This window comes from Dryas octopetala, chromosome 4, assembly GCF_963921425.1.
Source record: "Dryas octopetala chromosome 4, drDryOcto1.1, whole genome shotgun sequence".
Lineage (NCBI taxonomy): Eukaryota > Viridiplantae > Streptophyta > Magnoliopsida > Rosales > Rosaceae > Dryas > Dryas octopetala.
The window spans coordinates 10,918,019-10,990,107 of NC_141369.1; the positions used below are offsets into that span (position 1 = coordinate 10,918,019).

At 34.9% G+C, this 72,089-nt stretch overlaps 4 protein-coding genes, 1 long non-coding RNA gene and 1 pseudogene across 8 annotated transcripts; 4 read left to right on the forward strand and 2 right to left on the reverse strand.

The window, feature by feature from the left end:
• Positions 1-704: 704 nt before the first annotated feature.
• On the reverse strand, positions 705-7,764 carry LOC147286749 (14-3-3-like protein D). Of its 4 annotated transcripts, none has more exons than XR_015121677.1 (8): positions 7,559-7,764; positions 6,403-6,709; positions 6,199-6,286; positions 5,052-5,161; positions 4,823-4,971; positions 1,185-1,237; positions 1,039-1,097; positions 705-909 (listed from the first exon to the last, which is right to left on the reverse strand). XR_015121677.1 is itself a non-coding variant. In XM_086239414.1 (7 exons), exons 1-7 carry the CDS (start codon positions 7,629-7,631, stop codon positions 1,095-1,097), a joined length of 783 nt encoding a protein of 260 aa, XP_086095540.1. In that variant the 5' UTR covers positions 7,632-7,764; the 3' UTR covers positions 705-1,094. The 4 variants fall into 4 exon arrangements, 2 of the variants coding, with proteins under 2 accessions (XP_086095540.1, XP_086095539.1); XR_015121676.1 differs by having other exon boundaries at positions 1,185-1,240; positions 7,559-7,763; XM_086239414.1 differs by having other exon boundaries at positions 705-1,097.
• A 5,936-nt stretch (positions 7,765-13,700) lies between these two features.
• Positions 13,701-15,084, reverse strand: LOC147286750 (Heavy metal transport/detoxification superfamily protein). The gene is made up of 2 exons (XM_086242385.1): positions 15,006-15,084; positions 13,701-14,044 (listed from the first exon to the last, which is right to left on the reverse strand). Exons 1-2 carry the CDS (start codon positions 15,070-15,072, stop codon positions 13,701-13,703), a joined length of 411 nt encoding a protein of 136 aa, XP_086098511.1. The 5' UTR covers positions 15,073-15,084.
• Positions 15,085-34,063: 18,979 nt separating this feature from the next.
• Positions 34,064-36,968, forward strand: LOC147286751 (receptor-like protein 2). The gene is made up of 2 exons (XM_086239535.1): positions 34,064-34,117; positions 34,246-36,968. The coding sequence occupies exons 1-2, from the start codon at positions 34,064-34,066 to the stop codon at positions 36,151-36,153; spliced, it is 1,962 nt and encodes a 653-aa protein (XP_086095661.1). The 3' UTR covers positions 36,154-36,968.
• Positions 36,969-52,337: 15,369 nt separating this feature from the next.
• Positions 52,338-55,762, forward strand: LOC147286752 (uncharacterized). The gene is made up of 6 exons (XR_015121772.1): positions 52,338-52,569; positions 52,777-52,853; positions 52,967-53,057; positions 53,842-53,934; positions 54,936-55,139; positions 55,557-55,762. It is a non-coding gene; the product is annotated as an uncharacterized LOC147286752 (long non-coding RNA).
• A 3,598-nt stretch (positions 55,763-59,360) lies between these two features.
• On the forward strand, positions 59,361-66,357 carry LOC147286753 (tyrosine-sulfated glycopeptide receptor 1-like). Its single transcript, XM_086240487.1, has 2 exons — positions 59,361-59,404; positions 64,349-66,357. The coding sequence occupies exons 1-2, from the start codon at positions 59,361-59,363 to the stop codon at positions 66,234-66,236; spliced, it is 1,932 nt and encodes a 643-aa protein (XP_086096613.1). The 3' UTR covers positions 66,237-66,357.
• A 3,016-nt stretch (positions 66,358-69,373) lies between these two features.
• LOC147286754 (receptor-like protein 35) lies at positions 69,374-70,742 on the forward strand (annotated as a pseudogene).
• The last annotated feature ends 1,347 nt before the right edge of the window (positions 70,743-72,089 follow it).

The following is a 72,089-nucleotide window of genomic DNA, read 5'->3' on the forward strand; positions in this document are numbered from 1 at the left end:
TTAATAATAATAGCTTTCTGATGGAAATCAATTTCAAAGCCATACACATCTATCTAAACTGCGATGTCCTCAACATGGAGGCCGGAATCTATTCTTTACTACAATTCCCACTGCAGATAACAACTTCTGGCCACCAGCCAGGATAAAGAACTTGTTCATCCATCCATTCATTCAAGCATCCCTGCATCAGTCATTAAAGCCAAAAGCTCACACCACCATTGGAACCTTTTAAGTACAACTGGATAGGACCCATAGAAGAAGGTATTTCATACACTAGGCTCGGTCATCAGCTTTTCTTTGGGATTAAAAGGTCGAATGTGTCAAACAACTAGAAGACACCTAAAACTTAAGTTGTACCTCAAGTTGTAAAGAGAAGAGACCAACAATATATGTTAAACTAACAGAATGGTACAGGATGGTGTGGTGTGTTAGCATGCATCATAAAAGGATGGGTATATAGTTTTGGGTTACTCATCAGGTGATCGTAAACTGGTAACTCAATGGACCAGAACAAAACCAGTTCTGATACAACAATGTAGCAAACTAGAATATTCTTCAAAATTTTCTTCCATTTCACAATAATATGGCTAGTAACGTTTCAGGTGCAGTTTGGGAAACAGTACCCAACAATAAACAATCAGCTAGTTTAGTCTTTCCAACCTTTAGCTAATTAAGAAGCAAGAAGACAGAGTAGACTTTTAACATAATAGCATAAGCATACATTAAAGTTTATAGATAATGGTAAACCAAACGGCACAAATCAGTATGAAATCATCCATCTGGACTATGGCATTTTCGCTAAAACAAGAAAACCACCCTACAGTTCAGTCATCTATACTCCGTCCAACATTACTGAAAAGGAAGAGCTAGTGCCAATGCAAATCAGGCCAACCATGTCCAGATATCAGGCTGTTATAAACCACACCACATAACATGAGACTCGACTCGAAATGGAAAAAGAGACAAAAAAGAAGATACAAAAATAAGAACATGGTAAACAATGCTATTTTTGTCAAACACCATGGTTGAGAATCAGACCCCATCCTTCATCCATAACACATACATAGTAAGCACATCCTAAGGTGCTACCTGCATCACTGCCAGAGAAATAATTGAAATAAATTAGCAGTGAACTCAAAACATCAAAATACTGATGACAACCAAGAATTATCTGAGATACTCACAGCTGCATCTTCCAATCCCCCAACTTTGGCTGCGCCATTCACTTTTTGGGAATCTTCTGCAGCAGAAATATGGAAACAATAATAAGGATTAAAAGATGATGCTCGGTATTTAAAATAGATCAAATTTGTTATGCATATATAAGACAAGTTTATTTAGAATTTCCTACTTCATTATGTATGATTTGAAAGTGCATCTCTATACTAATTTTCTTGCACCCTGTGCATATTTTTTCTGTGGTATGTAGACAATTCCATAAGCAAAAGCAGATCCCTGAGTGCAATACATAATAAGTTGGTGCCCTCAACTGCTAAACCCTGATTTAAGGCTGCATTTGTTTCATAGAACTATTTTCCAGGTAAGTAAAACTTTTTTCTGTTTCTTAGTTCTCAATTTATTTGGCACTGAGTTGAATTTTCTTGGAGTAGTTTGTGAAAGAAAACAATTCAGATGTTCATTTTTATTTGATATTTTGGATTTTTTAAAAGCTTTGCTTCCTCGATATCTTAAAGGTAATTAACACCTCTAAAAGTTTTAATTTATAGTAGTAGAAAAATATTCTGCAAAATATTTACTGGAAAGCAATTTTCCAAGATTTTCCTACTTTATTTTAGGAAAACTGAGTCATACTAACACATAGAAAGCTCTCCCAGGATTTTTTTTTTTTCAGGGGTGTATTTTTGAAATAAACAAATGCAACCAAAATGTAGAGGCACAATCAAAAGCCTCTAAACATCAAAGATAACGATATATCTCAACTCTACATATCACTTCAAGGCTTACAAAAACACACATACATTAAATGCTCGTAATGCACATTAAATGCATGTTTAATCTTTTTTATTCTTTGAAAGGAGCTGTAATAAATAATGATTACTGAAAACTGGTTCTGTTGTAATACTGCATCCTCTCACTAAGTCACAGTTAGGGATAAGAGCTTATGTATAGTTGTCAAGAATCAACACATACAATGTAAAACATCAGAGACAGAAGTTTTCCCACTTATACTAGTAAAGAATTTATTTTTCCTACCCTATTCTAATATTCCTAAATTGTTAACACAGAATAAAAAGTTCAGTGGCATACTATTTAAACTAACAAGAAATTTGTGTTCCTACTCTTTTTTCCTAACCACCACCACCCAACCCAACCCAACCCAACCCTCTTTCCTCAACACATGCACGCACGCACATGCACACACATTGTGGTAAAAAATGTGTTCAACAATAAACATAAATGGTAATAGCATTTTCATAAGCTAATTTCCTTAAACTGATGTTTTCAATGCAGAATTAACAACTAAGTACATGCACACCAGGCCTCCTTATGATTCCTACTCAAACCTATTAGTGCTTAAAGATATTGGAAACCTTGGGCATTGGCAAGCTCAAGGGCCGCCAGTAAGAATTGTCCACATCTCACTTTTTTTGCATTTAACCTTTTATACACCAATACTCGACACTTTCAGACTAACCAATGAACATTCTATCTTCTTCTTTTTTTTATAACCTTTTTTAAAGCAAGTTTTATTTAAGGTTTAGCAATTGCTTAGTATCCAAGTAAGTTTACTTTTGAATCAACAGTGGGTTTGTTAATGCAATGCAATACATTATTGTTGGGTTCTATTTATATGATACAAAAGTTGGTTCAGAATATTCTTTTTATATGCGTAGTCTGCTTGAACATTATTGCTTTTCAGAATAGAAAAGAGTTTACAAGTTTCATAAAACAACAAGATGCCTCAAAATCAACTATACTGCAACAAGTGCAATCATAGACTCTTCACTTCCAGAAAGAAAACGCTGCTTCACCACAATAAACTTGCTATAACTATGTTTTGATTCAGTTCATTTGTTAATTTGTCTGCATAAAATTTTGCAAGAACTACATGCTTGCTTCTTAAGTCTTCTTTTCCATAACAACCCTGAACTCATTGGCTGTGGATGACTGCTGAGTTGCAGAGATATCAACTCACCAAAGGATGAACTAAATTGGCCCAAGAAATAATTGTTTCTCACAAGAACATTTGGCCATTACTGACAACCAAATGCAGATTTTCAAATTAAGTAAGGAAAAGTCTTCTGAAGACTAATTGATTCTAAGAATCCATATGCATCAATTCCAAGAACATAAAATAGAGGTTTCATCTCTTCTACTCAAAATATATGAAATATAAGTTAGGTGTCAGCTATTGTGTTTAAAAAAAAAAAATTCCATTACCCATTATTTCTTTCTATCCTTCAATACAAAAAGGCAGGGGTTCTTCTCAAAGGAGGAAAGGATACCTGATTCTATCAGTATTGCTTGCCCATCAAATTACCACCCAAAGGTGATCAGATAATTCCAATTATATTTTTCATTTTTTTTAGACGTGTTTACAAAAATAATCATGTCCATCTCAACAAGAGCAAGGTAATTTTGTTTTAAGAGAAAAGAAAAGCATGCTAAATTATGAATTATACTACTAACATTTAATCACAAACCAAATAATTTTCGAGTCTGTGTAGAGAAATTGTAATTCATAAGTAAAATGCATGAGACAACCATTTCACCCATGAAATTTAGATGATATTATAAATTTCTATTTAAAAAATTCTAGGTTTATTTTCATCTTCTTTCCATTAAAAAACATTTGAAAAAATTAAAACTTGACCAAAAAAGTTTAGACAACACTGCCAATGTTGTCCTTTGATAAAAAATAAAAAACACTTCCAATGTTGAAAACTCAATTCCTTTGAGCCAGTAAATCCAAAGAGGGGAATCGCAACCATTCTACAATGTCACACCCACACACACAGGCGCACGTGCATGCACGCACAAGCACATGCACAAACTTTGATCTCCAACTCATTGGCTTATATAAGATTCATATACAGTACACAAGCCATTAGATCCAAATCGACTGAAATTCAAATTCTGATAAGTACCATAGGTTTGATCCACACACACTTTTGATCTCCATCTTATTGGTGAGTATGAAGTTCATATTCACTAGCCATTTGATCAAAACTAATGACTGATATTCAAGTTCGGATAAAGTACTTTTACCTTTGGAATAAATGTTAATTGTTAGATTTTGAACCAATTATTTGAGTTTTTTATGCTCACAAGAAAGCAAGAGATTATGACTACATATTTATCTACAACTATTTATTGATCCCATGGACCTGTTGACCACATGGTGTGTGGGTAACATATCCATATATTAGTCCAAATTTGTTGGAGTTTCTCTCGTCACAAGTTCAGTACTTCACTGAGAAGTTTAACTCTCTTAAGTACCCTAGTCTATTACATAAGTTCACTTTTGCCCTCGCCCCTATTCTGCACCCATTGTTATCCCCTTAAGATTTTGTTGAAAAGTAGACTGTACACATACACACCACAAGCATGAAAATGGAAACACCATGTACCATTAAATATGCATCAAGCAGATAAGAACCCCAAGTAACAAATAATCAAAGTGCAGTGCCTGAAGAAAACCCCAACCCCAAAGGGGGAAAAAAGATAGAAAAAAGAAGGGTGGGGGGGGGGGGGGGGGGGAGGGGAGACTAATCTACTACAAGAAACTAATCCTCTAAAACTTAGCTATAGATGGGAAATAATTTGAATAATCAACTCCTGAAATAATTAATACAATCACCTCCATCCTCTGGAAGGTCAGAAGTCCACAAGGTGAGGTTGTCCCTTAGGAGCTGCATGATTAAGGTGCTATCTTTGTATGACTCCTCATTCAGTGAGTCAAGCTCAGCGATAGCTTCATCGAAAGCTATCTTTGCAAGGTGGCAGGCCCTGAAAAACAGTGTTCACAACAAGAAGGGTATTGTAACATACATTTACACTAACCAACCTGAAGATAGCATCATACAAACCTTTCTGGCGAATTCATGATCTCATAATAGAAGACTGAGAAATTCAAGGCCAGACCCAGACGGATGGGATGTGTAGGAGGCAACTCAGCCTCAGCAGTAATGGTGGCAGTCTGCAAAGACATTCATTTTAAAACATAAATATAAGAGAGAGAGAGAGAGAGAGAGAGAGAGAGAGAGAGAGATCATGGGGTAACATTTTTCAGTGCTCATATTTGGCATACTAAGCAGATACACAAAATTTCTCAAAGAACACATACAAAAATATTGTTCTACCAAACTATAAGTATATGCACCAATGTAGCTGAGAGACATTTTTTTGATCAACTAATCAAAATAAAAGTATAAGCGCTGTAAAAAAAGGGGGAAAAGTCAGTGGTTTAACATTTACAGAATGAGACAAGATTTCAATTTGTAATTAAAAAACCCCTTAGTTGGTTGTTAAGAAAGCATCAAATTGTGCAGAAATATGTAGCGAAGTCTTAATATTATAGAAAAAAGTGTTTACCAAGAAGATAAAACCATATTGAGAAAACAATTTTTAAAGCTAGAGGACATGATAAATACAAACCAATCATGTTTCCTACTTGTATAAATCATACAGCTAACCAAAAACTATAGAATCTGACTTTAAAAATAAATTACTGAATTAGGGCCTGAGCAAACCCGCACTTGTGTCAATTATTCCATAATAATCCTGTATGCCTTACATAGGACAAGAACCAGAACCACCAATCTTTCATCAGCCAAGAATGCAAACATGCAGTCCAAAAAGTCTAAATACTAGAAGGTCTACACACTCTAAAGGAACACAGATAACCGGCATTAGAATTACTTCAAACTCTCTAATGACAGAATCCAATCAGTTATAGCCTTAAATGGAGAGAAGATGACATGATTTCAAGAAAACCACCTAAATCACCACTACATGGAGCATCAGAACAAGAACTGTGCCAACCCTGTTATTTAGAACCAAAAGAAAACATACAAAAAAACCTTGCCAGATAGAACACAACAGTAACAGCTATGAATCAACAAGTTGGAAGTATCAAAGAAAGAGAGATAGAGAGAGAGAGAGAGAGAGAGAGAGAGAGAGAGAGAGAGAGAGAGAGAGAGAGAGAGAGAGAGAGAGAGAGAGAGAGAGAGTAACCTCATATGCTTTCTTTGATTGTTCAGCAGCCTCCTTTTTCTCATCACCAGACTTAAATTCTGCAAGATACCTATAATAATCTCCTTTCCTACAACCACGTTATTTCAATATCAACATTTAGCTACCATCATGATGCTCATGTCAAGAAAAAACTAAAACAATAAAAATAAAATCAATTTTTTTCAGAGAAACACAGTCTCTCACATCTTATGATAGAACACGGTTGATTCACCAACTGAAGCTGAAGGAATCAGATGATCATCGATCACTGTCATGATATCACCACAAATGGTAGAGAGCTCTGATTCAACCTTCTGTCTATACTCCCTGAGTCGCTTCACATGAATCTCATTTCCTTTTGCTTCCTCCTTCTGCTCTATTGATGACAGGATCCTCCATGATGCTCTCCGAGCACCAACAACATTCTTGTAGCCAACAGAGAGCAAGTTTCTCTCTTCAACAGTCAATTCAACATCAAGATTTGCAACCTTCTTCATTGCATCCACCATCTCTGTCAACATTTAGAGGAGAAGTCACAAACAAGAATTATGTTTGCAATCTATGATCAAGTAAAAAAAACCCACTCTTTCCAATAAGGCAGAACCATGTTTAAGTGAGAGGAGCAATTAGTCCAGTTAAAATCTCAGAGGAATTTTGTTCTTTTTTTTTTTTTTTTGTTGCTAATATGTATTGATCAATAATTAATAGAATTGTTAATTAAAGGGTGCTTTCCTCAACTCAAGTACAATCCCAGCTTCACTGCTGGACACAATAGAATACTTTTCTTAAAAGGAGGGGGAATAATCATAAAAAGGGTTTATCCCTAGAAATTACATCTTAAACCACAATTAGTCAAGCAGGAGCAGTCATCATTAAAAGGATGAAAATCAGGAATTAAAATTACTCGACACTATAATCAACCTAGACCAAATCCAGTAGACAAATTTTTTTGGAAAAGATCCAGGAGATTTTTTTTTGGGGTAAAAGAAATTACACACAAAAAAAAATACTAAGTCTATATCCCCATGCAATTATATCCCCACAGTAACGGCAGTAACCAAAAACCCAATGCACAGAAAATATGTATAGTAACAATTATCCGTCAATTAAACTAAGTATCTATCCGATCCTTAGTTCAGCTCCGTATAGAACCCCAGCACACTCAATATTCTTCACTTTCCTTCACTTTCTCACCAACCAAACACTGAGTTCGCAAAATCAATTGGCAGAAAATAAAATCAAAGTCCAGACACACACACAAACATAAAGTAGAGTGATTCACTAAACAACCACACTCAGCATCAACCATCAGGGAAATCTAACAAACAAGAAGCCAAATTAGAGAGGGAGAAACCCTAACCATCGTATCGCTCTGCCTGCTCAGCGAGCTTGGCGACGTAGACGAAGTTCTCACGTTCTGTAGCGAAACCCATGGCGGATCGCAAAGACGGTAGAGAATCAGAGAATTTAGGGTTTTTTCCCGGAGCGTGGAAGTAGGGATTTGGGGGTCGCGAATCCTCACTGCTACTCTTTTGGTCTTACACACAGACACTCACAGTCACAGAACGCGCAAACACTGTATTTCATAAAGTATTTATAGACAAAACAATTTGGTCCGAAAATTGTTTTTATATTTATTTATTTATTTTCGAAAGGAATTAGGATTTCAAAATTTCCGAGTCACACGAGGACTCGGACTCACACGTAGCTGCGGACAATGGACCGGTAGCCTAAAACAACGCGCTACCTGAGATATTTTTTTTTTAGTTTTAGTCAAACAACCGCTGTCAACGAACAAAGACAATCTTGAATAAGGCATAAATTTAATTTAGACACATAACTATATAAGTTATTTCAATAAGGTCCATGAATTTTAAAATATTTCAAATATACACTCGATCTATTATCTAAATTGAAAAATGAATTTCTGTCCATTGATTCGTTGAGAGATCAGTTAAATGACAGCTTAGTTTTTGCTGACCGGGATTACTTGACGACGTGGCGCTATCTCAGCAAACATTTCCCGTCGAATGAGCGACACGGACCCACAATTTAATAATAATAGAGATAGTGAGAGTTTGTGGGCCCGTGTCAGGGGTTAGGTGCACCTGTGTCACTTATTTCCCGCCAAATGAGCGATAAAGGTCCACCTAACCCCTGACACGGGTCCACAAACTCATCATCTCTTTCTCGCTCGTTGAACACAAGTGAGAGATTTATATTCGAATTTTGGGGAAAACGTGATATTTTTTGGAGACTAAATGGTCAGGAGAGCGTTCGACGAGCGGGAATGAGGTGATGGGTGTGTGAGCCCGTGTCAAGTGGACATGTGTTGCTCATTTAGCGGGAAATGTATGCTGAGTTGTTGCCACGTCGCCAATTAATCCCCGTTAGCAAAAGTCAAGCTGACATTTAACTGATCTCTCAATAAATTGATGGACGAAATTTCATTTTTCAATTTACATAATAAATCAGGTGTATATTTGAAAGTTCGTGGATCCCGTTGAAATAGCATATATAGTTATGTGTCTAAATTGAATTTATTCCTAGAATTAAATTTCAAAAATTTCTTCGAAATTTCTATTTTTTTTAGATATCAAAATATTTTCGAAATGAAATTATTCAAATTTTGTTAAACGTTTCAATTGTTTTAGTTTAAATTTCTAACAAAATCGAAATTTTTTCAAAATTTTCTCGAAATCCAAAATTTAATTACTTGATGCTCATTACCAATTCCACAATGCGGATTATACTTCTTTTTATTTTTTTATTCAATAAAATACATTTTTTTTTCCAGTGTTATGACCCTGAAACAGATTTGGTCATTGTATTTTAAAAAAAGTGCTGCTATTTACACACTTTTTTTTCCTCTCACTACACATCTCTTTTTCACCTCACACATTTTTTTAATTTATTTAATTTCTCAACAAACACTCCTAAAATTTTGAAAACACCTTTATTAAAAAAACTTAGAGAGTAAAGTGAGACTTGAAGTTAGTTTCAAGGGAAAACTTGTAAATAAGCTAAAAAAAACACAAGACCCAGCCACCCAAATCTCGACCCCGACCACCACGCACGAGCTATTGCAGGTAATTCAGCCCAGCTGCCCTTTCTCTCTCCTTCCCTCTCTCTCCTCCCTTTGCTGGCCCCTGTAACTAGCCCAAGAGAGAGTGGCTGAGGAGAGAGCGAGAGAGAGAGAGAGAGAGAGAGAGAGAGAGAGAGAGAGAGAGAGAGAGAGGAGGTCGCCGGTGACAATGGTAGCGCGCGCTGGGTCAGATCAGAGGTGGGGTTAGGACTTGGTGTGGCTGGTTGGTTGGGTGGGTGGATTGTCCTTTGTTGTTATTTGTGTTAAGGTTAAAATTGTAATTCACTAAATGAATTATAGGGGGTGTGTTGTGAGAAGAAAAAATGTGTGCAAATAGCAGTACTCTAATAGATATATAAAAAGAGAATAGTATGTTAAAAAACTGCATCAAATACTTAATTTTAAGTGAAAATAGAATACACATGACATACAAAAAAATGAGGAAAATTGAAAAGAAAATGCAAAAGGGGAAGATATATAACTAGCATTACTCCAAATTTTTTGAGTCGCAATTCATCAAGTTTTTGCTTTTGGAAAAAAACTTATTTTGAATTTGATTATATTGGAAGGGATATATGAGCCATTGATCTATCATATATCCTAACTCATCTTCTCACATTAATCTCTCACCATTTTGGGCTTACTTATTTAACACAATCTCTCACCTTCTTAAGGCAATGGTAATATTTCTTTTAGACAAATCTATTTTTAAGAAGTCAAAAAAAGAAAGAAAATGTAGTATCAATGTATCATAGATACAACTTTTTTCTCTTCCTTGTACCACAATTTCTCAGCAATTACACAAACGAAAAAGAAACAAAAAAAAAGTGTCACCAGTCAATAATCTAAGTCTATAAACTAGAATTTCTCATTAAAACCTCAAAAAAAAAAAAAAAAAAAACTAGAATTTCTCATTGGCAGTCTGCATTGGAATTTGCAGCAGTAGTAGTAGTGACAATTAGACTATTACTCCTCTCAAGCTTTCTCTTCCAGCACTGGTGCTTCCAACACTGGCACTGTCTCTTCTTCTTCTCTCCCCCCTCCTCCACAAAACCACCACTTCTCCTTCCATCTGATGAAACCCACCTCACGGTCCTCACCAACTCCTTTTCTGCCACGTCATCACCATCACCACCATTCCCACTCTCCTCCTCTTCCTCCTTACTCTTCTTCTGCAACCACAACTTCTTCATCCTCTCCCTAACCTCACAACCCTTCTCCTCATGCAACCCATCACAAAACCCACATTTCACTGCAACCCTTTTCGCGCTTTTGGTTTGCTCAAACCCAAAAGCAAGCCTCAGAGCATCATTCAAAGAAGTGGGTTTCTGCGGGACAATCCAATCCCGAAACTCTTCTCTCATCCCGTCAATGAAAACCCCTTTAACCAGATTATCCGGTAGCCCATTTTCGGGCCACCGCTTCAAAATCCACTGCAACCTCAGAAAGTAAGAGCGCACCGATTCCTCATCGCCCTGACGAATCATAGTTAGCTCTGAGCGCAATGGGTCTGTCAAATCGATCTTATTGTATGCCTGTAAGAACAAGGATTTGATTTCGTCCCAAGTGAGCGAAGCGTAGGGCTCTATGTTCAGATCGTACCACATGGCAGCCTCGTTTTCCAGCGTGACCGGGAAGACCCTCATCATCACCATGTCGTCCGTAAATGGCGAACTGAAATTTGCGCGGCAGAATTTGGCGAACCGGCTCAAATGGGTGACTGGGCACTCGTTCGGACCGCCGTGGAAGATCGGTAGCGGTGCGATGGGGATGTAGAAAGGGATTTGAGTAATGGGTTTTGGGAAATTTTTGGTGTTTGATGTTGAACTCAGAGAGGTTGTGGGTTTGATTTGGTTGCTTTCGGAAACTGACTCGGGCGGTGCTTCAAAGGAAAATTGTCGAGCACTTGGTGAGCATGGTGAGTTGGTTTCTGACTGTGATGCTGCGTAGAGAGACTGGGACTGCGAAGAGTTGCTGTAATCTTCTTCTTCATAAGAGTTGGAGGAAGGGAAAGAGTTTCTGGATGTGTGAGTCATTTTTGTGACAATTTTGATTAGTTTTGTTGAGAGAAGGAGAGGTTTGGATTCGGAACTGGAAGTCTTTGATTTTGTTTGGTACGGGAAATTGGCGGCAAGTCTGAAGGGAGGTGACGGTACTTCGATCAAGTTCGCTATTGGGGTGGCGCGAATGGTTGTGACTGTTTGGGAGGAGTGCAGCTCCTTATAATGAAGTGGGGTGGTTTTTGGCCATTGGATCAGATCTGACAGCGAGTAACATGCCACATCATCCAATTTAGGATCAGCAAGTTAGTAGTTACCAACACAGTTCAAAAAAATCAAGACCCGAATCGGGGAATCCTCTTTTGGGTTTTTGGATGCTTATTTTCCTTGACTTTTAATACTTGTTATGTATTTATAAATGCAAATAGGGTGAGCGCGGTGCGGTTCGACTCACTTTTTTTCCAGAATCGTGCGCCGTGCCGGATATTAATACACGGTGCAATTCAGTGCTTAAAATCGTGAAAGAAATAAAAAAATCAAACCAAACCAGACCATTCAAGGTGCGGTGCGGTTCTCCACCATAGTTCTGGGCCTAATAGGCTATTATTAAGATTAGCACTTTTGGGCCTCACATTTATTTTTTTAAGCCTAAGCCCAATTATTTAATGATGCAAATTCATCCTAATTAACAAGTTTTGGCAACAAAAAAACAAATTTACAAGTTAATTCAATGAACTTAACCAAAAAGACTCACACCTTATATGACATATACTCTATACACTTATATAGTATATAACTATATATTATACCCTAGAACTATAAACAATTAAAAATTTTAGTATATAGAGTATAAACTATAAATAATATACTATTTTTGTTTTTATATAGAATATAAAGAATATACTAATTTTATTATATAGGGTAATGGGTATAACTAAAATTATATATTAAAACATTATTAATTTATTATTATATTATATATCTACAAAATAGGTCATAGGGTTATATAAATATATTTTAGAAAATTAGGATTAAATACCATATATCAATAGTTTTTTAATAAAGCAGTAAGACACTAATTTTTTTTAGTTTAGGTATTAACCTAGAGTAAAACATTTTGGATTAGGTCACAAATCAGTTTGTTATACAGTTGTGACTGTCGAACAGTTACAGTTGTAATTGTCGAACAGTCACAATTGTGACTATTTAAAATTTATAAAAAATCAAAATTTTAAGGGTTTCATACTTTTGATTTAGATTTGGGGGATGAAGTCCTATAACCCAAAGACTAAATATTAAAGTTTAAGCCTTGCAAATATTGAAAAAACAATAAATCAATAAAAAAGTTATGTCTGTTAGACAGTCACAGTTCGATATAACCATGTTTTTTAAAGTTGGTACCTAGACTGAAAATTAGTACTTAAAGTGAAATGACATAAATGTTTTAGTAATTGAAATGAAAAAACATTATAATTTGGTACCTAAAGTCAATGAACCTAATATATTTTAGGGTCTAAACCCTAAAATATAGCTACGTTAATATTAATTCTAATATTTTATTAGGGTTTAGGGTTTATGGTCTAAAGTGTATAAAAATGTGTACAAAAAGTGTATAAAAAGTATATAATAATGGTATAAATATATATAAAAATATATATAAAATGGTGTATAATATGTATAAAAATATAAAAAAATATATTTTTTGCAAGTATGCGGTGCGGTTCGGTTCAGTGCGATTAAATAAGGTGTAGAACCAGAACCGGAGAGAACCGGTGCGGTTCGATTTTTTTGGCGGTGTTCACTTTTTTTTGTCAACGCGGTTTTTTGGCGGTGCGGTTTGGCCGGTTTTGACGGTGTGCGGTTAAAATGCCCACCCCTAAATGCAAGGGGTGTATGAGAAAAAAATGTGGTGGATGTGTGCATATGTAATCTAATTCTCATTTGAACTCTTGAATTACTTTGTAATATATTACTAAAATTGAAGTAAATATAATAAGCAATTCATTAGTGGCCAAAAAAGAAAAATAAGCAATTCAGTATCCTGATACTACATTCAAGAAGGAATGTAATCAAGATACGTACGAATCTCACTTAAATTAACGATATTCACGATCATTTATATGTGTGCCGATGATTATGTTTAGTAAAGTCCTTCCATTGTTTTCCAATGAATCATGAATTACAAACTCTAATTTCATGGTAATTAGCTTTAACGTTTACATAAAATTGAGACAAAATCAGAAACATAATGTAACAAAATTGAATTAATTAGTACTATAATCAAATTTACAACAAATTAAAGATAGCAGCTAGCTAGATTTATCAAATTAATTTGCAAACCAATTCAAAATTAAGTTGCATAAAATATTATTCATAAAAATTAAAAACTAATTAATTAAATCTTACTGCAACAATCATCACATTATAAAGCAAGCATTAGGGTTCTCATCACTAAAAGCCGCAGTAGATTGATACCCATAACTACTGGTGGAATAATTTGCAGGATTAAGTTGAGCTTGAGTTTGACCATCATAGCCATGCTTGTAGTAGTTGTAAGATGAGGAAGGCTGAGGTGCATAGTGGTTGATTGGGCCATTGCACTGCTGCTCACTAGTCATGAACTCCGATGGGTTATAGGGCAATTGCCACAGCTCCGCTCTCCGACCGCTCTTTCGAACTTTCTTCAGAACCTTCTTCTGGTCAGCCCATCCGGTGACCGTCACCTTTTGCATCACCATATCTATATCAACGTTGTCCACACCTGTATGATCAAAATGTAATTAAAACCAGCTTAAGATAATTAGTAGCGTAAAACAAATAAGTAGTACTAGAGTTATTAACTATTATCCCAACTTTTTAAATTTATAAGTTAAGTACTATCATGTAATCTTGGTGAATAAAAAGTGACATAATAGTAGTGTCTCTTGTATTATTTAAAAGGAAAAGATAAAAGTAAAACAAGACATCAATTTTGCTCTTATTACCTTAAATAATATGATAATTAATTTAAAAATTAGGGTTATTATTGTAATTAACATTATCATAAATGCACTCACTTTTCTATCTCCTACTATAGCTTTCTTCCGATCGCATATTCGCATATGCATAGCATTTGTATGATGCTTCTGGTTTGAAGTAACATTATATTTTTGCATTTTGACTTTTTAAAACTAAAGTGAGATCGAGATCGAGAGGGGATGAAATACAGAAAATAGATCGATATATGAGAGAGAAAGAGGAGGAGAATGAATAAAATATCTTTTAATGAAAACTAGTAGTAGGGTCTTTTTTTTTTGTCATTATTGAAAAAGGAAGAAAGATGAGAAAAATGAGAGAGCTATATGAAAGAACTAAGAAGAGAGGTCATGAGACTCATGACAATAAAAGATTAAAAAGAAATTAAAACTCAAAACTATTCTCATACTAGTTTGTAGTTTTTATTTTAATAAAAAACCATTATATGCATGCATTTTCTCTTTCACATCTATCATCTATCATCTCTCTTTTTACATTTATTTTCATTTTCATTCTCTATGTTTTTAAATAAAAATATTTAATTATGAAATTGATTTTAATTCTATTTACTATCGATCCCTTTTCATGTATCTCATCTCATCTCATCTCATCTCATCTCTTTCCTTTCTCTCTTCTATATTTTTACTTGATAAAAAAAAAAAAAATGAACATAATCAAACTCAAAGTGTTGGTGTACATATATATACCTTTTAGCTTTAGAAGTGTACTCCTAACCTTGCTCTCACATCCGGGGCAGTCCATGTGTACTCTCATCTCTATCGTCTGAGCAATCAAAAGCAAAATATGTTATATGTGTATGCTTGCCAATCAATATTAATATAGAATTTCAAATACTCAAACCCAAATGCTCTTATAATTAAAGTCAGACAAAAACTTCAGAAATTAATTTTTGCAATTTAATAATAAGGTTTGATCATCTGACTTAATATGATGATATATATAATGGAAAATTGCATAAAAACACACACAAACAGAGAGGTTGCCTTACCGTCATTCTGAAATCTTTTTCAAATGGTTGGACAAAACTTTATCGATCAACTTTCTTTCCATGAAACTCTGTACGTATGAATTGAAGTATTACAAGCAATATATATATTGACAGTATGAATATGAAAGAATGATGAAGGTCTCTCTGCTTCTTTATACATCCACCTGATCTTCCTCTCTCTCCCTTACTCCCATTATTAATTTAATTTTTTATTTATCATAATTAATTTGTTGGTCAAAGTTTATGAATTTCATGCACCGACTTTAATTAATTTTATTCTAACTGTCTTGCTGGGATATATCTTTAAGAAAGACATTACTTTGAACATACCCCATTTCTCAATCAATAACAAGCTAGCTAGTGGCCTCCTGCTATATTAACAATTTAACATTAATATAAACATTTCTCCCTTCATAAATAAAACTATTTAGACATTATTTACCAATTACCTTGCTAGTTATCTCTTTAATGGAGGTGAAAGGCTATCTCTTTAATGGAGGTGAAATTTACTTATGTGAATTCATCGATCCAGTACCTCTATTAGAAATTAATGTGGTCTAACAAGATGCTAAATAAATGTGAATCAAAAAACAATTCTCCTTAATTCTATTTCTTGTATGCGCATCCATGCCAATTAAGCAACTTAAGGTTTGAAGGTACGTGGCATTGACTTTGCGTTAATTAATAACTCAAATTAATTAATTCTTACTTATAATTGAATATATATTGCATGATTGACATATCTAGCTAGTTGACCGTTGGAGGAGGGAATGTGAACTTAAGAAATGCACATGCATAGAAAGCTAGCGACCTAAACGGACGGATCATGTTTAGTGCTTTCGGTCATAATATATACCTTCAAGCTTTTCATGTGAAGCTAATTAAGCTGGTAGACAGCGTTAGGACAGCAAGTTGATTTCTCACTTGAATAATAAATTAGTACTTGGGAGCTGCATGCAGGCATAATAGTTGAGACTATTTTTCTATGAAAAAATATGGTTAGTTTTAGCATTGATTTCTAATATACCTTAATTCTCACTTTGGTCCGTAAATTAAAATTTGAAATTCTATTATCCGTAAATTATTTTACAATTTTCACTATGATTATTACTGTCACTTTTATCAGAGCTTTGTTTAAAATGATCACGTGCGTGGCACGAATAATTTGGTCTCCCGAGGTCCCATTATTTTGTGGGGCATTTCGGATAATTCACACTTCATCTCCTCTCCATTTTCTTCTTCCTCACTCTCTCTCTCTCTTCTCATCATCTTTCTTCCCAAAGCTAACGTACCAATGCATAAAAAATTAGAAGCTGGCACAAACTTGTTCAGTAATAGCTTCGTTATCATTAGAATTGGGTCTTGAAATTGCTCATAACTTTAACAATAGGAGTTTCAATTTGAGCTGTTGGCCACACTCTACAAAGAGATGATGTAATCGCACCTCCCAACAAATTCCACAAAAGAGCATTTTTGTACTGGAGCTTTCTGCATTTCTTTTTTGAAATTTTTTCTTAATTTGAGCTATTGGCCACATAGGTACTTCTAAAAAAGTGACATAAAGGATTAAAATGAGAATCGGGTTATGATTAAGAAACCAATGCTGAAATTAACTAAAAAAATAAATAAAAGCAAAAATCCACCATTCAAACTAATCAAAAGTAACATTGAGCCTAATTCAATTTTGAAGAGAAAAAAGAAAGTTAAAGATTTTAAAACTGAAATGTTTGAAAGAAAAAAACAAGGACATGTATCTATATGTAATTGAGCTATGCCACCACGTTATTACACTTACACCTTCACCTTCACGGACTATTTGAACTGTCTAAAATGTCCACTTATGAGACTGTTAGTTTCTAGGATTTGTTATATTGGCTATGTTCCTTGCCAAAACAATTGTATTAATTTGTATTTAATCACTCACAAGCTCTAGGCTAGATTAAGGACAAGTTCTGCTGCATTGAAGAAGTCAGAAATGAACAAAGACACAAGGTATACTGCACTTCATTCATTTCATGAAATTAACAGATTTTTGTCTATTTGACTAGTCATTCACTGATCATAAAGAACGCTGTTTTTCACGTACAGTGGCTGTTACTTAAGTCACAGTCGCTACAGTGGGTCATTTCGGTTTTTTGCTTTTTAAGCCCAATTCTTTGAAAGCCCATGTTCTGTTTAGTACTAGACATGCATGTGCATTGCACATGGCTTGGTTTCCCTACTGTAGCAATCAGATCTGATTGCATCTTTCCCATTCACGCACACACCTTCATACATCAGCACTATTCATCATCTTCCTCATTTCTGATTTTTTAAAGAAAAATTCCTTTTGACAGCTGATTATTCCTATCCTTAGTAATACTAGGATACCCCTCTAGGACAAAGAGCATATGCCCTTCATCCGTCTCTTGTGGACAGCCATTGATTGGCTTCCACGTGGCATGGGCGAACATGCTTCTTGCGTGAGTGTGTACGGGTATATGGGCTGTTTTGGTTCAGATCTTTGTGTGTGTTGAAGAGCAATTTTTGAGCGTGTATTCTTGGGGTTTTCACGTCTGGGTATTTTCCATGTGAAGTGCTCATCTTCATTATTTTTCAGAAAATGGTCTTTAATTCTTGAAAAATCACAAAGAGATTTTCTGAACTTGTTTTTCTTAAATATAAAATTCTATATGGGTTTGAGTGCTTAAATGTCTTTATACATTCTTCAAACACATTCATTTTAGATTTAAGTTGAAGGATTCAATATTGATCTTTTCATGCCGATAGCTTGAGAAGGTTGATCTTTGTTTGTGAATCCTACATTTGCATATCATATTCATGCATTGATGAAACCACTGAGCTTGGTGCGAATTGGTGCCATGGGTTGATGAGCTTGGAGTGGAGCTGCCTTCTTCATGAATGACCAATTGCCTTGCTAATGGAAGTTGCACAAAGGGATAAGATAGCTGCCACTTAGTCTAGGACTTAGTGATTGAGCTTGTGTGCTGAGTGCTCTCTTTTGTATTGAACTTCTGATTTAGTGGATTGCCTGGTCAGCTGGATAGACCCCCAGTTTTTACCCTTTGTGGTTTTTCTGGGTGAACATCTTGTGTGCATCTGTCTTCCCTGTTTGTGTTGTTATGATTACTGACTCACTCATCCTTTAAACACAAATCTGTACTGGAGCTATTTGCTTAAAATTGATATATGCCTTATATAACTGTTTAGATAATCACACACCACTGTAGTTGTGGATAACACTGGGATGCCTATTGTGATGGGTCCTCTGAGTGTATAGGATGTCACTTGATCCTTGGTGTGTTTGATTTGTGTTGTTTACTGAAGTGATTTTTGGTTTTTAGAAGTCAATGTGAAGTTTCACATTTTTTGTTACTGGACCGTCTGAGTTGTGTTTGGTTGACTAGTTCATGAGTGATCACATAAACCAAAAAATTGGGGTCCGATCACTGAAAGTGAAATTAATCAAGTTAATTGAGTGAATAGATCACCTAAATTAAACTTTCAATTGGTATCAGAGCGCTACTCTAAAAGCAAATAGAGAGATCCTAGGGTGTTGTTTGTTTTCTAGGTGTGTCTAGATGGAAAGAGATCGCGTTGCAGGATCTTGCAACTCTCATCCATTCTTTGATGGCAGCAACTACGCTGCTTGGAGAGAAAAATTTGAAATTTTTCTTGATGCCTATGACGAGTTGGCATATGAGTATCTCAATGTTGAGTGGATTCCTCCCACACGAACTGTTGATGGGATTGAAACTCCTAAGCCTAGGTCCGAATGGTCTTTTGCCGAAGTCACGGCCTCTAGCTCCAACAAGAAGGCTAGAAATGCTATTGTCACTGCACTGTCTTCCTCACAATTTGCACACATACAACATTGTGTCACGGCTAGGCAAGCTTGGAACAAACTTAGGGTTGTTCATGAGGGGGACAAACAAGTTAGGTCACTTAAGCTTCAAATGGTACATGCCAAATTTGAAGAAATTAGGATGAAAGAGTCCGAGTCATTTTCCGAGTTCTATGAAAGGTTGGAAGCCCTCACAAATGAAGCCATGTCCCTAGGTAAACCTTATGAGGAGTCTACCATTGTCCAAAAGGTTCTTAGATCTCTACCTAAGAGATTTCAATCTAAGAAGCATGCAATACAAGAAGTCCAAAATTTGGATGAACTCAAAATTGGTAAATTGGTAGGAAAGCTTAAAACCTTTGAGATGGAACTTGAAATGGATGAAAGGGATAGCAAGAAGTCAAAAGATATTGCTTTGCAAAGTGTCAAAGAGATGAGTGAAAACTTGAGTGAAAAATCATCCATGTCCGATGATGAGGTTGCCCTTTTTGTCAAAAGATTTAGACGAATTCTTAGAAATAAAGGGAGAGAAGCTAGAACTAGTGGTAACAACTTTAAGGAGTTCAAATTCAAACCTCAAGGAGAGAATTCATTTGAGAGAAAACAAGAGAGGAAGCCTAACTTTAAAGAAGGAAGAACAACCAAGAGAGATGTGAAATGTTACACTTGTGGTGGAATAGGTCACATAGCAATTGAATGTGCAAACAATAGAAAGAATCATTCTTCAAGTAAGAATAAAGCCATGAAAATCACTTGGAGTGATAGTGAGAGTGATGACTCAAATGATTGTGAGTCTTCTTCCGATGTTGAGGGTGATGAAGTTGCATTTGTTGCATCAATCAAGGAGATTGACCAAGTAGATGGTGGGTCTGACTCAGAATCTGTTCCTGATGATGAGTCTTACACTGCACTTTGTGATAAGTATGACTTACTTTTCACCGAAACTCTTAGCATAAAGGAAGAAAATCAGAAACTAAAGAATGCTAAATTGAAATTGTGTGAGAAGATTGAGTCATTAGAGAGTGAATTAGAAAGTGTGGGTATCTTGAAACAAAATTTTGAGAGTCAAGTCAAAGTGCTCAAGGAGAGCAACATCTACTTTAAATCTTTGAATGAAAAGCTTGAAAAAGAAGTTCATGAAGCAAATGAGAGCATTGTTGAGCTCACCATTGGGGCTGAAAAGGTTGATAGGATGCTTAGGATTGGAAAGCATCATGGTGACAAAACCGGTTTGGGTTTTAATGAAAATAGTCCTAGTGTATCCAACACAAAGACCATTTTTGTCAAGTCAGAATCTGATCATAGTGTCAAAAAGGGTCTAGGTTTCATTGACATTGGTCAAAATGCATCTCATTCTAAGTCAAGTCAAGCTACATCAAGTGTCACACAAATTGATTGTTCTACTTCACTTAGAAAAACAAAGTTTGTTCCGGTTTGTCATCATTGTCATGTCAAGGGTCACATTAGACCAAATTGCAACAAACTTAGAGGAAAGAAATCAAGTGAACCAAAGAGAAATGTTTCTCTACAAGAGCAAGTGAACAATCTACTCAAAGAGGTAACCAAAATTGCCTTACTTGTCACCCCACTTTCCAAAAATAAGCCAAGTCCACATCAAAGATGGGTTGTGAAAAGCTCCACTAAATGTCTAGTAACCTTGAATGCTTTTTCAGCCACTAAGAGGAACATTTGGTACCTAGATAATGGGTGTTCCAAACATATGACGGGAGATAAGGAGGTCTTTACCTCTCTTGCTCCTTATGATGGTGGTAGTGTGACTTTTGGAGGAGGAGAGAAGTCCTATGTGAGTGGAAAGGGGGTTGTACACATACCCGGTATACCCGAATTGAAAAATGTAAGATTTGTTGATGGGCTAAATTTTAATTTGCTTAGTATTAGCCAACTTTGTGATGAATGGGGTGGTGAAGTGTGTATGTCCAAGAGTGGATGTAGAATTGTTGACTCCCAAGGAAGGGAGATCTTGAATGCCCCTAGGTCTAGGGATGATTGCTATGTGTTTGATGGCAATGTTGGAAGAATTGAGAATACTTGCAATAGAGCTATTGATGACACTAGCTCTCTTTGGCATCAAAGACTTGGTCACATTAATGTTCATGACCTTTACAAGTTGTCTAAGCATGAGGTTGTTAGAGGTCTTCCAAAGATAGGAAAGCCCGAAACTTTTGTTTGTGGTCCATGTCAAATGGGGAAACAAACCAAAGAACCACACAAAAGAGTCAAAGACATAGGCACCTCTAGGACACTTGAACTAATTCACTTGGATTTAGTTGGTCCGGTCCAAACCTTGTCAATAGGTGGAAAGAAATACATTCTAGTCATGGTAGATGATTTTTCTAGGTACACTTGGGTGTCATTTCTTAAGGACAAGTCGGAGACATTTCATCATTTTGCCAAGATTGTGAAACTGCTGAAAAGTGAAGGTATGTCGAGTCTGTCAACCCTGTCCAGAATTAGATCAGACCATGGTACTGAGTTTGAAAACTCTCAATTCGATGAGTTTTGTTGTCAAATGGGTATTAAACATGAATTCTCAGCTCCAATAACACCCCAACAAAATGGAATCGTTGAGAGAAAGAATAGGGTTTTGATTGAGATGGCTAGAGTGATGTTGAATAGCAAAAATCTTGCTAAACATTTCTGGGCTGAGGCGGTAAACACGGCATGTTACATCATAAATAGAGTCTACCTTAGGCCGGGAACCAAAAAGACTCCCTATGAACTGTGGAAGGGTAGGAAACCTAAGGTTACACACTTTAGAGTGTTTGGGAGTGCATGTTACATCCTTAGGGATAGAGAACATTTGGGAAAATTTGATTCCAAGAGTGATGAGGGTCTGTTTTTAGGCTATTCATCAAACAGTAGAGCTTTTAGAGTCTTCAATTTGCGAACAAATTCTATGTTGGAATCCATAAATGTGAAAATAGATGATCATGATGCATCTATTGAAATGGCTGCAGATAAGGATGGATTGTTCCCACAATCTGATCCTAAAGATGTTAGTTTGGTTAAAGAAGAGTCCAAGTCAGGCAGTGATGAACCTACTGATGACTCAAAAATTGTTGAGTTTGACAAGTCAGAGAGCGAACAAAATGACAAAACTTTGAGTGACAGATCTGAAAAACCAAGATGGGTGAGGTGTAACCATGGTGAAGATGTAATTCTAGATTCTTTAGACCAGCCAGTTAGGACTAGAAAACAAATGGCAAATGAACTTGCTCATGTATGCTATGTGTCCATTGTTGAACCTAAAAATGTCAAAGAAGCACTCAATCATGAGGAATGGGTGAGTGCAATGCATGAGGAATTGAACCAATTTGAGAGAAACCAAGTGTGGACACTTGTAGAGAGACCAGCCAACACAAATGTCATTGGAACCAAATGGATATTCAAAAATAAATCCGATGAATTTGGGAATGTAGTTAGAAACAAGGCAAGGCTTGTTGCTCAAGGGTACTCTCAATTAGAGGGTATTGATTTTGATGAGACTTTTGCACCCGTTGCTAGACTTGAGTCCGTTAGGTTGCTTTGTGCCATTGCATGTCATCTTAGGTTCAAATTGTATCAAATGGATGTCAAAACAGCGTTTTTAAATAGTTACTTGAATGAGGAAGTTTTTGTAGAACAACCAAAAGGTTTTGAGGATCCTCACATGAGAGATGGTGTTTATAAATTAAGGAAGGCCTTGTATGGGCTGAAGCAAGCTCCAAGAGCTTGGTATGAGAGACTCTCTCATCACTTGTTGTCCAATGGGTATCAAAGAGGGTCGGTTGACAAGACCCTATTTGTAAAAAGGTTGAAAAATGATGTCTTGATTGCTCAAGTTTATGTGGATGATATTGTCTTTGGTTCAACTTCAGATTTTCATGTTAAGAGATTCATTGATGTAATGTCTAGTGAATTTGAAATGAGTCTAGTTGGTGAAATGAATTTCTTTTTGGGGCTTCAAGTCAAGCAAGTAGATAGTGGGATATTTATCTCCCAATCTAAGTATGCTAGAAACTTGGTCAAAAAGTTTGGGCTTGAGTCTTCTAAAGTGGCTACTACTCCAATGAGTAAAAGCTTCAAACTTCATAGGGATCCAAGTGGTAAGCAAGTGGACCAAACCTTGTATAGAAGCATGATAGGAAGTCTCCTCTACCTCACAGCTAGTAGACCGGACATATCGTTTGCGGTAGGAGTGTGTGCTAGGTTCCAAAGTGATCCCAAAGAATCCCATTTGTTTGCAACAAAAAGAATCATCAAATATGTAAGTGGGACTCTTGACTATGGGTTGTGGTATACCCATGATACCAACACTAAATTGGTTGGATTTAGTAACTCCGATTGGGCTGGGTGTGTGATGATTTGAAGAGCACCTCGGGTGGTGCTTTCTATGTTGGGAATAACTTAGTGTCTTGGCATAGCAAGAAGCAGAATTCTGTCTCTTTGTCGACTGCTGAAGCTGAATACATAGCAGCAGGGAGTTGTTGTACACAACTCATTTGGATGAGGCAAATGTTAGCTGATTATGGGATTGATGAGAAAACTTTTCTCATCTATTGTGATAACATGAGTGCTATAGATATCTCCAAGAACCCGGTGCAACATACTAGAACCAAGCATATTGACATAAGACATCATTTCATTCGAGATCTTGTGGAGAGTGGAACTCTTACTTTGACTTTTGTTCCTTCCGAACAACAACTTGCAGACATCTTTACAAAAGCTCTAGAGAATCCAAAGCACATTAGTCTTCGGAAGTCAATTGGTATTTGTACACATGCATGAGTCTTTGTAGTTAAATGTGCTTCATTGTTTAAGTTTCTTTTATTTGGTTAAGTAGTTTTTTTTTCTTTTAAAGAAAATAACCACTTTGAAAGGTCTTAACATTATTTGTCACACTCTCTTTGATATTCAAAAAGGTTCTTGCATAACATGAGTCATGTCTATAAGCATAATCCCTCCTTCTTGTGAAATGTTAGCCTTGAGATTTTTTTTAACACTTTGTCATAATCAATCAAACTTGTTAAATGCTTTTCAATGACAATTTGTTTGAGGATGCAATTTAGCCCTTCAATATAATTCCTCATTTGTGAACCATCTTCAGCTACACTTTTCTCATTTGAACAAATGTGCACTCTACAAAATATCAAAAAAAAAAAAAAAAGGAAGTGTGACCAAAGAAGTCACGGCCCTAGGGAGAAACAAGGTGTTTTTATGGTGTTCTAGGGTAAAGAGTCGCAAAATTGGACCAATTCATTGCACTTAACTTGGGATGTGCCTAAACAAAACAAATGAAAATAATTTTCTCAAAGCCATTGTCATGAGTTGAAAAACTTTGCTTTCAAGATTTGTTCCCAAATTAGACATTCTCTTGAGTGGTTAAATTCTCATCTCTTGTTGTGGATGAAACTTATTTAACCTCTTTGGTTGTCTTTGACATTGTTTTTCCATCTTGAACAAGTCTTGAATGCTAGCATTGACCTCCCTATATCCCAAATATGCTTATTTTCTTGCACAAAGTTTGCAATCTTCATTTTCCATATCTATGAGAGTGTTGACATTGGTGGTTAATTCTTTTCAATTGTGTTTGTTGTTTTTGTCACATTTGCTTTGTCAAAAATAAAAATCCCTGAAGCACATCTAACTCCTAGATTTTTTTTTTGTGTGTCATTGCTTCCAATTCTCTAAGGATTCCTCTATCTTTTTTGTTTTATGTTCCAGTACGCAGTTTGTTCATTTTGACTAGTCTAACAATCGTCAAATACAGTCAATTTTCACAGGACCATTATGCACCTTGGATTACTGTTCATTAAAGGGCATTTCAGACTTTTCTGCATACCTATGTTCTTCTCTAGCTGTCCCTCATATTACATGTCTATATTCTGCAAGCCCGGTATCGAGATGTTGCGGCTACTGCAGATTATCAGCTTTAGGGGGAGTTAGTCTTTAGGGGAAGTCAGTCTTAGGGGGAGTTAGAATTTAGGGGGAGTCAGACTTTTATGGATTTTTCTCTTTCGGCATGTATTTTTCTTGAATATCTCTTCAACTTTCTGTGCTTTTGACCTGAACTTTCCTTTTATGTATGTCCTTTTGTCTTTCCATGACAAAAAGGGGGAGAATGTATTGGTTGTTTAATCTCCATTGCTTGCTGCGTTTAAACTACATACCATCATACTTTGTGTTGTGCAAGCTCTTCTTCTTGCAGGTACATTATAACAAGTGTTGGGCTGAGTGTTGAGAGTCTTGTGAGATGAATGGGTTGATGTTTTGTCAAGGAAAGCCAAAGGGGGAGATTGTTAGTTTCTAGGATTTGTTATATTGGCTATGTTCCTTGCCAAAACAATTGTATTAATTTGTATTTAATCACTCACAAGCTCTAGGCTAGATTAAGGACAAGTTCTGCTGCATTGAAGAAGTCAGAAATGAACAAAGACACAAGGTATACTGCACTTCATTCATTTCATGAAATTAACAGATTTTTGTCTATTTGACTAGTCATTCACTGATCATAAAGAACACTGTTTTTCACGTACAGTGGCTGTTACTTAAGTCACAGTCGCTACAGTGGGTCATTTCGGTTTTTTGCTTTTTAAGCCCAATTCTTTGAAAGCCCATGTTCTGTTTAGTACTAGACATGCATGTGCATTGCACATGGCTTGGTTTCCCTACTGTAGCAATCAGATCTGATTGCATCTTTCCCATTCACGCACACACCTTCATACATCAGCACTATTCATCATCTTCCTCATTTCTGATTTTTTAAAGAAAAATTCCTTTTGACAGCTGATTATTCCTATCCTTAGTAATACTAGGATACCCCTCTAGGACAAAGAGCATATGCCCTTCATCCGTCTCTTGTGGACAGCCATTGATTGGCTTCCACGTGGCATGGGCGAACATGCTTCTTGCGTGAGTGTGTACGGGTATATGGGCTGTTTTGGTTCAGATCTTTGTGTGTGTTGATGAGCAATTTTTGAGCGTGTATTCTTGGGGTTTTCACGTCTGGGTATTTTCCATGTGAAGTGCTCATCTTCATTATTTTTCAGAAAATGGTCTTTAATTCTTGAAAAATCACAAAGAGATTTTCTGAACTTGTTTTTCTTAAATCTAAAATTCTATATGGGTTTGAGTGCTTAAATGTCTTTATACATTCTTCAAACACATTCATTTTAGATTTAAGTTGAAGGATTCAATATTGATCTTTTCATGCCGATAGCTTGAGAAGGTTGATCTTTGTTTGTGAATCCTACATTTGCATATCATGTTCATGCATTGATGAAACCACTGAGCTTGGTGCGAATTGGTGCCATGGGTTGATGAGCTTGGAGTGGAGCTGCCTTCTTCATGAATGACCAATTGCCTTGCTAATGGAAGTTGCACAAAGGGGTAAGATAGCTGCCACTTAGTCTAGGACTTAGTGATTGAGCTTGTGTGCTGAGTGCTCTCTTTTGTATTGAACTTCTGATTTAGTGGATTGCCTGGTCAGCTGGATAGACCCCCAGTTTTTACCCTTTGTGGTTTTTCTGGGTGAACATCTTGTGTGCATCTGTCTTCCCTGTTTGTGTTGTTATGATTACTGACTCACTCATCCTTTAAACACAAATCTGTACTGGAGCTATTTGCTTAAAATTGATATATGCCTTATATAACTGTTTAGATAATCACACACCACTGTAGTTGTGGATAACACTGGGATGCCTATTGTGATGGGTCCTCTGAGTGTATAGGATGTCACTTGATCCTTGGTGTGTTTGATTTGTGTTGTTTACTGAAGTGATTTTTGGTTTTTAGAAGTCAATGTGAAGTTTCACATTTTTTGTTACTGGACCGTCTGAGTTGTGTTTGGTTGACTAGTTCATGAGTGATCACATAAACCAAAAAATTGGGGTCCGATCACTGAAAGTGAAATTAATCAAGTTAATTGAGTGAATAGATCACCTAAATTAAACTTTCAGAGACTACATGAGCAAAATTTTTAAAATTAAAATGACATGACTAAAGTAAAATTGGCTCAATCTAGGGATATCAAAAGTGTAATTTGGCATTTTCATCATGGCACGACTATTTCGACCACCCTCCATTGCTGAGTTGACAACTCTAACATAATTTGGACAAATTTTTCCTATTTTATTTTTTCTTGCAAAAAATTATGGAATCACCCAGACCCATTCGGCAACATACCACCGAAATATACTACGGAGTTCGGCAGCTTACGGCCGAATATAATGACAATGTTCGGCAGAATACTGCCGAATATATTTTTCATTTCCATTCGGTGGTTATTTACTAAAAACTCCGCCAATGTTCGGTAGTTAGGTGCCGAATAACCACAAACATTTCGACAGACAAGTGTGGAATGACCCGACGAATAAAATTGAAATTTTTTATTTTTAGGGTAAATTGGAATTTAAAAATAAGGTGATCAACTCAGCAATTTAGGGTGATCAACTCAACAATTTAAAAATAAGGTGATCAACTCAGCAATTTAGGGTGATTCAATTTTGAAGAAAAAGAAAAAAGCTAAAAATTTTAAAACTGAAATGTTTGAAAGGAAAAACAAGGACATGTATCTATATGTAATTGAGCTACGCCACCACGTTATTACACTTACACCTTCACCTTCATGGACTATTTGAACTGTCTAAAATGTCCACTTATGAGACTACATGAGCAAAATTGCTAAAATTAAAATGACATGACTAAAAAGATCACCCTCCATTGTTGAGTTGATCATCTTAACATATTTTAGACAAATTTTTCCTATTTTACTTTTTCTTGCAAAAAAGTTTGGAATCCCCCAGACCCATTCGACAATATGCCATTGAAATATACTAAGGAGTTCGACAGCTTACGACCGAATATAATGACAATATTCGGCAGAATACTGCCGAATGCCTTTTTCATTTCCATTTGGTGGTTATTTACCGAAATTAAAACTCCGCCAATATTCGGCAATTAGGTGCCGAATAACCACAAACATTTCAACAGACAAGTGTTGAATGACCCGACAAATAAAATTAAAATTTTTTATTTTTAGGGTAATTGGAATTTAAAAACAAGGTGATTAACTCATCAATTTAGGGTGATTAGAATAGTCTTGTTCTTTCAACAAATACATAGGTATTAGATACCCAAAAAAAAATTTGTAATTGTCAGGCTTTAAGGTTGAATCAAAATCGGGCCATCCCAAGCCTATCCCAAAAGTGAGATCAGACTGGCCCATGGCCCAAATATGAGACCAGAATCCATTAGGTCTAGGATGCCTACAAGCCTAAGCAGAACTCACAAAACGTTTACAGATTTGGTCTACTTATTTTATAGCTAGTTCAGTTTTGGTCCATGATCATTTTTAAGTTCGATTTTGATCTACTTATTATCTAACTTGTTCGGTTTTGATCTATTTCGTCTATTTTGGATGATGCCGTTAATTTCAGGGGCAAATATGTAATTTCCTCATAAAAAATTTATAAAATAAAAAAAATTAAAACAAACCAGCCACCACCTTCCCCAGCCCTTCCCATCCACCCCCACCCAACCAGGGACAGATCCAATTTAGGACCAGAGGCGCTCAAGCCCCCACTCAGTTTCAAATTTTTTTTGTATATATTTATTAAATGACAACAAAGCCCCCTCTGATAAATGATCAAAAGCCCCATGTAGTAGAATTATAATTTATAAAAGAGTGTTTGCTATATATATATATGTATATATGTATACATATACATGTATACATATGTGTACATACATATACATGTATACATATATATACATACCTACACACGTATACATATATCATAAAACCTACTTAATTATAGTACTGCAATTACGTTTAAAACTCAAATCTTATTGTACTTACGAAAAGACGACATTTACAATAACATATTGTTTCTTGAAATATGGTAGATTTTGATAATTGGCTTGCACATTATATCAAGAAGGGAAATGTATAGGAAACAAATATTATATGCATAAATTGAAAAAGATGTCGAGGTATGGCTTACATATATACATGGTACGTGCATATGAAGGGGTTGAGATGAAATCAATTAATACTGAAATGGACTTTCGAATTAATAACGCAAAATGGACCTTCATAATATTTTAAAAAAATTAACACGCATACCTCTTTATTGACTTTTTCTTTTTGGAAAAATGAATGTTAATTTTAATTTGTAAAAAAATAAAATAAAAAAACAAGTGAAAACACTTCTTTTTACTAAACAAATGAGTAAAAAGCATTTTCAACTACAACATGTCCATTTTAGTTATTATAAACATCTACAGCACTTTTAAATGAAAATTTACCAAACACTATTGCTGTGCTTCACAGCTAATTGTACTTCACAGAACTTTTGAAAACACAATTTACCAAACACTAAACTACTTTGTTTGACAAATAGTTATACTTCACAGTAAATTATTTTCATAGCATTACCAAACACACCCTTGCTAATTTAACAAGGATAGAATACCACAAAATAAAACAGCTAGTCACTGAAGGTATCATATATTTCTAGCAAATAAATGCAATATCAGTTAGCTTGAGGCCGCGGCAAGTACTAGTGAAATTAATTAAGTTTTGATCATGTATGTATTACTATACATATATATATATATATACTTTCTTGAGAGGAATCTGTGGTTTTATTAATCAATATCAGAATACACTGCTTCATTCCTGGAGCCAATTAATTAAGAAGGCATTATATCAAACTAGAAGAATTGGTGGTGCAATCCGCCAATCCTTATAATGTGCAATTGCCTTCTTATCAAGTAATTGGAAAGAATGACACTATCTTCCAATTTTCTAAGAAAAATCATGAACAACAAAACAACTTACAACTTGGACTGATGTTTTGGGTTGGATGCTCTAATTCTATCATGGTATTAGAGCTAGGTTATCCGCGTGTAAGGCCCAACGGCCACACGTGCTCCCACGTCACTCAATACAATTTGTTTACGTGTAAGGCTCAAAATATCGCCACACCGTGCGAGGGCGTGTTGAGAGTAATGTGGAGCAATGTCTCACATCGGAAAACTAGAGCTTAGCATATGTGTTTATAAGTCTTGGGCCTCTCTACCCATTGCCAATTGGTTTTGGGTTAGATGCTCTAATTCTATTGTATATGACATATACGTCTACTGCTGCTGATTGATGATAAACCCTCCAAAGCCAAAACGAAAAATTCTACGTTGCAGATAGATATTTTCTAAAAGAATGTAAATACAATACGAACACCGTATGTCATAAAAAGAAATATGATTAAGGAGAATCTATTGTGTAGTGGAAAGTAAAATTTGTCAACATCCAAGGACCAAGGTTTGTTAATTAGGTTAAAAATTGTCTGAATTTTCTCGATTCCATTTATATTATGAAATTATATATGTGCACCAGTATCAATGCTAGTTCTTTGGAGTCATTGAAGGCTTTAAAATAACCAGGTATGGTCATCCCATGGAGTCCTTTTCAGATCCAATGACAAGTCTTCGCTGTGGTCTCTATATTGGAAATCTCTTTCAGCGTACTGAGGGGTTTGGAAGAGTTGTATTAAGCATCAACGTATTGAGGGGTTAGGAAAATTTGTATTAAGCATCATTTTCAAGTCAAAAAGGAAAAAGAAAATAAGAGCGCGCCTTTTTTCTTTTGGCTTTGCTTCTCATTCTTTAGCTTCATTGCTCCAGTATAATTTGTATATATACTAAATGTGCTCAAGGCTGCTACGTACTATAGCTAAGCTGTTCACTGAAAAGTTTGTTTTGACCCTCTTTGTTTTTTTTTTTTTTAATCGCTTGATTTGTAATTAGTGGGGTTAGTTGGGTCCTGTTTTGGTCATTTCACCCTCCTCACTTTTTACCCCTGCCATTTTGGTTTTTTTATGTTTCCTGCCATTCTTGACGTGAAAGATTTGGGAGTCTTGACATATTTTTTGGGGTTACAAGTAGAGTACAAGAAAATGGTGGTATCTTTGTGAGTCAAGAAAAGTATGCTAATTAAGGATTTATTTGTCAGGGCTGTACTGGAAACTTGTAACCCTTGTACTTCAACATGCAAACCTCATCTGCAACTTCTTAAAAATGAAGGAGAGCCTCTACCAGATCCTACTTTGTATAGAAGCCTTGTTAGTGCCTTGCAATATCTAACATTTACAAGGCCAGAGACATTGCATTTGCTACTAATACTGTGTGTCAGTTCATGGCTAGACCTACAGAAGTGCATTATGAAGCAGTTGAGAGGATTTTGAGGTATGTGCAGGGTAATTTAGCTCATGATTTGCATTATGGGACTTGATTGCTTGAGAAGATCCACTACTGGATATATTGTATATCTTGCAGGGAATCCTGTTTCATGGCAGTCCAAGAAACAAGTTGCTAGACGTTCAACAGAGGCTGAGTATAAAGCATTGGCCAACACTGTCTCTGACTTGTCCTGGCTGCGTACCGTGCTTAAAGATTTACATTTGTAGTGACAATGTTTCTGCACTTGCTCTAGGAACAAATCTAGTCTTTCATTCTCGTATTAAGCACCTTGATAGTTGATACATACTTTCATTATGTCAGAGAAAGGGTTCAATGTGGTGATCGATTTGGTTTTGGAATATGTGCCTACTAATCTACTATGCATAACACAGCAGATGTTCTTACTAAGGGACTTCATAGTCCTCTGCATTTTCAACATTGCTGCAACCTCAGACTTGGTTCCCTTGCTGAGGTTGAGTGGGGATGTTAGGCTGTTAGTTCAGTGTGGTTAGGTTGCTATTAATGTGTTACAACTAGTTGAAGATGTTAGAGAGTTAGTTGTGCCCTAATCCACGTGTCAGTTTCTGAGTGGCTTTGTTAGTATAATTCGTGAGTCTGTTAATTTTTGTTAGGCTGTTGCCTGCTGTAATAGTGAATTCATTTTCAAGACTTTCTAAGTCAACAATACACAGATTCTCTCTTCCTTCTCCATCTTCTAGTCTCTCTGATTGTCTGATAACTGCATTGTAGAATTTTAACAAAATTTAAATTCATAACGTTGTTATATTATTAATTAATGTATATTTTAAAAATTCTTGGGTCACATGGTGATCATCAAATCTATATCATCATCACATCAATGTCAAATTTGTTACAAGACCACATCATCTTTTGTCTTCTTTCTTATGGTCAAACACTCCAGACCGGCCACTACACCATGAGAATGAGAAGAACACGTTACATGGTGAGAGCTCAACCAGTAACTGCCACACCAGTTCACCAATTTGATTTGATTTCAACAAGTAACCGTAGCAAAAGATATGGTCCCGCGCAATTTTAATTAAGAGATTCTTTAACTGTTAATGGCACTTGTACACACTGTCATTAACTTAAGAGCATATTAGACGAAATATCTAACGTTAAGAACTTGGAGACATGCACTTGACGTTTCAACCATTAATTTGTCTCGAAAAATTCCATCGTCATTGGTGAGCTTAATTTCTTGGAAAATTTGAGGTCTTATACAATAATCTGGAAGGACCAATACCAACAACTCAGCTCCATAGCTGAAATGTCTCTGCATTTGAGGGGAATCCCAAACTTTGTGGTGCTCCACTTTCAAATGAGTGACAACCAATTAATGACAATAATGCAGATACTAAGAACTGCTAAGATGTGGGGAATGGACCTCAAATTCTATGGTTGCGCATTTCCATTGCATTTGGGTTCATTATAGGCTTTCGGAGATATGTGTATTTCCAATTCCTAGACATGTCTGCTGCTAAAGGGAAGGCTTAATCAGAAGCTAGATCGCACCTACTTTATATTCTATATTTTCAATTTTTTTGTAATTTTGGCTGATTTAAGGCACAGTTTGTTCTCATAATTCTGTACTATTCTCTATATATGTTCAATGGAATATCAGTTGGCTAGCTTTCTCACAGATTATTGCTCTCTATTTCTCAGTCTCTATCCTTTTAATTTTGTGACAAGTACTAGTGAAATTAATTAATTTTTGATTGTGTATGTATGAATCTAGCTCTGTAAGGCAGTGCCACTAAAACTTAGTGGTAGCAATCCTTATATGAGTCTCTGTAAGGCAACACTTAATATGAACAATTCTCCGTTACTTTCACGTTCTGCTCATCAAAGTTCAATTTTAATGAATTTACCTCATGAATTAAACACCAACAGAAGAAACAAACGATAGCAATTACATTGGAAATAATATATATTTGAATGAGTACTACGAGTCTGCTAAATGCTAATTGGGGATATTCTCGAAATAATGTGCAATTGCCTTTCATGTGGGCCAAGTATTGGGAAACAATGACACTATCTTCCAATTTTCTAAGAAAAATCATTCACAACAAAACAAATTAAAACTTATGAATTATATATGTGGATCAGTATCAATGCTAGTTCTTTGGAGTCATTGTAGACTTTAAAATAAGCAGGTCTGGTCATCCCATGGCCTTCGCTTTGGTCTCTGTTCAGCAAATCTCTTTCAACGTACTGAGGTGTTTGGAAAATTTGCATCGGCTGCTTTGTGTAATATTCTTTGCCAATTTCTCAATTTGCAAGTAATTTTTTGTCATTTAATCAAGCATCATTTTCAAGTCAAAAGAAGAGAAAAAAAAAAAAAGAATTTCTTGGCTCTGCATCCAACTCTTTATAAACCTGTGATCAGCAATCTAAATCTAATATAAACATAGCCCATCCACGAAGAAACATGCTAGTGCAGCCTACAGATCTCCCAATGGCTCATGGCTTCTTTCTCATAATCATGATCTTATTCTGTTCCATGGTTTCAACAAATATTCATGCATATGCATGCAACCAAACTGAGCGCAGCGCTCTTCTGTCCTTCTCCCTCACTTTGTCTTCGCCTTCCTTAAATTGGACTTCCTTTAATTGCTGCAATTGGGATGGCATCACTTGTAATATTAAGGATGGTTGGGTTACACATTTGCACTTACCCTCCAAAGGACTCAAACTCAAAGCAGGTACTTTTCCCTCATTCTCACAGTCACTTTCAAATCTCACACATCTCAAATACTTGAATCTCTCCCAGAATTCACTTTATGGTACACTCGATCAAACTGGATTCTTCTTGTCCTTGAATCGCCTTGAGATCCTTGATTTGAGCTCTAACCTTCTTTCTGGAGAGCTACCGTTTTCTTTACCATCTCGTATTCAGACAGTGAATTTGTCCAACAATCATTTCCATGGTGCAATTTCATCTTCATTCTTCCGACAAGCTAGGAATTTGACTAGCTTCAGTGTTAGCAACAATACCTTCTCAGGTTCTATCCCAACCTCTCTTTGTCTCCACTCTTCTCCCTTGATTAGGCTATTGGATTTTTCCATCAATAGATTCAATGGCAGTTTCTCTCGTGGACTAGGGGAGTGTTCCAAACTCCAAGTTTTTCGTGCTGGTCACAATAACTTCTCAGGAGTACTTCCAGAAGATATGTATAATGCTACCAAACTTGAAGAAATTGCATTACCTTTTAATTCTCTCTACGGAGCCCTTAATGATAGAGTTGTCAACCTCACCAACCTCATAATCTTTGACCTCTACTCTAATCAATTGAGTGGCGTCCTCCCTCTCCATTTTGGGAAGCTCTCTAAGTTGAAATTCTTGCTCCTTGATTTCAACAATCTAGAAGGTTCTTTGCCCCCATCTTTGATGAATTGCACAAGCCTTGTAGAAATACATCTGGGATTCAACAACTTGGAAGGCAATCTCTCAACCCTTAATTTCTCCAAACTTGGTCAACTTACTAAACTTGACCTAGTGCAAAATAACTTCACTGGTATGTTTCCAGCAAGTCTTTACTCGTGCAAGTCCCTGAAAGCAATTCGACTGAGTTATAACAATCTAGAGGGACAAATACAACCTGAGATTCTTTCATTGAAATCTCTGTCCTTCCTCTCCCTTACTTCCAACAGACTGACTAATGTCACAGGAGCACTCAAGATATTAGTGGGTTGCAAAAGGCTCGTATTCCTATCATGTGGTACAAATTTTGTAGGGGAGAAAATGCCGACAGCTAATGATATTGGCATGGTTGATTATGATGGTTTCAAAAACCTTAGATTATTGACTTTGGGAAACTGTGGGCTCACTGGTGAAATACCTGTATGGTTGTATAAGCTCAAGAAGCTTGAGATGTTGGACCTGAGTCAAAATAGAATCACAGGGTCACTTCCTAGTTGGTTGGGGAACCATCCAAGGCTCTTTTCGATAATTTTGGAATCCAACCTAATTTCAGGTGAATTTCCAAAAGAACTTTGCAGATTACCCATGTTAATATCTAAAAAAATTGCAGCTCAAGTAGATCATAATTATCCTGAATTGCCTATTTTTAGCTCAAAAGGTTATGGAAGACCTGGAGGTCCTGTACAGTACAATTATTTTTCTTACTTCCCACAAGCCATAGGGCTAGCCAACAATCGCTTGAACGGCAGCATACCTACCGAGATCGGCCAATTGCAGCTTCTCCGTGAGTTGAATCTTGCCTCCAACCACTTCTCCGGCATCATTCCAGACCAAATATCAAACCTCAAAAACTTGGAGGAATTGGATCTCTCCATGAATCATTTGTCCGGAACAATTCCAGCATCAGTGGCAAGTCTTACTTTCTTGTCATATTTCAATGTCTCGTACAATAATCTTGAAGGACCAATACCAACAAGCACTCAGCTCCAAGGCTTGAATGCCTCTGCATTCGAGGGGAATCCCAAACTCTGTGGTGACCCACTTCCAAATGAGTGTGGATCAACTAGTGGCGTTGATGCAGATACAAAGAATAGCCAGGATGTAAAGAGTGCGCATCAGATTCCATGGTTTTATATTTCTGTTGCACTTGGATTCATTACAGGATTTTGGGGAGTCGTTGGTCCTTTGATGCTCAAGAAGACGTGGAGATATGCATATTTCCAATTCCTAGATAAAGTACAAGATAAGCTTTATGTGATGGTTTTATCAAAAAGCTCTGTTCGCTCCTCCCTCTGTTTTGAGAGTCGGTGGCGATAACCGTGGGCCGGTGTGCTTAGATCTGAGGCCTCATGCCTCTCTTTTGCTTCCCTTTGTTTTTCCTTCCGTGTCTTCTGCCCTCTTCATCCCTAAATCTCCCCCTAACCTCTATGTTTATTCCATTTTCCCCTTTATATATCTCTTTCACCTTCTCACGGGCTTCTATCAATTCCTCTGCTTCTAGCTCATTCTTGTGGCTTCAACAACCAGTCCTCACCTCTCTGCTCAGGTGGCACTTCTGGGGTATCTCTTCAGCGGTGTTGTTTGGTGCGAAATGGTTTGTCCAAAAGAGTTCTCTCATTCCCCTGTCTCCGAAGGATAAAGCACGGGTTCTCCCATTCCTTAATCTGCTGGAAACTGTAGTGACTTCTCTGGCTCCATCTGGAGCTCTACTGGTGGTTGTTGACCTGGTTTATGGTTGGTTCTTGTGGTGTTCTTGGTGACATTTTGGTGTGGTGGTGATAGGTTGTGGTGGTTGGATGGCTGGCTTTGGATTTTGGTTAGGGCTAGCTTTAGGAGATTTTGTTGTCGTTTTTGTTCTGTTATTGTCGTTTCTTCACTTTCTTATTTGTAGTTTACTGTGAATTTTGTTTGCTTGTTGGGCTATGCCCTTGTTTCGGTTTCTGCCCGGGTCTGGGCTTATGTAATATGGGTTTGCCTTTTGGGCTTTTAATGCATTTACTGTTTAAAAAAAAAAAAAAAACTTAGAAAGTACATCGCACCTACCTATTTTATGGTTTATATTTTCAGTTTGTTTTTTCTTGTCGGCTAATGTAATGCACTGCTTTTCTCATAATACTACCTGTATTCTTTTTTTAGACTATTTAGTTTCTTGACATGCATTTTGTACATGTTAATTGGCATTATTATTGTATAATGAATCTCAATAGTTTTATAGTTTTCCACTCTTTCTATGTTTTATGGTGATAGGGAGGGAGCCTTTTTCTGAATTTTTAAATTTTTTTTTCAAAGTATCACTTTATAACTATACCCTCAGACTGATTTTGTGTGCCTGTTTTATTTAATAAAATTATTTTAGCCTAACCATTTTTAGTGAAGCGTCCATAATTATTTAATTAATAATTTTTAATAAATCTAATTTTAGCCTAAAATTATTTTGTGTGCCTGTTTTATTTAATAATTTTTTATAAAATTATTTTAGCCTAACCCATTTTTGGGATTTAGTATTTAATACTAAATCCTCCTTTTGACTTAATGAAATGAAAAGAAAACGAAATGAAAAAAATAAATAAATAAATAAACAAAAACATACTTAAATGAATCTAACAAAAGTCTCGTAATCCATCTCTAAAGTACTAACTACTAAGTATCTTGTTAGCAATTTTATGGATAAAACAAAGAAGCCAATTAAGTGGTGTAAAAGTTAAGAATCTTTAGTAAAAATTGTAAATTTAATCACCCAACACAGAGAAATGACGTTTTTTGCCTCCAAATTTTGTTTCTCCTGAACTTTTCTTTTTCTAAGTTAAACATATGGAACAACCATACCCCAACGTATGAAACATCATATATATGCTTTCTTTAGTACCAACTCAGTGAAAAAGCAATATCTAGCTTTTGATCACTTCCTCACAGATTGTGAATTGCTCTCTATATCCTTTAATTTTGTGACAATTCGTAGTGTAATTAGTACTATGAGCACTATCTTGGTGATGGAAATACCGTCCATGTGGTACAAGCACTATCTACCAATTTTCTAAGAATAATCATTAACAAGCTAGAAAACAACTTTGAAACTTGGACTGATGCTGATATCCCATATAGTAAGAGTAGCTAGACTTTAAAATAAGCAGGTCCATAGATCCAATGACAGGTCTTCGCTTTGTTCTCTGTACTGGAAATCGCTTTCCACATAATCAAGCATCTTGAAACTTGTGATTAATTAGCAATCTACATCTAACACAAACAAGCCTTCTAGAAATACATCTGGGAACCAACAACTTGGAAGGCAATCTCTCTGACCTTAATTTCTCCAAACTTAGTCAACTTAAAACTACAGATTAATAACTTCACTGATATGTTTCCTACGTAACCAAGTTTGAATCTATGGTTGATTTAACACCCCTCCTCTCTAATTGTCTTCCTGTTTGATTAAATTAACTATCCTCTGATCACTCACGGTTGTATTTGATTTATGAGTATGAGTTTGTGCATTGGCTATGTAAATGTTGTTAAGTGGATAGAGTACTTTCATATATGTTTATGGGATCGAGAAAAAGGAATAGAGAAGGGGGTTGAAAAAATGTTTATTAATAAGGGTATTTTAGGGATATTAGGTGGTGAAAAAAGAAGATTAATTATAATTTCTTAAAATTTGATGTGAATGGGAATATAGGGTTGTAGCACTATTTCTATGGTAAAATGATATATATTTTTTTTTTGCTTTTGGATTAAGGTAAAATGGTATATTGAAAGGAGTAGTACTATTTCTACCCACTTAATTGTCTTATTTTCTCACCCATATTATAATAAAAAATTTAACGACAAGTTCAGCCTTTTATAAAATGACCTTTAAAGACCTACTTAAAAAGAAACAAATGAATTCATCCTACTCTATCCACCCATCTAAACTCCCTATATGAAACAAAGTCTCACAATATGACAATAGTATATATGCCCACCTCTTAAAGAAGTGGAAAGTGAATGAAATTTGCGATTCACCCCCTCCCCACTTCCGCTAAAAATATGTGGAGAAAGAATCACTACAAGAAATGTGAGCAAAGCACACCCCTCATTAGTGGCACAAAATGGGGTGTCAATTGGGAACTTCAGTCCCTATTACCCAATTGACACCCATTTTTGTTAAAATCGAGACACTTCAGTCCCTATTGCTTAATTGTCACCCTATTCTATGCCACCAATGAGGGTGTGCTTTACTCATATTTTTTGTAGTGAATGAAATTTATGATCAAATTCACCGGCTCCCAAACTAAAAACAAATTTAAAATATAAAATGATCATACCTTGTGATTAAGAAAAGTATGAGTTTGTAAGATGAATTTAAAGTTTTTATGAGTGAATAGAGTTAGGATTTATGAGAGAAAGAAAAAATGAAGGAAGAGAAGGGTGTGATGATCAAATTGAAAGGTGAGAATAGTGCTTAAAGTTTCAATTTATATATTAGGGGTGTTTTAGGGATAATGGGTGGTGGGAAAAGAGGATGGTGTTTGTTTTTGTTTTGTTTTGTTTTTGTTTTTTAATGGTGGATTGAACTCTATCTTTTTTAAATAACAATACATAGAAAATTAGATCCATGGAATTGGGATAGTAATGGTCTACTTATGGCTGCTGCTTCACAAGGACGTACTAGTTGGTTTCTTTCTCTCCTACGGCCACTGAAATTTTGGCAGGCTGAAGGAGCTATATATTTTAGAGGAAGCTAGACTATATATTAATTGTTGTAATTTTCATCGGTGCCGAACGATGAGTCGGTGTGCGACGTTCGTACGGTGCGAATGTTCGCATCTGAATCAGATTAAGGGGAGGGTTCGAACCCAAATGTGTAGGAAAAGAACTTTTGACCTCGACCAACCAGGCCAACCCCAATTCACGAATCTAGACTACATATTAATTGTTGTAATTTTCATTCTATTATCTATATATGTATGCAATTGGCCTGGGCAGCATATCTTCTTGCGAAGAAGGTGCTTATGTTTCCCCAAGTACACATAGAGGTGGAGGAAGGGTCGCGTTGGCTCTCTCATGTATTACTTCCGTATGTCAATATATATCGTTCATCCATAAATGAAGTATTTCTTGACAAAAAAAAAAAAAATTTAATACAAAATTAATACAAAACATAAGTCGCAATTAGTATAAGTTTCATTTTTAAATAAGACACGTTGATAAATTAATCTCACAATATTTGCCGTAGAAAAAATCATTAGATTGAACCCGGCCAAAACTTAAATAAATGATAATGTCTGTTGTAGCCTGTAAGAAAATAATAACGTATGCACAATAGAAAATTAAGTCATCTCACACGCGTAAGAGCCACTTCAAATATGTGAAATAGGGAGAGCCACTTGATGCACGCAGAAGCGTGTGTTGAGAGGCTAGTAAAACTATTAAATGAGTATTATTTAATAGTGAAAGAAAATAAGTTAAATGAGTTGAAATAAGTTAAAACAATAAAGAGTTTAATGATGTCTTGTTAATTACTTTTGCCTATAAGTTCACTAAATTTTGCAATATTTTCAATACTTTAAATGTGATTTCCTTCTAAGTAAAAAACACCTTAAATGTGATCATCAATAACTTTTACATGATAAGTTGCTCTTAATAAACTTACTCCTCTAACTTATGATAACCAAATATAAGTTTGTGTGTCTATAAGCGTAAGAACAATCAATGTAAGAGCTTTCATAAAACACTATCAGTGCAAATAAAAAAATAAGTTGATATGTAATGATTCATTTTTTAGATATATATATTTATGATATTGGAAAAAATTAAAAGAAATTACAGTTAATGTTACTACTAGCTAGGGGAGGTTGAGGGTTCCTCTTGCTTGACTCCGTGGCAAGTGGGTGACCTTTCCCACCCGACTAGATTCGGGCATTGGGTTAATGTTATCTGGACCTGGCTGACGCTTTTGACAATGACGAGTGGTGGGTCGTAAGTGTTACTGGGAAGAGAGGGTCGAGTTACTTTGTTTTATTTGAGATCACTGGGGATGAGATTACTTACCCTGTCGAGAGGTTGATGGTTCATCTTGATTGGAGGCATGAGAATTGGGTGGCTTCAAACAAGAAAAGGTTCACCGCAGCAATCTGATGATGAACAATTGATCATATGAATGAATGTTTTTTTTTTTCCTGATTTCTTAAGCTTTAGTTATTTAGTTTTACTAATATCTGAGTTTTACAGAGATCTTCTCTCATTTCATATTATCAAATCTTCTTGTTTCTCAATAGTTTTGTTTTCTTTGTTCTCTTATTCACAATCTCAGTACTGCAGCCTAAAATTTCTTGGGCATGTAAACAAGTTTGAATAAATCAACTATCCTCTCACTCACGTTGTATTTGATTTAGGAGTATGAGTTTGTGCATGGGTTTAAATGTTGTTAAGTGGATAGAGTTTAATGTTTATGGGAAAAAAAGAAAATACAGAGAAAGAGAAGAGGTGGAAAAAATGTTTATTAATAAGGGTATTTTATGGTATTAGGGGGTGAAAAAAGAAGATTATTATTTCTTAAAATTTGATGTGAATGGGAATATAAAGTGGGTGGAGAAATAGGATATGAGTGGGAATAGTAGCACTATTTCTATGGTAAAATGATATATATATATATATATTTTTTTTTCTTTCTTTTTTTGATTAAGGTAAAATGGTATATTGAAAGTATAGTAAATTATTGAAAACCAGATATTATGCCCCTAGCACTGGGCAATGGTATCGAGTACTTAATGTCATTTTTATAACAGCTGAGCACTGCAAGAAGCACTTGACTCTACTTCCTCGATTCGCCTAGTTTTTGACCCTATCTGCAACAGGTTACCTCATACCCTCCTAAAATGAAGACAAAATCTCATAGTTAAAACATAATATAAAACTGGCATGGAGGCCCTCCTCTTCAGATCTAATAATCAACAAGTCTTCGCTTTGGTCTCTATATTAATTGGAAAGATTTCAACATATTGAGGGATTTGGAAAAGTTGTATTAAGCTAGCATTAACGTGCGTTTTAAGGGGTTTGGAAAATTTGTGTTAAGCATCATATCAAGTCAAAAAAGAAAAAAAATATAAAATGTTTTTCTTTTTCTTTTGACTTTGCTTCTAACTCTTCAACGTATTGTGGGGTTTAGAAAAGTTGTATTAAGCTAGCATTAACGTTTTGAGGGGTTTGGAAAATTTGTGTTAAGCATCATATCAAGTCAAAAAAGAAAAAGAATTTTATAATCTTTTTCTTTTGACTTTGCTTCTAACTCTTCAACGTATTGAAAGGTTTGGAAAAGTTGTATTAAGTTAGCATTAACGTTTTGAGGGGTTTGGCAAATTTGTGTTAAGCATCATATCAAGTCAAAAAAGAAAAAAAATATAAAATCTTTTTCTTTTGACTTTGCTTTTAACTCTTCAACGTATTGAAGGGTTTGGAAAAGTTGTATTAAGCTAGCTAGCAATAACGTTTTGAGGGGTTTGGAAAATTGGTGTTAAGCATCATATCAAGTCAAAAAAGAAAAAAAATATAAAATCTTTTTCTTTTGACTTTGCTTCTAACTCTTTAATTTAATTGTTCCAATATATATACAAACTAATTATGATCAGCAATCTAAATATTACATAAACATGGCCCAAAACAAACGAGACTAGCTAAGAACAAAGCTGACATCAATATTAATGAGGTTTTTCAATCATTTGTTACTGTCTTGGTGTTGAAAGTAAAAATCTCAACTTGCATAACAAAATATAGGGTCTTTACCAATTGATTTTAAATAAGTGTGTCTCTTCACTTTTTAGCTGAGATACATTTCAAATTTTAGACAATATACAAGATTGACTCTATTTCTTTTTTCTTTTTTTTTTTTTGGTCAGAAAGTAACATTTCATTAAAGAAGCCCAAAAGGCAAAATATTACAATAGGGGTGCTTTTCCGACCACCCTAAACTGTTGAGTTGACCACCCTATTTCAAAATTTCAATTTTACCTTTAAAACAAAAATTTCTATTTTGTTCGTTCGGTTATTCGACAGTTATCTACCGAAATATTTGTGGTTATTCGACAGTTATCTGCTGAACATTGGTAGATTATTCGGTGGATAACCACCTAATGGAAATGAAAAAGGCATTCGACAGTTATTTGTCGAAATGTTTATATTTATTCGACACTTGTCTGCCGAACATTTGTGGATGTTTCGATTGATAACCACCGAATGGATCTGGGTGATTTTATCATGTTTTTGCAATAAATGGTAAAATAGGAAAAAAGTTGTGTAAGATATGTTAGGGTGGTCAACTCAGCAACTGAGGGTGGTCTGCATAACCTCACTCATATTACAATCATGAAGGCCCAAGAGGCATAAGCCCAGCAAACACCACACAGAAAAAGTACAAAGATCAAAAAGATCAAAACATAAAGTTCCCAAGAACATTTGCATGAACCCTAGCCAAACACAAATCCTGAAAGAGAAGCAAGTTCCACCATCTAAGCACAGCCCTAATCCAAAAACATCAACCATCTCCATCATTGAAACACAACAAACCAAGCAAGACCCGCAACCACCAAAGAGAGACAAGAGAACCGAAGTACTACATAAAGGAATTGAGAAAAATGGAGGTGTTTCCACCTGCACATAATCCGATTGAGGAGTGAAACATCGCTTTAAGGTGGTAGTTACAAATGCTACAATGGTCCACCAACTCCAAGTGAGGAAACCACAACTGATTCCAACAAGGGCTTGAGATCTGGGTGGGCTTGGATAAGGGAACAAAGGCAAAAACAAAGGGGGAATAGAGTAGGAACTATGAGAAGACGGGAGAAAATAAAATGAGAGAAGCACAAAGAAAAAAGAGGATGCAATACCTCTATATCTGAGCGTATAGCTCAAACAATCACCACAATAAGGTGAAGGATCACCACAAGAGGATGAAAGATCACCACAAAGGGGTGAAGGAAAGCTCAAATACAAAAAGAGAACACAAATGAGAGAGAATGGAGGGAAGGGAGGGAGATGGAGAGAGGCAAGTGTGATGAAGGTTGGAGGCAGGTGAGAGAGAGGGAGAGGCGAGTGGGATGAGGGGGAGGTGAGTCGACTCTCAAAATGGCGCTTAGAATCAGTGCTCTCTAGTCCTTCTCCACTACTCCTACAACAAAAACCCAAGATTGACTCTATTTAGAAGCTAGATTGCACCTACTTTATATCTTATGTGTTGAACAAAAAATTTGATAAATATATATTAATAATTATATTGTTACCCAACATAATTTCACTCTACTCATTTAGGAAATAGAGTTTTATTATTTAGAGTACGACTCATTCAAGATGGAATACATCTCTTACTTACAATCCCTTGGCTCAAAGGAATACCATTTAATCCCAATTGCAATGAAACCAACAGATCATTCTATAAGTGTTTGGATTTCCAATAGATAAAAGACTCATTGAAATGGAATTTATTTTCGATTGCGATTGCACCCATATTTTAGGTTGCCTACTTACCCATTGCAGGATCAAACCACATGTTGTTCTAAGCTTTTTAGAAATTAAATAGGTAAATGATTTGAGTAATTTGGGTAGGGTTTAGAGCCCTTAGATTGGATTTGAGAAATCATTTCAGGGACTTTCGTGTGTATAACTAATTTCTGGAGAATTTGGACGGATTTGATTTAGAGTCGGTTGTACTTAAATTTAAATATAGGTTGCGTACATATTCTTAGAGGAATCAAACCAAACGTAGTTCATAAAAGAATTTGACTTGGTTGGCTTTGTGCCACTTTGAAGTTGAATTTAGGATTTGGATTTGAGATCGTGTACCAATTTTAGGGAGATGATTTTGTACCATTTGAGAAAATTGGTTTTGTACCAATTGAAAGAGATGGTTTTGTATTATTTGAGAGTTGTATTTGAGTTTTGGGATGGAAGCAATGTGCCCACTAATTATTTTTTATTAATTATTTATTAATTGACACATTTTATGTTTTTTAATGAGCGAATGAATTTAGGAAAGAAGTTTGTTTATTTTGTACGAATTATTTGTTAATTGGCAAATTTAAATTATTAATGGGTTCTCAAAGTTTGAACAAAAACCCATTAAATTTACGGGCTTGAAGGCTTAGTTTTGACCACTGCCCTTGTATTTATTAACCATGCGGTGAGCCCATGAAATTTGGGGTTGTCCTATAAGTTGACTTTGATGGCCTTTCCTGGACTTGGCGAACTCCACTCCCCGCCGTCTACAATAAAACTACTCCAATAGCCTTCCTTGGTGACTTGTAGGATTAATTGATTAATCTCATTTGAATGGCTGGACGCTTTTTTTTTATATGTCAAAGATGGAAAAAACAAACAACATATTTCTTCTTTGGTCTCTCTGACCTAAATGGATTCCATTGCCATAATCTTTTTATGACTTAGCCAAGCATCCAATTATGCAAAGTCACATGGAGGAGATACGAACCATGCTTGACTTCTGCTTATATATATATATATATATATATATATATATTCCTTTGTGGGGGTTTAGCACAGAACTACCAGCTTGGAAAATTAATTTTGGGGGTTTAGATCAGAATCCCCATCTTGAGAGAGAATTGATTTATGGAGGGTTCAGATCAGAACCCCCCATCTCTTGAGAGATAATAGATTTATGGGGGAATCTTGAGAGAAAAATGATTTATTGAAAGCAATTTATGGAGGGTTCTGTTTCTGAACCCCCAACTCAAGAGATAGAACACCACCATAGGCCACTATGTTGAATTTGAGCTGCAACGGTACATCTTTTTTGAATCCTTACTGCTCTATTTATACACTACAAGAAAAAACAGTTTGGGCGACGAACCTAGTTCCTCTCTCAAAGTTGATTTTCGTCGCCCAAAACTTTGGGCGACGAAATGCATTTCGTCGCGTGTTTGGTCGCCCAAACCATGACGCTCAAGAGTTTGGGCGATGAACTTTTCAATTTCGTCGCCCAAAGCTACCTAGGGAGACAAATTTAGTTCGTCTCCTAAGGGAACTTTGGGAGACGAACATGTGGTTTGTCGCCCAAAGTTAAGCTTAGGCAACGAAATAATTCGTTGCCTAAACATACTATGGGTGACGAATTAGTAGTTCCTCTCCCAAAATATATTTAGGCGACGAATTTTGAACAATTCTGTCACCTAAACATACTTTGAGCGACGAATTAGTAGTTCCTCTCTCAAAGTATATTTAGGCAACGAACAATTCCGTCGCCTAAACCTATCAATTCTGTCGCCTAAACAAAAAAAAAAAAAGCTTTTCATGTGAAGTTAATTAATCTGGTAGACAGAGTTAGCACAACAATTTGATTTCTTACTCTATTTGTAAATTAGTACTTAGGAGCTGCTCTGCAGGCATAAAAGTTGAGACTATTTTAATTTTTTCTGTTTTGGCCACTAAGTTGAGACTATGTTTCAATGAAAAACTATGGGTTCGTTTTAGTATCTATTCCTGAATATACCTTGATTCCTACTTTTATCCATGAATTAAATTTTGAAATTCTATTATCCGTAAATTTTGAAAAATTCCTGAACTTTTCTTTTTCTAAGTTAAACATATGGAATGGAACAACCCCAACGTATGAAACATCATATATATGCTTTTCTTTAGTAGCAACTCAGTGAAAAAAACAATATCTAGCTGTTGATCACTTCCTCACAGATTGTGAATTGCTCTCTATATCCTTTAATTTTGTGACAATTCGTAGTGTAATTAGTACTATGAGCACTCTCTTGGTGATGAAAAATACCGTCCATGTGGTACAAGCACTATCTACCAATTTTCTAAGAATAATCATTAACAAGAAAACAACTTTGAAACTTGGACTGATGCTGATATATATCCCATATAGTAAATTAGTAAGAGTAGACTTTAAAATAAGCAGGTCCATAGATCCAATGACAGGTCTTCGCTTTGTTCTCTGTACTGGAAATCGCTTTCCACATAATCAAGCATCTTGAAACTTGTGATTAATTAGCAATCTACATCTAACACAAACATGGCCCATCCACAAAGAAACATGCTACTGCAGCCTGCAGATCAGCCAATGGCTCATGGCTTCTTTCTCATAATCATGATCTTAGTCTCTTCCATTGTTTCCACAAATATTCATGCATATGCATATATGCAACAAAACCGAACGCAGTTTTCTTCTGTCCTTGGCCCTTACTCTGTGTTCTCCCTCCTTTAATTGGACTTCCTTTAATTGCTGCAATTGGGACGACATCACTTGAAATAAAGATGGTTGGGTCACACATTTGTACTTACCCTCCAAGGGACTCAAACTCAAAGCAGCTACTTTTTCCTCATTCTCACTTTCAAATCTCACCCATCTCACATACTTAAATCTCTCCCAGAATATATTCACTTTATGGTACACTCAATCAAATTGGATTCTTCTTTTCCTTAAAACATATTGAGACCCTTGATTTGAGCACTAGTCTTCTTTCTGGAGAACTACCGTTTTCTTTACCATCTCGTATTCGGACAGTGGATTTTTCCAGCAATCATTTCCATGGTGGAATGTCGTCTTCATTCTTCCGCCATGCTAGAAATTGCATTACCTGTTAATTCGATCTACGGAGCCATTAATGATAGAGTTGTCAACCTTACCAACCTCGTAATCTTTGACCTCTACTCTAATCAATTGAGTGGCTTGCTCCCTCTCCATTTTGGGAAGCTCTCTTAAGTTAAAATTCTTGTTCCTTCATTTCAACAATCTAGAAGGTTCTTTGCCCCCATCTTTGATGAATTGCACAAGCCTTCTAGAAATACATCTGGGAAACAACAACTTGGAAGGCAACCTCTCTGCCCTTAATTTCTCCAAACTTAGTGAACTTAAAACTACGGATTAATAACTTCACGGGTATGTTTCCTATGTAACCAAGTTTGAATCTATGGTTCATTTAACACCCCTCATATCTAACTGTCTTCCTGTTTGATTAAATCATCTATCCTCTGATTACTCACGTTGTATTTGATTTACGAGTATGAGTTTGTGCATGGCTATGTTTAATTTTGTTAAGTGGATAGAGTACTTTCATGTTTATGGGATCAAGAAAATGGAAATACAGAGGAAGAGCAGGGGGTTGAAAAAATGTTTATTAATAAGGGTATTTTAGGCAATTGATTTATTAATTGTTTTAATTTTCATTCTATTATCTATATGTGTATGCAATTGGGCAGCATATCTTCTTGCGAAGAAGGTGCTTAAATATGTTTCCCCAAGTACACATAGAGGTGGAAGAAGGGCCACGTTGGCTCTCTCATGTATTACTTCCGGATGTCAATCGATCATCCATAAATGAAGTATTTCTTGACAACAACAAAAATAGAAATTAATACAAAACATAAGTCGCAATTAGTATATGTTTCATTTTTAAATAAGACACATTGAAAAATTAATCTCAGAATATTTGCTGTAGAAAAAATCATCAAATTGAACCGGCCAAAACTTAAATAAATGATAAGATCCGTTGACTTTAGGTATTAAATTTCAATGTTATTTTATTTTAACTATTAAAATATTTATGTCATTTTATTTTAGATACTAAATTTCAGTTTAGGCACCAACTTTAAAAAACATAGTTTTACTGAGCTGTGACTGTTAACTTTCTATTGATTTGTTGTTTTTTCAGTGTTTGAAAAGCTTAAACTTTAATGTTTAGTCTATAGGCTATAGTACTTCGATCATCTCCCAAGCCTAAATCAAAAGCACTAAACTCTTATAAACTTTGAATTTTTATGAATTTCAAACAGTCACAACTGTATAGCAAACTGATTTATGACCTAATCCAAAATGTCTTGTTCTAGGTTAGTATCTAAACTAAAAAAAATTGGTGTCTTTCTGCTTTACTGAAAAACTATTGATATTTAGTATTTAATCTTAATTTTCTATAAAAGATAATGTCTGATGTAAGAAAATAACAACATATGCACAATATAAAATTAACTCATCTCACAGGCATAAGAGCCACTTCAAGTATGTGAAATAGGAAAAGCCACTTGATGCACGCGGAAGCGTGTGTTGAAAGGCTAGTAAAACTATTAAATGAACATTATTTAATAGTAAAGAGAATGAGTTGAATGAGTTGAAATAAGTTAAAACAATAAAGAGTTTAATGATTTCTTGTTAATTACTTTTGCATATAAGTTCACTCAATTGTGCAATATTTTTCAATACATTAAATGTGATTTCCTTCCAAATAAAAAACACCTTAAATGTCAATAACTTTTACATGATATGTTGATCATAATAAACTTACTCCTTTAACTTATGATAACCCAATATAAGTTTGTGTGTCTATAAGCGTAAAAAAAAAAATCAATGTAAGGGCTTTCATGCATAAAACACTATCAATGCAAATAAAAATTTGAGTTAATATGTAATGCTTCCTTATTTAGATATATATATTTAAGATATTGGAAAAATTAAAAGAAATTATATTTAATAATTACTAGGGGAGATTGAGGTTTCTCTTGATTAGCTCCATGGCAAGTGGGTGGCTTCCAAGAAGAGGAGGGTTCGCAACAGATAGATATCAATAATGATTAATTGATTTAAATGAATGTTCTTGATGATGATCTAGTTGATGTGTGCTTTTTGGTTTCTTGTTGGGTTTAGTTTTTTGGTTGTTGTAAATCATTCCAAGCTAGCCTTATTTAGAAATATAATTTGTTGTTTATTGAGTTTGCGGTGTATATATGGCTGGAAATTGGTGTAGAATGTTAAATGCAATTATAACTATGGAAAGGTAATGCTAGAGTGCCCTAATAGTTGGTGCCCTAATGGTACTCTAATAAATTGGTAGGCTTTTCATGTTAGGCTTTTCATTAATGTAGTGCAGTGCTTCAAGAACTAGTAGTATCTATAGTAGTATACTCTGCTGTACTTGAACTCATTTTCGGCATTCAGTATTGCATTAATCTATATTTTTTAGTTCCAAACAAATTACTATGTCTAATTAAGGCTTAGTTTGTATTACTGTGAGAAAAAACAGCTGTGAATTAAGTAAAGTCAGCTGTAAAGTAAAGCAGATGAGTGTTTGTTAAACTATCTTTCCAAAAGCGCAATGAGTGCAAAAAGTGTTTGGTAAATTTTAATATAAAACTGTCGTGTCTGTGTATAATTATTAAAATAGACACGATGCTGAAAGTGCTTGAAATGAATGATAACCCTTTGTCATTTGAATAAAAATTGAGGGTATATTGACCAACTGAAAATTTTTATTAATGAGGCCCACAACTTTCATTCACAACCATTTTGAATAGCATATGGATAACTACTTTTTAAAACTAGCACTACAATTTTTGCTTTTATTATCAAACATTAAAATTGTTGTGAGTGACCTATAATTGTTATCTACAACAGTTTTTGGTTGTCCAACTACAATCTCAAACAGGCCTTAAAAAAGTTTATGTTCTTTTTTTAAAAAAAAAACAATATTTTGGTTTTGGTAATCAAATTAATTTAAACAAACAAAAGAATCTAACCACCGGCCACCACCAGGCTGCAAGGCAAACTATACAAAGAGTACCATTACGTTAACAATGAATAGAAGTACCAATTTCAATCAGCATTGATGCCAATTCTAGAATATGCAAAAATCCTAAGATTTCCAATTCCATGAGCAAGTCCTTGGAATTTTAAGAGTCCAAAAACTTTCTTATCTTTCAAGTAATCGCTTTCACCCACGCCACCCAAGCATTCTTGTCGTTCATGAGACTGACATAAACCACAAGTACTGCCTCAACAGGAAAGAGTCAAGAGACTTACTTCACAAACCACCAAGGTAAGAAAATAACTTGTTTGCCTGTCCCAATGATAGGGACAGGCTGGTGTCATGAGAGAGAGAGAGAGGGATACCAGCTTTGGGTATCCCCGAGACATGTAAGTCCCTCCAAGGGTAAACCTCCTAAGCCCCGAGTTATCACCTTGGTGCACATCCTCCCTAGAAACTTTAGCAACATAATGAGTTGAGAAGATTATCTACAATATTTGTTTCCAAACACTAAAATATTGTCATGAATCTCATAATAGTGCAAATTAGTGCCCACTCTAAAAATTGTTTCTACCTTTTAATAATATTTCGTTCCTTACAAGTAAGCAGTCATTTCTTTTCACAAACCCATCACAATTTGACACATATTGACTTATAATAAAGAATTAATCGATAAGAGAAAAAAATTAGAAAAGTCAACATGTTATGGGGTTTTAAAAATGACCGGTTACATGTAACTTTTCTTCTAATCCTAAAAGAAAATCCGAATTTTGGTGGTTGGTTGGTTAATTTGATTGTAAAGATGGTTGGAGAGTAATGTGTGGTGTGGATTTTGCTATGATATTGGAATTGTTAAATGTATGGTGATTTAGATTAGCAATCAATTTGATGGGTTTTTGTTTGTTAGTCAATTTCACGTTTTTATATTTACTTGGACATGCGGTTTGGTTGTTGAAGAACTGGAAGGAAAGAAATAAACATTGTATTATTCGCTGTCTTGATTCCATGATCATTTGGCTGAGTTTGAATTTTATGTTGGCTTGGCCAAAAAAAAAAAAAAAAGCATCAGAAGATTTCATGCTTCCTTTCCTTGTTTCTTCTTGGGAATAAAAGAGAGATTTGGTCAATGGAGTCATATGGTTTTTTCTTTGTGAATGGTTTCTGTGGTTTTGTTGTGTGACCAAGCGGGTTTACTGTAAACAGGAAGTGCCTTCTAAGGAGACTGTCTGACCAAGCGGGTTACTGCTATCAAATGGAGACCGGCATCAACACGGCGTGAGCAAGAGAAGTGGGCTAGAGCAACTAAGGCTGCAACAGGAGGCAGTGTAAGTCAGATGTTTCATCAGTAACTAGAAGTCCCTTTGATAACCAGCCACTTGGTGATCTTGTCCAGAGGCTTTCAAGCTTTAGAGGCAAATAAGGGTTTTGCTCTTAGGAAAAAGGAAAATAGAACTTTCAGTTACATTAATCTAAATGTTACTTTGGAAGGATGCATCTTAGTTTTGTGCATCTCACTTAGAGCTAACCTGCAGGAAGTGATGTTTTGGGAAGGCGCTCTGCCAAAACAGAATTTTGGTAATGAGATTAGGCTGCCTTTTCTCTGCCAAAACAGGCCCTTCTAAATCATAAGAACTCAAGCCCCCACTCTAACGGTATAAACCGTCAAGACAAGGCAATTATGCCAACTAAGAACGTCGTCGTTGCAAGACAGCTTTTGCTGTTCACAACGCTCCCACTTTGCTTGCCTTGTATCCAGTAGTTCTTGCCTTAACCATATCACTCTACCCTTTCAGATTCTTACCAAGATATTTGTGTTTTGTGAATCAGACAGCACAGATATGGAAAATTGACTTACACATGATCATTTGATCATCACCACACACCAATCAGAAACTCAGAATTCATGTGAAAATAAAGCCCCCTTTTTTATTTTCTTTGCCTTTTAATTTTTTAAAAATTATTGTGCATTCTATATTGCTCCTTTCCTTGTTTCTTCTTGGGAATCAAAGAGAGATTTGGTGAATGGAGTCATATGGTTTTTTCTTTGTGAATGGTTTCTGTGGTTTTGTTGTGTGACCAAGCGGGTTTACTGTAAACAGGAAGTGCCTTCTAAGGAGACTGTCTGACCAAGCGGGTTACTGCTATCAAATGGAGACCGGCATCAACACGGCGTGAGCAAGAGAAGTGGGCTAGAGCAACTAAGGCTGCAACAGGAGGCAGTGTAAGTCAGATGTTTCATCAGTAACTAGAAGTCCCTTTGATAACCAGCCACTTGGTGATCTTGTCCAGAGGCTTTCAAGCTTTAGAGGCAAATAAGGGTTTTGCTCTTAGGAAAAAGGAAAATAGAACTTTCAGTTACATTAATCTAAATGTTACTTTGGAAGGATGCATCTTAGTTTTGTGCATCTCACTTAGAGCTAACCTGCAGGAAGTGATGTTTTGGGAAGGCGCTCTCGGGAGGACCCAAAAGTAGTGGCCGAGCAGTATAGGAAGCAGTATTTTAAGGTACTTCTCTGCAGTACCTGTCAACTATATCATCTTGTTTTTGTCCATATTCATCCTCCTTTCTATAATTTAAGAAATAAATAATAATTTTCCTTTTGATTTTGCTATTATAGTTAAAGAAGAGGTTGCAAGTCCTACACTGGGTATAGGTGGTGTTGGATTAGTTTCAGCTTATGTTTCATATTCCCCTGAAATTGTGGCTAGGTATGAACATTTCAGGGAACTTTTTTTTTTAAATAATTTCAACTGTAAATTACCAATATACTCCCACTAGTTCCTGTCATCCAACATCTGGGTTGTCTGGTTCATTTTGTACTTTGCCATCCTTCCCAGCGAACTGCATTGGAAATGTCTTAAGAATATCTTCTTTCTACACGCTTTCTGTTTTTATCTTTTTTATTTTTAATCCTAAAAGTTCTTATGGCAGTCCTACATGTATATTAAGAAAGTTTATAAGCTGATTGTATGAAGCTTCATATCACTATTAAATAAGCTAAAAATAAACTTTTACTTATTTTTACTAAGAGAACAGAATAAGAAGAAATTTTGTTGAATACACTATGCAATTTGAGATGGTACATTTGGCTTCAGAGTGTTACATTTATTTGCAGGCTACTTTACTGCCCATGCTCATTTTATTGCATACTGATGCAATAAAAGTTACTCCTTTTCATGATTTCACCGTTAGGATAAGCCATGACAGTTAAGCTTTTGAGCATTTGTAAGGTACAAAAAAAAATCCAAAACTTCTCTTTTTCGACCAATAGAATATTTCCTGACAGTTTTATTTGTGAGCATGTAACCAGTAGAATATGTCCTGACTATTTCATTTATGAGCAAGTAGCCAACCCTGCTAATGTTTAGTGTTCCTGTTAATTCTATTTGGACAATTGCAATCTCTCAGGATGTCTGGTGATGTTTCATATAAATTTTTATAGATTATAATTTATTCATGAAATTGATGCTCATCTATCTCCTATACATTCAGCTATGGTGCTGGGTTGCTGGGTTCCGTGGCTTACATGCGTATGCTGGGTAGTAGCGTGCATTCCATGGCAGATGGAGCAAGAGGACTTCTCAAGTATGTAATAAATGACTACTGGTGTTGTCTGATCTAAATGCATCAGCTGCATGTTTCGTACATTAATTGTTCCTTTTAATTTATGGTATATTGGTGAGCAGTTCAATTTGCAATTTGATTATCTTCTTTAAATACATGTAACAAGATGTTCAGAAAATTCACACAAATTACAACAACTTGCTAATTTCCCTGATTTCGCAATCAACTTATTGAAGCTTCACCTGAGGATGCCTGCTAGCACCACTAATGCCTTATGTTTCTAATGCCACAAGCCTGGGTTTAGGCTTTCTTTAAGCTTCCAATTTACAAATCGTGCTTGTAAGCTGCCAACCTTCATTTCAAAATTTCCACTGCCTGCTGATTGAGTGAATTGTCTTTACATATTAGTAAAATATTGCTTAAATGAATGGTGTTTCAGTTTAGAGCTGTTTGTCATTAATTTTTCCTGCTAGTCTGAAAGGAAATAGAATGTGGGGGCTCATAAGCTCAAGAAGAATAATGATATTATATAGTGGTTACACTCATCAAGATTAGTGTACTGGATTTCTTTTGCTGCTTTTTTTCCGTATAACCGTACAAGAGTTGCAGTTAACAGCTATGGAGAGGCACGAATGATTCCCATCTCCCCCCCCAAAAAAAAAAAAAAAAAAAAGAATTGTCATTTAACCGATGCTATTGGTTCCTGTTGTATTAGTCATGATCTTTAACAGGTGGAATGGGTAAATATCTGCTCTGGCATGTAACTGCACTCATCTTCTTTGAAAGATACTTCTACAGATGGTTTGTGCAAATTTCTTTAAATGCATGTCAATGCTTTCGCTCCTTTCCTTTCTTTGAAGTTCTTTACACTTTTAATACTGTGAAATTGGTATCAATAAATTTTCAAGATTACGTTGATTCACAGTGGTTGTGGATAATGCTTATGTGGTTAAGGCTGAACACAAAAATTCAGTAGCTATGACTCTTTTTCAGTGACTAACTAGTGTTGAGTATGGGTGCAGGATTGTTGTTCCACAATATGGGTTTATGCACCTGGAATTGATACCAATGTTGGTGGGATTCTTCACATACAAGATTGCTACTTTTATCCAAGCCATAGAGGAAGCACTTCCTAAAGTTGAGAAATAGACACAAGTTCAAGATAAACCTTCATGTCTTCATACATCAATAGAATATCCGGTGATTATCTGATGCAGCTTGCGGAGGTATGTTCTAAATTTCAATTGTTTCTAGTTGGTCAGCATATTTACAATCTTGTTCCTGAAATTAACAAAAATTTTATAGCCAAAATGTTGGCAACATAAATCTGTTGAATATGAATCTGTCATCGGAGTTTATGAATTACAAATTTCCTGAATTTTGTATAATATACTCAGATAATTGATAGATTTTACAAAGATGGCCAACTTTCCTCCACAGTTTATGTCCCTCAGACTTTACGGGAATGAACAAATCCAGTGGTTTCGAACCAATCAAAACCAACTGTATATGAATTACTCTGGGTGGTGTCATAGACACACCATATCTTTAAGTTATAATTTGCACCTTGACAATCTTTGAACAATTATTGTGTTTCTTTTTCCATTTTTAACTTTTTATTGGTTTATTTTCCTGAGTTGCAGATAATGGTTGCCTCTCTAGTTGACAAGCTGCTTGGAGGTGAAGAGGTATATGTGGTGTAGTGAATAACAGTGAATAACAGGAATTGTTTACTCGTTATTGCTGTTAATTTTCTTTTGTACTATAGTAATGTTGTAAAAGAAGGAAAAATAATATTCTTTTGGCTAAGATTTGCCTCATATTATTTGTAATATTTTCATATATATTTTGATATATATCTACTCATATTTATCGGTGTATATATATATACTAAATTAATAGGATATGTACTAATACATATTATTAAATTAATTATACTAGTATATATTATTACTAATATTAATATTATTGCAATTAAACTGGTACTATACTAAACTACCAATACTACTCGTGCAAATATATATTCATCAAACATTATATTTTATGCATCATATTTGATTAAATTTTAATTTATATTGGTATATAATAATTAGTATTATTATAATTAAACTAAAAATGAACCGAATATATACTGAAGTAAACTCAAAATGAACCGAAGATATACTGAATTAAATCGAAAATGAACCGAAAGTATCCGATACAAAAATTACTAAAATCGAACCGAAAACTGAAGTTCCCCAAAAATTACCAAACCGAAAAATACCGAAATCGAAAAATACCAATTTTTTGGTTTTGGTTTGGTAAGCCCCAATACCGATCCGAACCGATTGATGGATAGCTCTAATTTTTAGTGAAGCATCCAGAATTATTTAATCAATAATTTTTAATAAATCTAATTTTAGCCTAAAATTATTTTGTGTGCCTATTTTATTTAATAATTTTTAATAAAATTATTTTAGCCTAACCCATTTTTAGGATTTAGTATTTAATACTAAATCCTCCTTCTGACTTAAATGAAATGAAAAAAAAATGAAATGAAAAAAAATAAAAAATGAACAAAAACATACTTAAAGGAATCTAACAAAAGTCTCGTAATCCATCTCTAACGTACTAACTACTAAGTATCTTGTTAACAATTTTATGGATAAAGCAAGGAAGCCAATTAAGTTGTGTAAAAGTTAAGAATTATTAGTAAAAATCGTAAATTTAATCACCTAACATAGATAAATGAAGTTTTTTACCTTTCACCCTCGATGGGTATTGATGGGTACAAGTAACAATATCATCAGAAATACAATAATCTCATTCTCATCCCAATTGTGCCATATTATAAGACAGTACATGTGCGTCCACTCATGAAATTTTTTTGTATGTGCCGAAATTTAAATGAAACTTTTCCAATAAATTGTCCTAAAAGTTTTAATTTAATATCATAATGCTCACATACTAGACTTTCATTCAGTTTCCATTAACCTTAAAAATCATGCTTTCTCTCATATAGTTATATTCCAAGAATATATTCAACCATTTTATGAAACCATCATAGCTCTATTCTAGAAATAACAATGCCTACTCCATTCTAATTCAGTGCATGCATAAACATCATAAAACCAGATTTACCAATGCACTAACATAATATCCGAATACTACATCCTTAATTATCAGAAGAATTACGTACTTATTCAACTTTCTTTCTATGAAGTTCTGTATGAATTGAAATATTACGAGCATTATATTGATAGTATGAACATGAAAGAATAATGAAGGTCTCTCTGCTTCTTTATACATCCACTTGATCTTCCTCTCTCTCCCTTACTCCCATTATTAATTTTTTTATTTATTATAATTAATTTGTTGGTCATAGTTTATGAATTTCATGCACCGACTTTAATTTTATTCTAACTGTCTTGCTGGGATCTTTAAGCAAGACATTTCCTTGAACATACCCCATTTCTCAATCAATAACAAGCTAGCTAGTGGCATGCTCTTATATTAACAATTTAACATTAATATAAACATTTCTCCTTTCAAAAATAAAATTATTTAATTTAGACATTATTTACCAATCACCTCGTTGGCTAACTCTCTAATAGAGGTGAAATTTACTTATACAGATTCATGGATCTGATACCTCTATTAGAAATGTGGTATAACAAGTTGCTTAATAAATATGAATCAAACAACAATTCTCCTTCTATTTCTTGTATGCGCATCCATACCAATTAAGCAACTTAAGGTTTGAAGCCTTTTGGTCAAAATATATACCTTCAAGCTTTTCATGTGAAGCTAATTAAAGCAGGTAGACAAAGTTAGGACAACAAGTTGATTTCTTACTCTATTTGTAAATTAGTACTTAGGAGCTGCTCTGCAGGCATAAAAGTTGAGACTATTTTTTTTTTTTTGCCACTAAGTTGAGGCTATGTTTCAATGAAAAACTATGGGTTCGTTTTAGCATCTATTCCTGAATATACATTGATTCCCACTTTTATCCATGAATTAAATTTCGATATTCTATTATCCATAAATTATTTAGGAAAACTTCCATTTAGGTCCTTGAATTTAATAATTTACTGACCAAAGTCATATGACTTTTAAAATTGTAACTAAAATCCAATAATATTGTAATCATTCTATACTACATAATATTGGTACATCAATTTCAACTTTTGCACACATATTAGGTACCGAGCCTTTGGCAGTCATTTTCGAGTGTTCAGCAGTGCATTTTTCTTCTTCTTAAGCCTTGATTTGTCGGCTTTATATTAGGTTTTAATTATGAGATTTTGGACTGCAGCCTCCAAAAACCTCATTCTATATCGTAGGAAGGAATGAGGTGAACTCGTACCCTATACCCTCAAAAAATAAAAAAATATTGACATATTTCTTTAACAAGGCAATGGTCAAAGGGCTTTATTTAGAAAAATTAAGGCTTTATTTGAAAAAAAAAAATCATAAGGTTTTTTTCTAAATAAGAAATGTTAGAAGGACTAAACTCGAATTTTTCCAATTTAACAATTCTCACTTTGATCATTTTGTCACTTTTTATTACTGAAAACTCAACCTCTATAAAAATACACAAACAACCCTATAGCTTGGACACAGTGAGTGAATTACTGAATTAATCAAAGATTTGAGCAACTCTCAATCCACTTAGCAGTTTTCACACAATTACAATCAAGCAAGCAATCAACAATGGATGTCCGTACAAAATTCGAGGAGGCGACGAGGTTGAAATCTGCAGCAAAGAAGAGGGGTTTGTGGGGTCGTACTACGTGGCCACCATAGTCGCCAACATGTGGACCAACTACGTGGTCCAGTACAAGAACCTGGTGGAGAACGACTTCTCCGACGAGCCGCTCACGGAGACTGTGAAGCCCGAGGAGGTCCGGCCCTGCCCACCTGACCAGATTTGGGCATCCGGGTTCCGGTATCTGGACCGGGTCGACGCTTTTGACAATGACGGTTGGTGGGTCGGGGGAAGAGGGGGTCCAGTTACTATGTGTACTTTGAGACCACTATGGATGAGATTGCTTACAATGTGGACAGGTTGAGAGGTCATCTCAATTGGAGGCATGGGAATTGGGTGCCTTCAAAAAAGAGAATGACAGTTTGAATGATTGTTTCTTTCTAATTTAGGTTTAGTTAGTTAATTAGAAACTTTTGTTTCTAAGAAAAATTGCATCTACAAGATAGACTCTATTTAGAAGCAAGATTGCATCTACTTTATATCTTATGTTTTTCAATATTGAATTAGGGCTGATTTAAGGCACAGTCTATTCTCATAATTATGTCTTCGTTTTCTTTCCAAACTAATCTCTGTTAAATGAAAGCATGCAACCAAACCGAACACAGTTCTCTTCTGTCCTTGGCCCTCACTCCGCCTTCCCCTTCTTTAAATTGGACTTCCATTAATTGTTGCGATTGGGAAGGCATCACTTGTAATAAGGATGGTTGGGTCACACATTTGCACTTACCCTCCAAGGGACTCAAACTCAAAGCAGCTAGGAATTTGACTAGTTTCGTGTTAGCAACAACACCTTCTCAGGTTCTATCCCAACCTCTGTTTGTCTCCACTACTCTTCTCCCTTGATTAGGCTATTGCATTTTTCCATCAATAAATTCAACGGCAGTATCTCTCGTGGACTAGGGGAGTGTTCCAAACTCCAAGTTTTTCGTGCTGGTAACAATAACCTCTCCGTAGTACTTCCAGATATGTATAATACTACCAAACTTGAAGAAATTGCCTTACCTGTTAATTCTATCTACGGAGCCATTAATGATAGAGTTGTCAACCTTACCAACCTCGTAATCTTTGAACTCTACTCTAATAAATTGAGTGGCTTGCTCCCTCTCCATTTTGGGAAGCTCTCTAATCTAAAATTCTTGTTCCTTCATTTCAACAATCTAGAAGGTTCTTTGCCCCCATCTTTGATGAATTGCACAAGCCTTCTAGAAATACATCCGGGAAACAACAACTTGGAAGACAATCTTTCTGCCCTTAATTTCTCCAAACTTAGTCAACTTAAAACTACAGATTAATAACTTCACTGGTATGTTTCCTATGTAAACAGTTCGAATCTATGGTTGATTTAACACCCCTCCTCTCTAACTGTCTTCCTGTTTGATTAAATAAATTATCCTCTGATTACTCACATTGTATTTGATTTACGAGTATGAGTTTGTGCATGGCTATGTTTAATGTTCTTAAGTGGATAGAGTACTTTAATGTTTATTGGAGAAAAAGGAAATACAGAGGAAGAGAAAGGGGTGGAAAAAATGTTTATTAATAAGGGTATTTTAGGGATATTAGGGGGTGCAAAAGAAGATTATTATTTCTTAAAATTTGATGTGAATGGAAATATAGGGTGGGAATAGTAGCACTATTTCTATGGTAAAATGATATATATATATATATTTTTTCTTTTGGATTAAGGTAAAATGGTATATTGATAGGAGTAGTACTATTTCCACCCACTTGTCTTATTTTCTCACTCACATTATAATAAAAAATTTAACGACAAGTTTAGCCTTTTATAAAATGACCAGGGGAGCTCAAGCCCCCACTCACTTTCAAATTTTTTTTGTATATATTTAGTAAATGACAGCAAAGCCCCTCTGATAAATGATCAAAAGTCCCATGTAGTAGGATTATAATTTATAAAGGAGTGTTAGGTGTACATATATACATACATACACACATATGCATATATCATAAAACCTACTTAATTATAGTACTGCAATTACATTTAAAACTCAAATCTTATTGTACTTATTAAAATACGACATTTACAACATATTGTTTCTTGAAATATGGTAGGTTTTGATAATTGACTTGCACATGCATTATATCGAGAAGGGAAATTTATAGGAAACAAATATTATATGAATAAATTGAAAAAGATGTCGAGGTATGGCTTACATATATACATGGTGCATATGAAGAGGTTGAGATAGAATCAATTAATACTAAAATGGACCTTCGAATTAATGAGGCAAAATGGACCTTCGTGATATTTTTAAAAAATAATAGGCATACATCTTTATTGACTTTTTCTTTTTGGCAAAATGAATGTTAATATTAATTTGTAAAGAAATCAAATAAAAAAACAAGTGAAAAGCACTTTTTTTTTTTACCAAACAAATGAGTAAACATCATTTTCAACTACAACATGTCCATCTTAGTCATTATAAACATCTACAGCACTTTTACATGAAAATTTACCAAACACGTACTATTGCTTCGTTTCACAGCTAATTGTACTTCACAGCACTTTTGAAAACACAATTTACCAAACACTAAATTGCTTTGTTTCACAGCTACTTATACTTCACAGCTAATTATTTTTACAGCATTACCAAGCACACCCTTACTAATTTAACAAGGATAGAATACCACAAATTAAAATAGTTGGTCATTGACAGTATCATATTTTTCTAGCGAATAAATGCATATCAGTTGGCTTGAGGCTTCCTCAAAGATTGTTGCTCTCTCTCTCTCTCTCTCTCTCTCTCTCTCTCTCTCTATCCTTATAATTTTGTGACAAGTACTAGTGAAATTAATTAAGTTTTGATCATGTATGTATTACTATACGTATATATATATATATATATATATTTTTCCTTGAGAGGAAGCTATGGTTTTATTAATAGAAAATAAGGATTAAATACCAAATCTTAATAATTTTTTGGTATAGCATGAAGACCATATAATATTTCAATTGAACTACTAAATTTAAATGTAGTTTTTTAGATTAGGTCACAAACATGTTGGCTCCTTTGATTTGAGCCTTTTTCATTTGACATTTTTGTCATTTGGCCTACATATGATGGGTGTTAGTTAAAATTTATAAGGTTTTGACAAAATTGTTCTTGAGGCTTTTATATTATCTTGAAAAATTGCTAATGTAGTCTCAACTTCACATTTAGTTGTGACTGTACGACACTCACAACTTCAAATTTAGTTGTGACAGAACGACAGTCACATCTAAGTTATGAGACAGTCACAGTTAAGTTGTGACTTAATTGAATTTTTTTTTAGAGAAATTATACTACAAGTATAAATAGAGGTCAAAACAATACTTTTACTCAAAATAATACAGAGTATAGTGGTGTGAATTATCTCTTTTAATTTACCAAGACAGTCACAGTTAAGTTGTGATTGGGTTGATAATTTTTTTTTAATACAATATAGTATAAATTAATGTAATATTTGTGATGTAATATTATTTTTATTTTTTTTATTGTAGTGGCATGTAATGTAATATTTGTAAATTCTAATATCTTTGACTTTATTATTTTGTTTGACTTTTCAACTAGTACCTAATCCAAAATACTATTTAATTTTGGTACCTAAACTAAAAAGTTATTGAAATTTAGTAGTTAAAATCAATGGACATTTTTATTAATCAAGATCAGAATACAGTGCTTAATTCATGGAGCCAATTAAGAAGGCATTACATCAAACAAAAAGAATTGGTGGTGCAATCCGCCAATCCTTATAATTAAAGTGCAATTGCCATCATACCAAGTAATTGACTTGCACATTATATCGAGAAGGGAAATTTATAGGAAACAAATATTATATGCATAAATTGAAAAAGATGTCGAGGTATGACTTACATATATACATGGTGCATATGAAGTGGTTGAGATGGAATCAATTAATACTGAAATGGACCTTCACAATTAATGAGGCAAAATGGACCTTCGTGATATTTTAAAAAAATAATAGGCATACATCTTTATTGACCTTTTCTTTTTGGCAAAATGAATGTTAATATTAATTTGTAAAAAAAAAAAAAAAAAAAAAAAACAAGTGAAAAGCACTTTTTTTTTACCAAACAAATGAGTAAACAGCATTTTCGACTACAACATGTCCATCTTAGTCATTATAAACATCTACAGCACTTTTACATGAAAATTTACCGAACACGTACTATTGCTTTGCTTCACAGCTAATTGTACTTTACAGCACTTTTGAAAACACAATTTACCAAACACTAAATTGCTTTGTTTGACAGCTACTTATATTTCACAACTAATTATTTTTATAGCATTACCAAACACACCCTTACTAATTTAACAAGGATAGAATACCACAAATTAAAACAGTTGGTCATTGAAGGTATCATATTTTTCTAGCGAAAAAATGCAATATCAGTTAGCTTGAGGCTTCCTCACAGATTGTTGCTCTCTCTCTCTCTCTCTCTCTCTCTCTCTCTCTCTCTCTCTCTCTCTCTATCCTTACAATTTTGTAACAAGTACTGGTGAAATTAATTAAGTTTTGATCATGTATGTATTACTATACGTATATATATATTTTTTTTTTCCTTGAGAGGAAACTATGGTTTTATTAATAGAAAATAAGGATTAAATACCAAATCTTAATAATTTTTTGGTATAGCATGAAGACCATATAATATTTCAATTGAACTACAAAATTTAAATGTAGTTTTTTAGATTAGGTCACAAACATGTTGGCTCCTTTGATTTGAGCCTTTTTCATTTGAAATTTTTGTCATTTGGCCTACATATGATGGGTGTTAGTTAAAATTTATAAGGTTTTGACAAAATTGCCCTTGAGGCTTTTATATTATCTTAAAAAATTGCTAATGTAGTCTCAACTTCACATTTAGTTGTGACTGTACGACACTCACAACTTCAAAGTTAGTTGTGACTGAACGACAGTCACATCTAAGTTATGAGACAGTCACAGTTAAGTTGTGACTTAATTGAATTTTTTTAAAGAAAAATTATACTACAAGTATAAATAGAGGTCAAAACAATATTTTTACTCAAAATAATACATAGTATAGTGGTGTGAGTTGTCTCTTTTAATTTACCAAGACAATCACAGTTAAGTTGTGACTGGATTGATAATTTTTTTTTAATACAATATAGTATAAATTAATGTAATATTTGTGATGTAATATTTTTTTTATTTTTTTTTATTGTAGTGGCATGTAATGTAATATTTGTAAATTCTAATACCTTTGACTTTATTATTTTGTTTGACTTTTCAACTAGTACCTAATCTAAAATACTATTTAATTTTGGTACCTAAACTAAAAAGTTATTGAAATTTAGTAGTTAAAATCAATGGACCTTTTTATTAATCAAGATCAGAATACACTACTTAATTCATGGAGCCAATTAAGAAGGCATTACATCAAACCAAAAGAATTGGTTGTGCAATCCGCCAATCCTTATAATTAATGTGCAATTGACATCATACCAAGTAATTGACTTGCACATTATATCGAGAAGGGAAATTTATAGGAAAGAAATATTATATGCATAAATTGAAAAAGATGTCAAGGTATGGCTTACATATATACATGGTGCATATGAAGTGGTTGAGATGGAATCCATTAATACTGAAATGGACCTTTACAATTAATGAGGCAAAATGGACCTTCTTGTCCTTGAATCGTCTTGAGATCCTTGATTTGAGCTCTAACCTTCTTTCTGGAGAGCTACCGTTTTCTTTACCATCTCACATTCGGACAGTGAATTTGTCCAGCAATCAATTCCAAGGTGCAATTTCGCCTTCATTCTTCCGACAAGCTAGGAATTTGACTAGTTTCAGTGTTAGCAACAATACCTTCTCAGGTTCTATCCCAACCTCTCTTTGTCTCCACTCTTCTCCCTTGATTAGGCTATTGGATTTTTCCATCAATAGATTCAATGGCAGTATCTCTCCTGGACTAGGGGAGTGTTCCAAACTCCAAGTTTTTCGTGCTGGTCACAATAACTTCTCAGGAGTACTTCCAGAAGATATGTATAATGCTACCAAACTTGAAGAAATTGCATTACCTTTTAATTCGCTCTATGGAGCCATTAATGATAGAGTTGTCAGCCTCACCAACCTCGTAATCTTTGACCTCTATTTTAATAAATTGAGTGGCGTCCTCCCACTCCATTTTGGGAAGCTCTCTAACTTGAAATTCTTGCTCCTTGATTCCAACAATCTAGAAGGTTCTTTGCCCCCTTCTTTGATGAATTGCACAAGCCTTCTAGAAATACATATGGGATTCAATAACTTCGAAGGCAATCTCTCCACCCTTAATTTCTCCAAACTTGGTCAACTTACTAAACTTGACCTAGTGAAAAATAACTTCACTGGTATGTTTCCAGCAAGTCTTTACTCATGCAAGTACCTGACAACAATTCGACTGAGTGGAAACAATCTAGAGGGACAAATACAACCTGAGATTCTTTCATTGAAATCTCTGTCCTTCCTCTCCCTTGCTTTCAACAGACTGACTAATGTCACAGGAGCATTCAAGATATTAGTGGGTTGCAAAAGTCTCGTATTCCTATCATGTAGTACAAATTTTGTAGGGGAGAAAATGCTGACAGCTAATGATATTGGCATGGATGATCATGATGGTTTCAAAAATCTTAGAGTATTGAATTTGGATAACTGTCGGCTCACTGGTGAAATACCTGTATGGTTGTATAAGCTCAAGAAGCTTGAGATCTTGGACCTGAGTAATAATAGAATCACAGGGTCACTTCCTAGTTGGTTGGGGAACCTTCCAAAGCTCTTTTCGATAGACTTGTCATCTAACTTAATTTCAGGTGAATTTCCAAAGGAACTTTGCAGACTACCCATGTTGGTATCCAAACAAATTGCAGCTCAAGTAGATAATATTTATTTTGAACTGCCTATTTTCGCCTCGAATCGTTATGGAACACTTGGACAGTTCAATTATTTGTCTTACTACCCACCATTCATATTCCTATCGAACAATAGCATCAGTGGCAGCATACCTACCGAGATCGGCCAATTGCAGCTTCTCCATTACTTGAATCTTGCCTCCAACCACTTATTCGGCATCATTCCAGACCAAATATCAAACCTTAAAAACTTGGAGAAATTGGATCTCTCCATGAATCACTTGTCCGGGATAATTCCAGCATCAGTGGCAAGTCTTACTTTCTTGTCAAATTTCGATGTCTCGTACAATAATCTTGAAGGACCAATACCAACAAGCACTCAGCTCCAAGGCTTGAATGCCTCTGCATTTGACGGGAATCCCAAACTCTGTGGGGACCCACTTCCAAATGAGTGTGGATCAACTAGTGGCGTTGATGCAGATACAAAGAATAGCCAAGATGTAAAGAGTGCACATCAGATTGCATGGTTTTATATTTCTGTTGCACTTGGATTCATTAGCAGATTTTGGGGAGTGGTTGGTCCTTTGATGCTTAAGAGGACGTGGAGATATGCATATTTCCAATTCCTAGACAAGGTACAGGATAGGCTCTATGTGATCATAGCGGTGCGTATGACCTGGTTGAAGAGAAGGCTTGATTAGAACTTAGAAGGTACATCGCACCTACCTACTTTATGGTTTATATTTTCAGTTTGTTTTTTCTTGTCGGCTAATGTAATGCACTGTTTTTCTCATAATACTACCTTTATTCTTTTTCTAGAATATTTAGTCTCTTGACATGGATTCGATCTGTACATGTTAATTGGCATTATTATTGTATAATGAGTCTCAATAGTTTTATAGTTTTCCACTCTTTCTATGTTTTATGGAGATAGGGAGCCTTTTTCTTAATTTTTAAATTTTGTTTTAAAAGTATCACTTTATAACTATACCCTCAGACTGATTTTGTGTGCTTGCATGTTTTATTTAATAAAATTATTTTAGCCTGACCCATTTTTATTTTTTAGTGAAGCATCCAGAATTATTTAATCAATAATTTTTAATAAATCTAATTTTAGCCTAAAATTATTTTGTGTTCCTGTTTTATTTAATAATTTTTAATAAAATTATTTTAGCCTAACCCATTTTTAGGATTTAGTATTTAATACTAAATCCTCCTTCTAACTTAAATGAAATGAAAAAGAAACGAAATAAAAAAAAATAAAAAATGAACAAAAACATACTTAAATGAATCTAACAAAAGTCTCGTAATCCATCTCTAACATACTAACTACTAAGTATCTTGTTAACAATTTTATGGATAAAGCAAGGAAGTCAATTAAGTTGTGTAAAAGTTAAGAATCTTTAGTAAAAATTGTAAATTTAATCACCCAACACAGAGAAATGATGTTTTTTGCCTCCAAATGACAAAGGATATACCATTCGCCCTTGATGGGTATTGATGGGTACAAGTAACAATATCATCACTTAACAATATCATCAGAAATACAATAATCTCATTCTCATCCCAATTGTGCCATATTATAATACAGTACATGTGCGTCCACTCACGAAATTTTTTTGTATGTGCCGAAATTTAAATGAACTCACTTTTCCAATAAATTGTCCTAAAAGTTTTAATTGAATATCATAATGCTCACATACTAGATTTTCATTCAGTTTCCATTAAACTTAAAAATCATGCTTTCTCTCATATAGTTATATTCCAAGAATATATTCAACCATTTTATGAAAGCATCATAGCTCTATTCTAGAAATAACAATATATGCCTACTCCATTCTAATTCAGTGCATGTATAAACATCATAAAACCAGATTTAGCAATGCACTAACATGATATCCGAATACTACATCCTTAATTATCAGAAGAATTACGTACTTATTCAACTTTCTTTCAATGAAGCTCTGTATGAATTGAAATATTACGAGCAATATATTGATAGTATGAATATGAAAGAATGATGAAGGTCTTTCTGCTTCTTTATACATCCACGTGATCTTCCTCTCTCTCCCTTACTCCCATTATTAATTTTTTTATTTATTATAATTAATTTGTTGGTCATAGTTTATGAATTTCATGCACCGACTTTAATTTTATTCTAACTGTCTTGCTGGGACCTTTAAGCAAGACATTACCTTGAACATACCCCATTTATCAATCAATAACAAGCTAGCTAGTGGCATCCTCTTATATTAACAATTTAACATTAATATAAACATTTCTCCTTTCAGAAATAAAATTATTTAATTTAGACATTATTTACCAATCACCTCATTGGCTAACTCTCTAATAGAGGTGAAATTTACTTATACAGATTCATGGATCTAATACCCCTATTAGAAATGTGGTATAACAAGTTGGTTAATAAATGTGAATCAAACAACAATTCTCCTTCTATTTCTTGTATGCGCATCCATGCCAATTAAGCAAGTTAAGGTTTGAAGCCTTTTGGTCAAAATATATACCTTCAAGCTTTTCATGTGAAGCTAATTGAGTTAGGACAGAGTTAGGACAGCAAGTTGATTTCTTACTCTATTTGTAAATTAGTACTTAGGAGCTGCTCTGCAGGCATAAAAGTTGAGACTATTTTTCTTTTGTTTTTTTTTTTTCCACTAAGTTGAGGCTATGTTTCAATGAAAAACTATGGGTTCGTTTTAGCATCTATTACTGAATATCAGGCTCCTTCTGTTGAGGTATACCTCAACTTATTTATGTTGAGGTATACCTTGTTGGGGCGTACACGAGTCTTTTTGTGTCAATCCGAACCGTTCATTTTTTACATCTCCATAAATAGATCATCCTTGCAAAAAATTAGCCAAATCGGAAATCATTTGCCTATCGAACTTTGATCAAATAAATGGACGAACCAAATATTTTCGATGAAACCGTCTATTTGTTTTATCAAAGTTAGATTGGCAAATGATTTCCGATTGGGCTAATTTTGTGCAAGGATGATCTATTTATGGAGATGTAAAAAATGAACGGTTCGGATCGACACAAAACGACTCGTGTGGGCTCCAACAAGGTCATACCTCAACATAAATAAGTTGAGGTATACCTCAACAGAAGGAGCCTGATACATTGATTCCCACTTTTATCCATGACTTAAATTTCTATATTCTATTATCCATAAATTATTTAGGGAAACTTCCATTTAGGTCCTTGAATTTAACAATTTACTGACCAAAGTCATATGACTTTTAAAATTCTAACTAAAGTCCAATAATATTGGTCCATTAGTTTTAACTTTTTCACACATACTGGGTGCCACTCCCTTGGCGGTCATTTTCGAGTGTTCGGCAGTGCTTTTTTACTTCTTCTTAAGCCCAGATTTGTCGGATTTATATTAGGTTTTAATTATGAGATTTTGGACATGCAGCTTCCAAAAACCTCATTCTATATCCTAGAAAGGTATGAGGTGAACTCGTACCCTATACCCTCAAAAAATAAAAAATAATGACGTATTTCTTTAACAAGGCAATGGTCAAAGGGCTTTATTTAGAAAAATTAAGGGCTTTATTTGGAAAAAAAAAAAAATCATAAGGTTTTTTTGTAAATAAGAAATGTTAGAATGACTAAACTTTAATTTTTCCAATTTAACAATTCTCACTTTGATCATTTTGTCACTTTTTATTACTGAAAACTCAACCTCTATATAAATACACAAACAACCCTATAGCTTGGACACAGTGAGTGAATTACTGAATTAATCAAAGATTTGAGCAACTCTCAATCAATTTAGCAGTTAGCACACAAAAAATCAAGCAAGCAATCAACAATGGATGTCCGTACAAAATTCGATTTCCAAAGAGGCGACGAGGTTGAAATTTGCAGCAAAGAAAAGGGGTTTGTGGAGTTGTACTACGTGGCCACCATAGTCGCCAACATGCGGACCAACTACGTGGTCCAGTACAAGAACCTGGTGGAGAACGACTTCTCCGACGAGCCGCTCACGGAGACTGTGAAGCCCGAGGAGGTCCGACCCTGCCCACCCGACCGGATTCGGGCATCCGGATTCCGGTATCTGGACCGGGTCGACGCTTTTGACAATGACGGTTGGTGGGTCGGAAGTGTTACTAGGAAGAGGGGGTCCAGTTACTATGTGTACTTTGAGACCACTAGGGATGAGATTGCTTACACTGTGGACAGGTTGAGGGGTCATCTCAATTGGAGGCATGGGAATTGGGTGCCTTCAAAAAAGAGAATGACAGTTTGAATGATTGTTTCTTTCTAATTTAGGTTTAGTTAGTTAATTAGAAACTTATGTTTCTAAGAAAAATTGCATCTACAAGATAGACTCTATTTAGAAGCAAGATTGCATCTACTTTATATCTTATGTTTTTGAATATTGAATTAGGGCTGATTTAAGGCACAGTTGTTCTCATAATTATGTCTTCGTTTTCTTTCCAAACTAATCTCTGTTAAATGAAAGCATGCAACCAAACCGAACGCAGTTCTCTCTGTCCTTGGCCCTCACTCCGCCTTCCCCTTCTTTAAATTGGACTTCCGTTAATTGCTGCAATTGGGAGGGCATCACTTGTAATAAGGATGGTTGGGTCACACATTTGCACTTACCCTCCAAGGGACTCAAACTCAAAGCAGCTAGGAATTTGACTAGTTTCGTGTTAGCAACAATACCTTCTCATGTTCTATCCCAACCTCTGTTTGTCTCCACTACTCTTCTCCCTTGATTAGGCTATTGCATTTTTCCATCAATAAATTCAACGGCAGTATCTCTCGTGGACTAGGGCAGTGTTCCAAACTCCAAGTTTTTCGTGCTGGTTACAATAACCTCTCCGTAGTACTTCCAGATATGTATAATGCTACCAAACTTGAAGAAATTGCATTACCTGTTAATTCGATCTACGGAGCCATTAATGATAGAGTTGTCAACCTTACCAACCTCGTAATCTTTGAACTCTACTCTACTAAATTGAGTGGCTTGCTCCCTCTCCATTTTGGGAAGCTCTCTAATCTAAAATTCTTGTTCCTTCCATTTCAACAATCTAGAAGGTTCTTTGCCCCCATCTTTGATGAATTGCACAAGCCTTCTAGAAATACATCCGGGAAACAACAACAACTTGGAAGGCAATCTCTCCGCCCTTAATTTCTCGAAATTTAGTCAATTTAAAACTACGGATTTATAACGTACTTCACTGGTATGTTTCCTATGTAACAAGTTTGAATCTGTGGTTGATTTAACACCCCTCCTCTCTAACTGTCTTCTTGTTTGATTAAATCAACTATCCTCTGATCACTCACGTTGTATTTGATTTACGAGTATGAGTTTGTGCATGGCTATGTTTAATGTTGTTAAGTGGATAGAGTACTTTAATGTTTATTAATTGGAGAAAAAGGAAATACAGAGGAAGAGAAGGAGGTGGAAAAAATGTTTATTAATAAGGGTATTTTAGGGATATTAGGGGGTGCAAAAGAAGATTATTATTTCTTAAAATTTGATGTGAATGGGAATATAGGGTGGGAATAGTAGCACTATTTCTATGGTAAAATGATATATTTTTTTTTCTTTTGGATTAAGGTAAAATGGTATATTGAAAGGAGTAGTACTATTTCCACCCACTTGTCTTATTTTCTTACCCACATTATAATAAAAAATTTAACGACAAGTTTAGCCTTTTATAAAATGACCAGGGGAGCTCAAGCCCCCACTCACTTTCAAATTTTTTTTGTATATATTTATTAAATGACAGCAAAGCCCCCTCTGATAAATGATCAAAAGTCCCATGTAGTAGGATTATAATTTATAAAGGAGGGTTAGCTTAATTATAAAGGAGTGTTAGCTGTACATATATTCATACATACACACATATGCATATATCATAAAACCTACTTAATTATAGTACTGCAATTACATTTAACACTCAAATCTTATTGTACTTATTAAAAGACGACATTTACAATAACATACTATTTCTTGAAATATGGTAGGTTTTGATAATTGACTTGCACATTATATCGAGAAGGGAAATTTATAGGAAACAAATATTATATGCATAAATTGAAAAAGATGTCGAGGTGTGGCTTACATATATACATAGTGCATATGAAGGGGTTGAGATAGAATCAATTAATACTAAAATGGACCTTCGAATTAATGAGGCAAAATGGACCTTCTATTTTAAAAAAATAATAGGCATACATCTTTATTGACTTTTTCTTTTTGGCAAAATGAATGTTAATATTAATTTGTAAAAATAAAATTAAAAAACAAGTGAAAAGCACTTTTTTTTTACCAAACAATTGAGTAAACAGCATTTTCAACTACAACATGCCATCTTAATCATTATAAACATCTACAGTACTTTTACATGAAAATTTACCAAACACGTACTATTGCATTGCTTTACAGCTAATTGTACTTCACAGCATTTTTGAAAACATAATTTATCAAATACTAAATTGCTTTGTTTGACAACTAGTTATACTTCACAGCTAATTATTTTCATAGCATTACCACACATCCTTACTAATTT

What these genes read in the sequence shown, in the direction of transcription:
- LOC147286749 (XM_086239413.1), bottom strand. Translation starts at nt 7,631, where the DNA reads ATGGGTTTCGCTACAGAACGTGAGAACTTCGTCTACGTCGCCAAGCTC. An exon ending in ACCGTGTTCTATCATAAGAT is followed by an intron (nt 6,287 to 6,402) that starts GTGAGAGACTGT and finishes ACGTGGTTGTAG; the next exon opens with GAAAGGAGATTATTATAGGT. An exon ending in ATCATGAATTCGCCAGAAAG is followed by an intron (nt 4,972 to 5,051) that starts GTTTGTATGATG and finishes ACTGTTTTTCAG; the next exon opens with GGCCTGCCACCTTGCAAAGA.
- LOC147286750 (XM_086242385.1), bottom strand. Translation starts at nt 15,072, where the DNA reads ATGAGAGTACACATGGACTGCCCCGGATGTGAGAGCAAGGTTAGGAGT. An exon ending in TACACTTCTAAAGCTAAAAG is followed by an intron (nt 14,045 to 15,005) that starts GTATATATATGT and finishes TTGATCATACAG; the next exon opens with GTGTGGACAACGTTGATATA.
- LOC147286751 (XM_086239535.1), top strand. Translation starts at nt 34,064, where the DNA reads ATGGTTGGGTTACACATTTGCACTTACCCTCCAAAGGACTCAAACTCA. An exon ending in AGGACTCAAACTCAAAGCAG is followed by an intron (nt 34,118 to 34,245) that starts GTACTTTTCCCT and finishes AATCGCCTTGAG; the next exon opens with ATCCTTGATTTGAGCTCTAA.
- LOC147286753 (XM_086240487.1), top strand. Translation starts at nt 59,361, where the DNA reads ATGGTTGGGTCACACATTTGCACTTACCCTCCAAGGGACTCAAA. An exon ending in TACCCTCCAAGGGACTCAAA is followed by an intron (nt 59,405 to 64,348) that starts CTCAAAGCAGCT and finishes CTTGAATCGTCT; the next exon opens with TGAGATCCTTGATTTGAGCT.